The sequence below is a fragment of the Aythya ferina genome (genome assembly GCF_964211825.1).
Source record: "Aythya ferina genome assembly, chromosome: 5".
NCBI lineage: Eukaryota > Metazoa > Chordata > Aves > Anseriformes > Anatidae > Aythya > Aythya ferina.
In genome coordinates this window covers 53,810,418-53,882,506 of record NC_140301.1, presented here as the reverse complement: position 1 = coordinate 53,882,506, position 72,089 = coordinate 53,810,418, and the positions used below count along the sequence as shown (strand labels likewise).

The window sequence follows — 72,089 nt, the reverse complement described above, 5'->3', positions numbered from 1 at the left end:
CAATCCTGTTTTCAGACAGAAGTATCCCATCTGGGCAACTGATAGAGATGTTGCTTAAATAATGAGTACCACCATCATTTTGGCCACTTGATCTTTAATAAGAGGTGATTAAATTTGAACATGTGCTAGTAAGAGGCAGTGATGTAACCACTGACGTTTAATGAATCACTTTTGAAGGAGTTTGAACTTTCTCACATTTCTTTGTTATAATCAATCAGAGAAAGACTTTATAAAATATTTATTCTCTTTTCTGTCTGTAAAAATGATTTACTTTACTTGGTGCACAATGTATTATTATTATTATTATTATTATTATTATTATTATTATTATTATTATTTTCCATTAGGAAAACAAATCATAATCAGTTAAATATCTGCATGGAAGTGTCCAAAAATGACCTGATATGATGAATACCATTATAGACTATACTTAAATAGGTGCTGCTTTTCCCAGTTGTAAGAACTGTAGAAATTGAAAAAGTTCTTACTGAAAAGTTCTAGGATCAACTTTTTCTCTTGTAGAGAGCTTTCTAGTACAGAACTAAAGTTGCTTAAGTATATTTCCTTGCAATGAACATTCTAAAAATAATAAAGGATGATAAATAAGGTGACATTTATATTCAGTGCAGTGCTCATTGCCATCATATTCCATAACCACAGTCCTCTCATACACAGACATTCAATTTAACAATACACTGCCTTTGATTCACAGCTCTGAATAGCTGAAAAATCCACTTGTAATGCTTGCCCTTGGCCCCCAGTAACTTGCCATTCGTTTGAATTACATATGATGAGTAAGCGCTTGAAGCAGTGTACATCTGTACATGTCAGTAATGCTTGTGTAAGGTTTAATTTAGCACAGTATATTATATTGCAGCCTTCACTTTCTGGGAAAGGTGATGTGAGGAAATTGTTTTGTAAGCATGGACTGCAAAATTCATTACTTACTGTATATTATTTGAATATCCCATTTCTTAATTCTAGGTGGATTTTTGCCATTCAAGGGTTGAACAATATAATGTTGGAGTTCAGGTTGTGCATTTTTGTCCCAAAGTACATGAGGGGGACAGTGTTACAGGGTTTACCAGCAGCTTTCTGCCAGTTCAGATATGCTGTATGTTGGGGTGAAACCTTGCACATAAGTAAGACAGAGAAGGCATTTGAATGAATCATTTTTCTCTCTGTATGCATTTCAAGAGTTGGGTGCAAATTCTTACTTTACCTTCTGTTGTACTTAAGCTGTGTAAAACTGCCCTAGAATTTGTCATATTCATACATATAGTGCTAAAAATGTGTGTGCGGGTGCCCAAAATGCAACACTTTTTATTTAATTATTTATTTTTAAATATATATATATTTAACATGGAAAATTAAATACGCTAAATTTGTTCTGCTGGCCTATTTGATCTCATCCAACCTGCTATCACACATACCTTGAGTGTCAACACATGCAAAACTAAGAAGTCTGAACACTCTTGGTTTGACTGGTTTGAGAACTCAGGGTTTGACAAGGCTCCACTGAGATAACATACTTTTAAAAAGACTGTTGGGAGTCCAGATCCAAAGTGGTGTGGCTTAGTTGTGGTGGCATTACAAATGGTGCCTCAGAAACTGCAGAAAATGATGTGAAGCACATGCTCTTGTTTTCATCTGTGTTGCTGTGCTTCATTAAAGTTATCAACATCATTTATAACTTTAGCCACAGCATCTCAGTCTCCATCCTTGAATCTTGCACTTCCTGTTATACATTCTTTCTTTTGTTACTTTTCCAAAGTGGCTTTCTTCCAGGCTGCACCATAACAAGCATGAGTAGATGTACATCTACTTGTGGACCACTGGAGACCAGTCTTCACCCAGATGTAATTGCAGACCTCCTCAAGGACAGTTCCATTAACAGCCACAGATCCATAGTTGTTGAGTGTCTTACGTGCTTGTCCAAAAGGAATTCATTGAGGCTATCAATGAACTGCACTCAAGAACCACAAATTCATAACAAATTTTGACTATTACTAATACAGTACAATACAAATGAATGTGTTAACAGTGCAGTTGTTTAAAAACAGCAGTATCACTTATGAAATAGCAGCTTCTATTTTCCTAGCACAATTTTCACACATTACTATTCATTTGAAGTGAAATAGAAATGAATAGCCACCCAGGCTTTGTATCTGGATGCTTAATATGTCTGTTATACATCTATTTTTTTATTTTAACTTCTTCCCTGTGTGTGTTTCTCCTCTGACTCTGTCCCCATTTATATCCTTCAGAAATGCTTATTTATTTATTTATTTATTTATTTATTTTTTTAATAAAACTTCAAAAGGGAAATGAGATTTTCCCAGCATGCTAAAATCTTGGGTGGTATACAGTGTCTTTACTAGTTATATAATTTAAAATTAACACCGTTGACAAATGCTGCTTTAAAGCTTTTATTGAAAATCATAGTATGTAACTGCAGCATGATTTTTTTTTTTCTGATCTGGATTTACATTTATATAATGTACAGTTAATAAGTGGTATGATCTTGTTACAGATTGATTACTGTTCTTCTGTGTGCCCCTTGTTTTGTATCCCATTATTCACTCGAAGAGCTTAATTAAATGAATCAGAGTATAAGCACATATTCACTGCAACAATCACAATTCCCCATAGATAATTTTCTTTGGCTTGTCTTGCTGGGATTTCCAGGAAAGTTCCCAGAAACAGTTTCACAGAATAGAGGGATTTCTCTTTTTAAAACTTTTTTTTAGTGTTCTACAAATTTTGAGCCCAGAAGAGGTTTTTTTTTCCTTTTTTTTTTTGTTTAAAAAAAATAACCGTGATTACTACATGCATGTGTGCCTCTATAATAACAAAATCATCAGAATAAACTGAGTTTAAGTTGAATCTCATTTAATTTCTGTGGTTGGCTTTGGAAACATTTGGTAGTTATTTTCCATTGAAATTTTCACATGCTTGGGGCAGCAATATGTTTAAGCATTTCTCCTGTTATTTCTGCTCTGTAATCTTAATTTTAAAACTTGTTTTCCATTATTTTTTTCCTATTTGCTCTGTATTATGTGTACTTATCTTTCATATAACAATAAATAATTTGCATTTGCTATTGGTGGTCTTGGTCTTACTGTACATGCATGGATGCTGAAGGGGTACGATATAGAGTCCTCTGAAGAGCTTGCTCTTTGATTTTGAGAAAAAGAGAAGGAAGGATTCTAATTTATATTCATGTTGTTGAAATAAAAATGTAGCCTCTGCATTCAAGAATGTGGCTGTGATTTTTCAAAATGACTTGTAAGGCTTACATGACTCCATTTATAGTGGCTAAACTGGGACATTTATAAGAAACAAATTTTTGGAGAAGAAAGTTCAACATGATAGAAATTTTAATAGGGTGTTTTGGCCCCAAAGAACCTGCAAAACTCTCAAATGCTAACTATGAGTACAATGCAGTTCTCTCAGTCTCTCTCGCATTTGTTGGGACAAAGTGCTTGATTTTATATTAGACGTTACAATAAGTTGATTCATGCTTCAAATGTACAGTCTGATGACAGACACTAAAGAGATGAGGCACATGGGATGAGTCAAAAGGGAGTTGTTGTTATTATTATTATTGTATTATTTTGCATATTAACCTAGGGAATAACTAAAGACATGCCTATGAGAACAAGTGCAGAAAGATGCAAACTTCCTCTGAGCACAAATTTCCTCTGAGCCTGACAAGTCAGCTTGAATCCAAAGCCACGTCACTGGGTCAGCATGCCACTATTTTAGCAGGAAATACTAGCTCAGCAATGCAACCACTTCACAGATCTGCACAATCTTTTTTGTGTCAGTGCTGGGTTGTTAACTTCCATCTTGGGTAACTGAGAGGGGAGAGTGGCTCTGACTTCTCACACATTTGCAGGTATGCATTCATTTTTGTATCAAAAGGCTAGTCTGAGGGTTCCCAGGTCAGTGGAGATGTACCAGTCATCTCTAAGGAGGTTTGTGTCAGATCCGAAGACTTCTAATGGCATTTGTTGAGTTTGCTATACCTAGGAGCTCCATATATGGGCTTCATATGGCAAATACAAAGCAAGAAAGAGATCCTTCTCCCAGAACTTTACTCTGAATTGAGAGGAAGCTTCCATGGAAATGTTCATCCAGCCCAACCCCTTTCCAAGGCAAGATTATATCCTGCAGGCTGTTTTCTAGCATTTGCCAGTCTAGCTATAAAAGCACCAAGCAAATAGGATCCATTACTGGGGAGAGTCTGTGAGACTGTTCCATTGTTTAAAAGATGTCATGCCAGTACATTGTCTTCTGAAATTAAGTATTTTTTTTTTTTCTTTTCTTATCTTAATTATGCCTCATTCTTGGTTATGTTCTGAGATACCAAATTAAAATCTTACATTCTGAAAGTCTATGCAATTGTTAGCTATTGCAATTCACTTTTGTGTCCTTGAGCTGACCAGCCTGGGGTGCCACTGGTCTGATATAAAAGAAAGGGCTGCACAGCTGCATGATCATAACTGTTTAATGTCACAGGGACCAAGGAAAATGATGCTATACAAATCCTTTTGCCCTTTTAGTGTGTCTGGCCTGCTTTTTCCCAATAAACCAGGTCCTCCAGGCCATCACAGCTTTTGCTGTTCTTCAAGCATTTGCCAGCAGCTGTAGCTATGTTAGCAAGTAGTGTGGCCTAATAAGAGTCTGGAGTGAATGCAAAACAGGAGATGTAGAGCAAAAAGGTTGGTAGTGAGGGCTTAATATCCATGATTATGTGTAATGTAAGAACTTTATTTTGGAATAGTTCTAGGCTGATCCAACAAACTGGATATCTGCACTGGTTAGAATTCATTAGATGCACTCCTGGAACACATTCTGGTTTAGTTTTGTCTGAAACTCTGTGAGTCTGAGGCTGCTTTGTTGTGTGCGCTGAAACATAATAAGATGACCAGTAGAATTTTGCATTTTTGAAGACTATTACTGAAAAATTTGGGAGTAAGTTAGATGCAGTAGTTCTCATGTAGAGAAACAGGAAAGGATTTGGTTAGTTTTTGACATTCTTTCAAGCCAAATTTCCCCTGGTTCCAAACTACACCATCATATCTGTTTTGGAGTGATGACCTTTGTATAACAGCTTGAAAGAGCTTTATTTTCTTGATGTGTGACACTGTTATCCCTCATGCTATACTTGTGACTTCTTTCAGTACTGCATTGCCTCCAATGTCTTCCACCTGATGAATGCATGTCCCTTTTTCTTCTGCATATCAGTTTCAGTTCTTCCAGAATTAATTTTTTGTCCATTCTCTTACTATTCACTATGACTATTTTTTTTTTGTCTTCCCTGGCTGCTGTTTATAACTTCTCCAAGTTTATTTACAACTGCGAGTCTCAATTTACTCTCCCTGACACTGAAACTTTTCAATAGCATTGAATTAAAGTGGTGCCTGTAGATTTCACCAAATAATCTACATTAGCAACAATAATCTACTGTTTGCCAGATTTTAAGATGAATAACTACTTCTTTTCTGGTCAGTTTAAATTCAGCTTCGGACAAGATAAAATAGCAAATGATCTACTGAACTGGTGGCATATGATTTTTTCCTGCCATTCATTTATGGTCATTTGGAAAACTGCAAATTAACAAAATTGTAGCCATTCTTTCCCTCTATGTTGTATATTATTGTGCATTATTAAATGACTCAAAGAAAAACTGCTCTCCCCCAAATAGATATTTTATAGCCTAAACACAAACAAGCCCCAGTCCTAAGCCTCAGATCACTCAAAAAGAGCCTCAAGAAAGCAAGCCACTTCAATGACAAAAGATTGTTATCAAATTTAGATGGATGTTAAGCACCTTAACACACTGAGGTTTGTTTTAGACCCCTCTCTTTTCTGTAATGTTTTGTTAATTTATGCATTTTCTGTTGCAGTTTCTGAAGATCCTAGTATCTCAAAAGGATCATTGTGGGTCCCTTCCACTCAGATATTCCATGATTCTGATTTCTATGACTGACGTTTTCACTGGATGGTACAGGTACCCAGTTTCAAGAGAGAGGACCAGTCAAGCCTTCTGTCTTGGCTGGTGCTTAAAGCAACTTGTAGGAAAAGGAAGAAATAGACTCAAACTTACCCTTTGAGAGTGCTCTAAAATCCAGGTCGCTCCCATTGACTCCCACTCAAGGGATAACATTTAAAGATTCTGAGTTCACTTCATGTGTGTGCTTTTGTACTTTCTGATGACATTTTAATTAGAAAAAAAACATTTTTAATTCTCAGATATTTCTATTTCACTAGGATAACTAGTGTTCAGAAACATTTTTGGTGTCTAAAATTATCTGAATACTGAATACTCCTATCCATTTCTGACACTGAATTTAATAATGTTAAAAAAGAACAATAAAGGGGAAATGATTTGGTATGAACACCAGCTTTGGAATGAAAACATTTTCAGCTATGAGGCTCCAATAGTTCTGCAGTTAGCAAATACTTCAATTGACACTGTTGTCAAACCAAGGACATAAAACCGAGAGTGTGATATGTTATCTTTTGCCAATTACGTAAGTTCATGATGCATAAGTTATTGCAAAAAATAAGGTCATGACTCCTAAACCAGCTCCTTTTGAAGTTTCAGTTCTTTATAAAACCTCCCGCATATTTGTATATTTTAATTGGTTAACTCTTAATTGAATTTATGTAAGTGCTTATGAAAATGAAGTATTATATGACATTAAAGAAAAAGCAGAACCTTGCATGGTCTTCAGGAATACCAACTTGTTGATATCAAAACTACTTAGAGATAGTTTGCTATGTAAAACATGGATTTTAATTCCTAAACTTTATCAAAAAGCTGTTTGAAAATAAATGTATTTGACCACCAAACATAAACATTAAAGTAATTACAGAACATTATCTACCAGGCAGGTAAAACGATTAGGACTCAACCTCTCTTGTTCTTCTTTTACTTAGAATCGCAGAATCACACAGAATGGCTGAGGTTAGAAGGGACCTCTGAAGGTCATCTAGTCCAACCCTCCTGCTGAGCAGGATCACCTAGAACACGTTGCATAGGATGGAATGCAGACAGGTTTTGAATATCTTCAGAGAAGGAGACTCCACAACCTCTCTGGGCAACCTGTCCCAGTGCTCTGTCACCCTCAGAGTACACATCTATTACCTTCTATATGATCTTTTATGGTAATTTACACTAACCACTGAACTTTTCTGATTACTTTCATTTATATTTCTGTATGACTATATATGACTAAATGTCATATTTGCCATGTGAAGATAATATATAAGTAGACTAAATTATCATTTGAAGAATACCAGCAAAGCTGAGGAGAGTGTTGGAGGAAAAAATCACTCCACTCAGAACTGGAATGGTGAGATTCTTCATGTCTGGGTGAGAGATTTTAGAAACTTTCAGGAATCAAGCTATCATGATACTGAAGATGCTTCATGTCTTCATCCTAATGCAGATGATTTGTTAGAGGATTGGCTAGCTACAGGAACTTCTTTTCACTTGAAGAAAAAAAAAAGTGGGACTTTTAAATATCTCTTTTTAAAATGTGATGGAAGCATGACCTTTGGAAATTTGACAAAACCTTCCCTAGAACAGCTAATATTTCTCGTTCTGCCTCATTCAGGTCCAGGACTGTAAAACAGGTGTTCTGTAGCTTACTAAATGAATTTGCCACAAGTCTTTGGGCTTTTCTTTTTGAGGTTTTGGGACTCCCTCAACTCCTTCTGTTGCTCTGCAACTTACCAAGTTTGTACAAACAGTTATCTACTCACTGGCCTGGAGAAGGACCAATGCAACAGTCCAATGGGCAGTCTAAGTTCAAGTCCTTGTTCCAATTAATGTTTAATTATTTATACAAAGTGAAACAGGTCCAACAGGAGAGACTGAGGAAGCTGTTCAGAATAAGTGGTAGTTTGGTGGCCAGAAAGCTTTCCTGAGATGCAGGATTCTGACATTCAGACATCTTGCAGAACAGACGCTTGAAATCTGGATTCCCGTGTCACCAGTAAGTGCCTTGATCACAGGATGATTATTTAGGAAGGGTGACAGTTGTCGTGCTCTTTGATGTATTTCAAGTCTCATCCTGGGCATGAGAACCTTTCCTAGGTAAGAGCTTCATAAGAACTGGTAAGTACCTGCAAAAAGTTCTGACTCAACAGAATATAATTTGTCAGTGAAAAAAATGCATCACTGGAAACTCAGATGGGGGTATGACTAGTGTTTTCACAACCATGTAGGTCCACAGTGGTTTGGCCATTGTGATGATGCCTCAAAGTCCTGTGTTAGAAGAAGAGGTCAACAAGCAGTGCTGGAGGGCACAAGTCTTGGGAAGCCTGTAGAATGCCAAAGCATATGTCTGCATAAGTGTCAGACTTGTAAATCAGCTGTTGTTACAAAAGTTTAACAATGGGGAAATGGTCACATACAAATATTGGTTTGGGCATTAAGCTCATGAGTCTTGCTGTTTTTAGACACTGTGGCTGACATTGATATGAAACCAGGGGCATAAAACCAGGAGCCTGACATGTGATCTGTTGCCTCCAAACTACCACATCTGATGAGGAAAAAAAGAGAGGAAGTGGATGGAGAAATGGGACAGGTCATCTGGACTCTGATAATTAATGTTCCTTAGAAAATAAAAGTTTTGAAACTTTCCTGGAAATGAGATTTTATGATCTGCTACAATGGCCCACAGGGGGGATGCTGCAACCTACACATATTGACAATTGTGGTATGATCAGGCAATTCATTTTTATGAGTAATTTCCAGAGCAACTCTCAACCATGCAGTCACGCATGCAGTGAAACAGTGTGCCACAGAAGAAAGGCTCAGCTAGAGGCCAAAGATTATACAGATTTATTAATATTTGGAAAAAAAGATCCTAACATCAGCAGAAAGCAAATTGAGCAACATAGTGGGGAAGGAGTGCTTGACAACAAAGCAAGCTCTAAACCGATGTGATCCAGAGTGCATTGAACTCAATGGAAAGATTTCCATTGATTTCTTAAGATCTTGGATGGATCTCAAGGGAAAAGAAACACTCCATCTTATACCTTTCCCCCTCCTTTCTCCATCTGATTGGAAAATACAGTCTTCCACAACTAGCATTTTGTCATCATTTGAGATCACAAAAAATTGTTTATAGTTGGTGTGTTAAAGCCAAGAATCCCTACCTAAGCAGCCCTGGCTTGACTTTCTCAAGGGACGAGCAACTTGCAATTTCTCCCTAACAGTACCCTTATCTTTTTATTAGACTCAAAATATTCTTACCCTGTACTTGACTTTGCAAGCCCATTCTGCTTTCTCCTTTTAAACACAGAGAATAATGGAAAACTTGGATCTTTAATCTTGTTTCTCTTAAGTCCTTCTCCATAAACACTTTTCTTGTAAAGGTAATGACCCATTTAGTCATCTTCTATGTATGTCTACTGTAAATAGTTATAGCTATTACTTTTAAACAGCTATTAAATACTTCAGTAGTTCTTAAGCCATGCCAAGGAATACTGGGAATAAAAGAACAATGAACAGAGATGACTGAAAATGAAGTTGTAGAACTGAAATTGGTCATATATTATTCAGAAGAAAAAAGAATAATTCTGTCAATTTCTCAGTTAAGGGCTGTTAGAGAAAGTGATATTCTTTGCACTAAGTGAGGCTACATGGATCTTGAATCATGGCCCCAGGTGATATATCTCCAGGATCAACTTGGTTATCTCCTTTCAAAATCCTTCCTTCTATGGGAACAAAAGTTTGATGCCTAATGTACGTAGTATTTGACAAATTCATCCCACTGTTATAGCAACTCTTCCTATTTCATCCTATACACTGGAAAACATAATTTATCTTAACACTAGACATTGAGCAAGGCTAGCTGTGGTGAAGTAGAACTACTAGGGTTTTGTTTTACTACTGAACTCAATTGAAAACTGAACTCAAGCCAAACATAGTTTAAGTACTCTGTTGATTATTTTCTTTAACATGGTGTGAAAGACTAAGGGTGCTTTATTGCAATGGGTGGGTAAGTTACCAGCAAGACATGCTGAGATGAGGAGCTGGTGACAACACACAGAAACTGGACTCCCCATTACTCCCCATCACTCTGGAGATACAAGAATAAATTTTCTTATGGAGAAAACCAGAATATTTTCAGTAAAGAATGCTTGACAGAGAATCCTGCTGCTTGGTGGATTGCAGCTTTTTCAATGACCAGGAGGTCAGTAATGAACATTTCCAGGTCCTTGAGCACAAGCCCCTCACCTCCCATAGGCTGTACATGACTGGAGTGCCTGCTCCTCATCTTCCTCCCCACCACAAAGCATGCAGTATGCCTGCTGCACCAGAAAGCCCAAATTCCACTTTCTGAGGATTTACCCATTCCCTTCACTACCATCAAGAGTGCTGGCTTTGGCAGTTCACTCTGTGTTTCTTCTCTAGAACTTGCAGGGTAGCATCAGTGGGGAGAGTTTTCTTTCACCAGGCCTAAAGCTGTGCACATACACACTAACAGCCATTGGCATCTCCTTCTGTACCTGAAAAGGGACACAGCACAAGCACACTCTCAAGCTTTGCAATACAGCAAGAAAAGTGAAATAAAATTCATATAAAATAAAATAAATTAATAAAAATGTCATTTATCTGCTATTCACACAATCACAGAATGTTTGAAGTTGGAAGTAACTTCTGGAGATCATCTGGCCCAACACCCATGTTCAAGCAGGACCACCTAGAGCAGGTTGCACAGGACCATTACATTGCTGTGTGTTACAGAACACTGGAGATTGAACATCAGTTCTGTTCTAAAGCCTGTCAAATGATGAAGCACAGGAGGAGCATTTTGAGTTTTCAGTTTGACTTCTGACCCAGAGCTCACTAAGGACAATGGGAGTCCCTCTGCATTTGATAAGCAGCAGTAGAGGCTCAGCCCTCAAGGACAGGTAAACATATAGTCATTACCCGGTTGTAAAAGAGAATTGAGCTTACCTAAGAACTTGTTTTCTCAGATGCATTCTCTACTATCAGCTTAAACTGAAACTATCTGTAAAAGTCCTGTGGGGGTCCTGAAGTCTTCCATCTTTGGTCTGATCTCAGAATTTTTTTTATTGAGTCCCCTGTCCACAAAAAAGTGTGACAGGGTGATGCTTGAAAATACTATTATGTTTATTCTGTTTATATCATAACAGATTTAGTTTGTTTACCAGGAAGATGCAGTATTACAATCTGAGGAATGAAGGCGGGGACAAGACTTTATTTGTAGAAGGTATTTTACAACCTTGGTATTGTTGCCACAAACAAACTCAAGGTGGAAAATCCTGATTCAGAAACGGGGAATACAAAGGTATGAGTTTTCTGGGCGGAGACAACTACTTAATCTGTGCTGTGGAATGCAAAAGCATAGTGGCATCCTGAGCTTGGTTATATGCAGAACAATTTTTTCTGTTGACCTGATCCACAGTCTATGAAAAAAAAAAAAAAGCTGCTTTTCTGTGCCTGCACACTGAAGGAGAGGAATATCAGTTTTGCTTTCAAACAGAAGAGTCTCAGGATGTATGCAGGCACATCCAGCACATGGCTACATAACTGATGTGTACATTTCTCCTTTTTCCACTTTCAGCAAAAGGCTCATCAAAGCTGTGGAGATGTTTGATATTCCTGGTGAGAAGAGGTCAGTGCTCCTCTTGGAGCTGAATCACGTGAAGTGGAATCCAAAAGAGGACAGAGGGCATGAGAGAGAATAGGTATTATTTTTAGCACAAGGACATTCTTCGGTAGCCCTGGCATCATTGGCAACCTGTGAGAAGAGATCTATATCTGGAACATGATCCATGAATACATGTACAGAAGAGATGCAGAGATCTGCAAATATCAGGCTGCCCCACAGTCATGTTGTTGACCCGTGTTTACATTTGGATTTTATTATACTTATGCACCTATATTTTAGACTTATTATGTATTCCCTTGGTCCTTTAGGGGGTAACAGAGAGATGGTGACTTCTCCTCTGTGTTTTGCCCTGTGTGCTTGTTTCTACTGACCATCTGATTGCGCTCATTGTGGTTCTGTTTTTTTCAGAGCTCTTCTGATGATATACTGCACTTTGTGGGAATCCAGCCTGAAGGGACAGCTTTATAAGCCTTCACAGGCTTCAGGCATCTATTTTTATCAAACTGAACAATTGTTGCTTAGAAAAAAAGAGACCCTTACTTTCCAGGCTGCGTGTGGCTGACCTCGGTTAGTCCGAACTCCTATGACCTCAGTGCAGCTTAAGTGATGTGACAGCCCCTTTAATTCCCGTCTTTGAGAGGCTCATGTGATAATCATGCACTTGCTCTGTCAGAGGAGCCGGCAAAGATGATTCTGTCTGTACTCGCTGCCTGCAGCAGACCTTTTCTTGCCTTCTCTCTTCCACCAGATTCCTTTCATTTTGTTGGTTCTATTCAGGAACAAAGGGGACTTTGTTGAATTGCCTTTGTGGTTTATTTTCCTGGGCCTTGGAAGATAGCAGACTTTTGCCACTGTTTTATCCAACTCTTTATCACATGCACAATACCCTGAATATGCCCTGAATGCTTGAAGGAGGTTAGTGTGCATTTGCCTAATTTTCTGCCTTTTTTTTTTTTTTTTTTTTTTTTTTTAAGCTGGAAGCCAGGTCTGACTTCAGGATGCCAAGTTAGAAATAATTCTCTGAGTAAAAACTCAGGGAGGAGTCCCTCCACTCAGCTGCCATAAGGGCTTCAGTAAGAGGAGCTACACTCAATAGATTTCATCTTGTTTTTCATATTCTTTGGTCTTACCAAGCCCCAGCATCTACACAGTCATGTTTATTTACACATGTATAACACATCCTCATCAAACAATCTATGGTACTTCTTCAAAAAGGGATATAGCTGCATTGACTGTCCACTACAGCTGCTAATACTTAGCAGCTTTTATCTGAGGCTATAAAAGTGTTTCGACATGATAAACTGCTACAATCTCTTCTTCACAGATGCAGAAAAGCAGTGGTGGAGTAGTTAGATGAGGGACTCCAGTTTATAGACTTTACCATAAAAGCCTTCTCCAAATCTCAGGACAAGTAAGTAGTGTGGAGAAGACTAAAAAGAGCAGAGGACTCAAGAGTTTTGCTCAAACCATTGTCCCAAATGCCTTTCACATGACCTGCCACTTCGTGTATTCCCAACACAAAACTCCCAACATGTTTCCCTTACTTAATGCATCAGAATATCATTTTAAATGACAGAAAATGTAGCCATTACTCAACACTTCCCTCAACTGATAGCTTTACCTGTTTTGTCTCTTTTGCCAGAAGAATACAGCACGGTGCTGTAGAGTCTCCAGACAAGGTAATAACAGAGAGTTGCTTCCTTCATCAAAGCTATTCCCATGAGGGACGAGATCTAAAATCTTTGTTTTTAGTGGAACAGACTAACATCTCTGAAAGCAAAGTAGGCGTCATAATACAGTGCTTCTGAGCTCTGTACGCAAAAGGTCAGGCAGTGTTTAATCTTGGGGGTGACCTCATGGACCTCAAGGGAATTTCGTCAAGGATGTAGTTAGTTTGTATTTTGCAATAATCTGTATGAAATAAACTTGGCATTTCAGAGATAAAATTTGCAAGCAGCACCATTCCCGTCACCCAACATGCTTTGTAAATGGGATTTCTGTGACTATTATTTCTAAAACAGACTGATGTTCAAAATTGAAACTTTCAGCCCTTATTCGGGCAAAACTCACAGAGAAACCAGTAGGAATACTGCCTAGAGCAGAGGGAAATAAAAGCTGGAGGATCTGGTGCTATGCAATTTGGCTCATGCTACAAAACTTCAGTAAATTTGTCACTAGCAAGCAAAGTGAGCAGTTTTGACAGCTATTATTATGTAGAATTAAAATGACAAATAAGGGCATTGATTTGTAGAACGTTTCAAATTGTGATAAATACAGTCCTAATGAGAAAGATACTTCTTTTTATTGGACAGAACACCAGTGTTTTTCCTTGTACATACTCTAGGTGCACCAACAAAAATAAAAGACCTGGTTATCTGAGGCAAAATTCCTGAAATATTATTCTCTAAATCTCTAAGCTTTCTCTTATTACTTTTTATTCCCAGAAGTATTTGATGATTTTACTGCCCACAAAAACTGTAACAGTAATAAAAAAAATAAAATTGTTAGTGCAAACACAGAATACTTCAGTGTTTTTTTTACAAATTCAAGTACGAATTCAAAGTCAAACATGATTTTCAACATTAAAAATCTTATTGTCTGGTGGATAAATGGTGCTTACAGTAAGGGGATTGGGTTGCTTTTATATCCTTTATGCAGTTATAAACCTTGGGTTCTTTAACTCTGTTTTCACCCACCTTGGCTCCTTCTGAACTTTGAAGCCTACAGTAACTAGTACTACAGAAGAAAATAATTGTACACACACAACCACATAAGAGTTGTATCAAGCTCTTTGGAGAACAATATGTTTGGAAAGCAACTAGGATCTTATGGTTGCTGCCATAAATAGCAATGATAGCAAGATAATACTGCTTATCCACCAGTAACATTTGCAAATAAATGCATTTTGCCACAGCTGCTAGGGATTCAAACACTCTTAACGAGGTGTTTAGTCCAGGATGTTGCCATTTTACATGAGTGTTGATTTCACTGAATACTCTTGGGTGCTTCTGTCTGCTGTATTTACTAACTTGCACCTATCTCTATCTAATCTAATGCATTCTTTAAATGCAAATAATTGAATTGATTCTATTCAAGTTCATTCTGTTATGCTAGTTTCCACACACACATTTGTATATTTTATCACCTGCTTTACTTTTTATATGGCATTAAAATGGAACCAGAAGGTTATAACTACTCACACAAGTGTGCATGCGCATCTACCACACCACCAGCTGCACACACACATGCATGGGCTTTACACACATGACCCTGTAAGCCATACATGTCCCTTTCACATGGAGAAACTTTTTTTTTGTCTTTTTCTAATTTTCCAAGGAATTTTCAGGAGACGTAGCTCGCTCTGCCTCTGCTGTCTGAGCCTTTTCACTTCTTACTTTTCACTTGCCCATCTTCCTCTGTTCTCCGTTCATGCCTGCCTCAAACACTGCTGTAGCCTGCTGAGATCAAGCCCATGAGCTGCCTGGGGCAGGGACGAAACTCCTAGCGCATCCTGACAGAGTTGCCTGTTCTCTGTGAGTGCATCAGCCTGGGAACTCACTGTGTGTGCACAGATGTGGTTGGATGCAGGACCAAATGAGGGAGAGCTGCCAAGAAAGCCACAGGAGGATAATGCATATGGAAATGAAGCAAGATAGGACAAATATATATCCCTTTGTCTAGGTGGGTACACAAGAAGCTGCTGCTGCTGGGGCAGCCTCACCTCCTCCAAACTGCTGAGAAGAGGAGAAGCTAAAGGAATTTGTCGTGTGTTGTCACATCCTCAAGGCTGATTTTCAGAGCACAGAAATGTTTTTTTAATTCTCTTAGAAGCCACCTCCTGCACATTTACAACCTTTTAATCAGCCTTCCTTGGGTTCAGCAGAATTATGGATAGGAAAAATCTATTAGGCCCCTTTATCATTTGAGATGCCAGTGCAGTATTGTTATATATATTAATTTTCTAAGCACTTTGTTCATGTTTAAATAACTCAGTGTAATAGCCATGCAATTATTGTCTATTCTGCTTAATACGTATTCATATATTTGAAAAAAGATTTTTAATATTTCTTTTGGAGTTCAAGCATATTCCTGCCTCTTTTTAACCCTCTCAAACACTCCTCCTCTTCATGAAGATCAGTCACTACCTTAGTTTCATAGATGAGCCAAGTGTAAGCAGGGTGAATCTACACTGTCTGCTTACTTTTTGCTTTCTTTTATCATATTGCGAAAGAGATTCTAGAATCCCATTTGAATCAACAAGTTCCCTTAAAAACAAAATCCAGGAGCTCCTGGGACCTCCCCAGGGAGAAGTGAAATGCCAAATTTGACACCTTGCACCCAACATGGTCCTCCCTGGACTAACCTCAGAGGCCGCCAGCTCTCCAAGTGGTGTTTGAGAGAGTATCTCCCTCCCTTCCCTGAGATCCAGCCCTTGGAGCAAGAGGGGAGGTAGGAATCAGCTATTCTGATGGGAAGAGGTGGAGGTTATTTGGGTAAGGTGAGCCTGCAGGCTGGCACTGCCAGGTTCCTTGAGCAATGAGGCTGCTCCTTCCCTCACAGGCCACGCTCAGGCCTGACCCCATGACGAGCCTGAAACAGAAAAGCCCAGATCCAAAAGTCAGGATCTGTCAGGTGTGTGGATGGTGCAGGAGAGACACCTGAGGCCACTGAAGAGGCTGGTGGATGCCAGGAGACAACTGGTTGCAGCAGCTGAGGCGCTGAGGCACCAGCCATGCAGGCTGACCCTGCAGATCTCATCAGGACACAGCTGTGGAAAAGTTGGTCAGCGAGTCTTTTTTTTTTTTTTTTTTTTTTTTTTTTTTTTTTTAATGATTGGTGTGCAATAGCACTGCGCTGTTGGGATGTGCATGGCTTGTTGTAAGTCAGACAGACCTCTCTGCAGGGTGGTGGGTGGGCAGGTCTCTGTAGAGCAATGGTTAACAAGAGGGGGATAATGTAGGGATACAATTCAAAGAAGCAGACAGGTGTGTGGGAAGAAGAAAGCGGGGGGAGTAATAGCCATGGCGTGGCCCTTGGAGATTTGGTGATTTATGAATATACCAGTATCTGTATGTGGATATACTGATATCAGGTGTTACCTCCCTGATCTGGAGAGGGAGTGAAACTCCCGATGGCTGCAACAGAGATGGAAAGAAATTTGTGTATATTCTGTGTGACTGAAGGTGGTGCTGGAAAGGGAAACTGCATGTGTGGGGTATGTGGGGAGAGAGGAGAAGACAGGCAACTGCCAGCATGGATTTTTTGGTGACCTGGCTCATTGATGCTGCCTGACACGTGTTATGCAAGAGGCAGCAGGTAACGATGATCTGTTCAGTCTGTCTGCCAGGTTTGTCATCCCATGGTCAGCCAGCTGAACACATGCATGGCTGAGAGCAAGCAGGCAGTTGGACCCATGCTTGTCTTGAGGTGGAGCCTGACTCACTGCAGGAGGCAGTAAGCAGAGTCTGCCCAGGTGCCAAAAAGCATTTGGTTGCCAATATCTGAGGTAGGAAAAGAACCCCAGCTGTCATGGCACACAGCAGAGCTTCAGATAACTGCCCTTTTGCAGTTATCTGCCTTTTTGAAACCTGGAATATACTTGTTGCTTCTCTCTGAGTCTTTTGCTTAGGGCTTAGAAAAGTGAAGAGTGACAATCTCTTTGACTGTGGTATTTGTGGAGGATATGGTGGAGTTTCATTAGTTTGTCTGAATAGCTAGAGAATGCACATGGGATGCGTATCTGCATGAGCCTACTGATATTTTCAGTGCAGATATTTAATGAGGAGACAAGCTGGCCAATCTCACAGACCTCTATCACAGTCCTGCTTATGGCATTAATACCTAACCTTGAACTGGTTGCTGGCAACTAGTGAGAACTGGGGGTGGTGAAATTCTTCAAGGTGGTAACAACAGTCTCCTCTGTCATTATAGATTTCTTGAAAGGGAAATGCTGATGTGTAATGCAGGGAGTCTTGAAGCTGGCCTGATGCATCTGGAAGTGTTGTCTTTATTGAGGGTAATTTTAGGGGCACAGCACAAACTAGTCTCATGGGGGCACATGGTCTCTGGATCCAACATCTCCTCAGCAGCATGAAGAGACGGGCATGGAAAACAGATGACACTGCATCTCATGTCAGTGTCATCAACTTTAGGCAGCTATTCTTTGATATCAGTCTTGTCTGTGCTTTGGAGGTCCTTGAGAAACACATCTGCTCATTTGACACAATTCCTTGAGTAACTGGCCATTTTTTTTGAAGAATAAGGCAGATTTGTTGACATGTGTGAAATAGTATCAAAGGATGAGTACAAGGAACAGGTTCAGCAGTGGTGAAAGCAGTGGAAGCAATGGTGATCAGAATACTGCTGTCTGCCTTTTGGACAACAGCAGCTGGAAAGCTTTAAACACAGCCTGCTTTTAATATGCTTGCTTGTGCTGTGGGGCAAACAAAGGTTGCGCGCAACGTGTGGCTTGAACCAGAGCTGTGCAGAGACCCATCTCCATAGGGCTGGAGCTCACTCCAATTGCTGTTTGGTGCAAGCAGTCCTGGGCAGTGGGACATGGAGTCTTTGCATTTTATGTCCAGAACACTGTAACGTTTCAGAGGGAGACACTGAGAGCAGAATATCTCTCCTGATACATCAGTGGGGAATGGATTTGGACCTCATAAGTCCCAGTGTCTCTGTTAGACCCTACTGCAACTCCAGCACTTGGATCTGTTTCTCATAGAATATATTACTTTCCTTTGGGGAATCCCTCTTTCTCTGTATAAGAAACATGAAGTACAATCTGTAACAAGCTCTTTTAAATTATCCAAGAGATGTTGTGCTGGAGAGGATCCCTGGAAGTCATCCCCTCACTCTGAGGCAAGATCGCACTTAGCTAGATTGTCCCTGGGAGAAATTCCTGTAACTCTTCCTAGACACCTCCAGTGATGCAGCATCAACTACAAACAGAGACTGCAATGCTTCACTCCCCTTGCACTCAATTTCCGTTTTTTTTTTTTTTTTTTTTTTTTCCTACTCATTTTTTACCTCAATGTATCCTTGCAGCAAATCAAGCTTACAATTTCTTGTCCAGCTCTTGCTGCATATGGCAAAGCTTTCTTTTGGTAACAGCCTTTCCTTCATAGTGGACAACTGTTTGGAGGCCTCTTTCTCTCTTAAGGCTCTCTTTCCCAAAGCACTTAATCTTCTGTGCTGCTCTGGCCTCTCTTTGGCTTCCCTGCACTGACCTTACGGCATGAGCTTTTTGTCCCTGTTGACCTTGTTGGCAATTTAGATCTCATGTTCAATATGTAAGACAAACCTAGGAGTAAGGCGACTTGCTCCAAAGACCAGGATCCTGGCTGAATACTAGCATGTGCGTCTCCTAAAGGATAATATCTCTATGAGGATTTGGTGACCCCTCTGTTAGTCTTGGGGAGGAGAGTGCTGGCCAAGGCCTGGGGAGTTCTTCTGTGGCATGTTGGCCCTCCCTGCTCCATCTGCTTTCTATTGCGCTTGAAAAGGAAATGAACTGAGCTAAATGATTTCAAAGTGACATTCCCCTCACTGCACTCTAATTCCGTAATTGCCAGCTTCATGCAGTTCCCAGTATTAAAACGTTTAGAATAATAGCCTTTGAAAACAGCCAAAGCTTCGAAAGGGCCATGCACCACCTCTGCTGGAGCAGTAAAATGGTGGCAGAATAATTTCCATATGCAGTGGATGGGTGCTTGGTTATTTGGGGGTCGAGCATAGTTTCTGCCTTTGCCAGGAATTTCTTTAAGCCAGGAGTCAAAATTACTTTTTCCTTTGTGAACTCTTTTTAAATGCTGCGTTGACTGATATATCAGCTGTGGTTTGGTCTCCAGTTGACTGCTCAAGCTTGCTGGTGCAAATTTTGCAAATGAAAATTTTTGAACAGACAAAAGAGAGATCCTTTCTTTTTTATTTTTTATTTATTTTTTAACATGGACATCTCTGTATCTCACTATAGGTGGAGAGCTGAAACAAATTTTTACTCTTTGCCATTTATCTGATTTATTTTCCACGTGCAGTTCTGTAAATATCTCTGTAGCAATGATAGCAGTTGTTTTTTTTAATCTGACTTCCATTAAATACATCTTCAGTGTAATGTAACAGACTGGGATGAGAAAGGCAATAGCCAGCCAGCTGACAGCGGGCAGCCACCAAAGATTTGCTGCCTCGTGGTAGTTTGCACATCACAGCTCAGGAGCGCAGGCATAGAAACTTCAGCATGCAAACCTGCAAGACTTATTGTGCTTTTTACTAAATCATTTCATTCTCTAATGCTACCTCCGTTTGCTCAGTGCATACATTGTATTTTCCCTCCCTATGTTTTTTTTTTTTTTTTTTTTTTTTTTTTTGTCAGATTTTTTATTTCTTGAAACCTACCTCTGAAACAGTTCTGCAATTTTGGCATAATGCATTTACCAGGATGGTTGCTTTTTCTGTATTGTATCAAGTCCACTTCTGGAACTCATCAGGTTACTGTGAAGACTGTTGTATGTGTTCCATTAAGATCATATTTTATATGTATATCTTGCCATACCTTTAAACAACATTTCTTTTGGTTTCAACAGGTAAATTCAACTTTCTTCTTATATCACAAAATAGAATAAAAATAGCAAGAAATCTCTCCAGCAATGAACATTCAGAATTTAGGTTCTCATTGTGCACAGCTCTGAAGATGTGATGATTCCATTCAGTTAAGCATCACAAAGATCAAAAGATTTTAATGAAGTGTAAGTATCACTTTGATGTGAAAGTTATATTGGAAACGGAATGAGAATTAGTGTCTTCTTTGACAGTCATGGTTCTTCCCAGTTCCAGTTGTGGTGTTGATACTATTGGAAAATATTCTGACCCTGTTGAGTCCAGAGGCTGTGGTTAGGTTTTGGGTGAGAGATTAGTTCAGACTTTCCTTTTCTTCAATAAATATTGTTGCCTTAAATTTTAGCTCCATCCAGATGGTTTCTGAAGTCAGACTTTTTTCTTTTTGTCCTGATTGCAAGTTATTTCATTCATTCCAGATTTTCCAGCTTTCTCAATAATTCCTGAAATTGATGTTATTTCCTATTCTAGGCAGAAGTAATATTAAAGCTGAGGCACTAGCCTGAGATTTGGAAAGTTTTGGTAGAATTGTGTGGAAAAAGCTGGCCATATTTTGTGGGAGATTTCAAAGACATAGTTTGATCTTTGTTGAAATTTCAGTGTGCTCGACCTTACAGAAATTGCTCTTTGTGCTAGAGGAGACAGTAGGATGGGGACAGCTTAGGAGGGTGGCTACTGAAATGGGAGCAAGAAATAAGGCAGGAATGAATGATGCAGGCCATTCCACGGGAATATTTTTGACTGACCCTTCTTTTGAATTCTCCCACTCAGATGGTGGCATAATTTAGTTAGGGGAAAATCACTTCAAAGCCACTTTCTTCAGGAAGTTTGGTTGCTTTTCTCAGCTCAGTTCTCAAGTTATCTGGAAAATTCTTGCTTCACTGAATTCTGCATTCTTTCTTGGACATGTATGTTAGTTTCTCCAGAAAACGCAATTTTTATTCTTTTACTCTTGGCTTTTCATTTTTTTAATCCCTTTAAAAAATCTCAAATAAAGTAAGGGCATTAATTTCCCCAAGTTATTCTCGTACTTCATGATCTAATATTTGGAGCACTACTTAAACAATCAGATCAATTTTTTAAAAAATAAGATCCATGGGTTAGTCCCAGAGTTGGGCCCTTAATCAGTGCCTGCAGATGAGGCACTCTGAGGCTTTAGTCTCTCTCCCTAACCAGCTTCTAGGAACACCAGCTGCAGTCATGTTCAGAAGTTAGACTGACTAGATTTGGGACAAATTAACATAGACCTTGGATGCAAAAGCACAGCTCTGAGCATTGCAGGGCTCCAAGTGTTTATCGCATGCCAGATTTGAGGCCCAGTGGTGACTAGACCACAGCTTCCCACTGCCGTAATTCTGCTGCTCCAGACATGGGGATGATCTTCAGAACAGACAGTGGAAACCGGGCAGAAAGTCCGTGCATACCTGCTCCCCTCTTTAGAAGTGATAGCAGTAGTACCTTGTTTCAATTTCTGCGTTTTTGGCAGAAACCAGCTGGTGATTTTGGTAGCCTTGGCTCTCTGGTGATGTAGAGAGCTGGATGTAGAGAGCCTGCCTTGCCCAGAGCTCCAGCCACCCCCGAGTCCTCTGGGGAAACAACTCCGCAGGGGAATGTCCATGTTTCTTTCAACAAAGCAACAGCTTCCAGCAATGGTCAGTGCCAGATGGCCCAGAAAAATTAAGTGGGCAGTTAAAGATTAGCTTGTGGCCTGAAGGCTATGGCCTTTTGAAAGAATCTTGTTTAAAAAACAAACAGAAAAAGAAAACCTCAAAACAAAACAAACAGGAGGAGTTTTTTGAGTTGTCTTCAGCTCAAGGAGCAGATGATAGTGGAATGGCATGTTTCTTCGACGGCACTTCATGTCGCTCACAACGATTATATCTAAATTCTCATTTTCTGGACTCTGGAGAGGAGTCAAACATCCAGAGAGAGTTTCTCTGCTCACAGGTCCAAGCCCTCTGCATTCGGCGTGCTGCGCAGACAGTTTGTCTCCGCTTTCCTCGGGACTGCATTGCCAGAGCTTGCCTGGCTGCCTCTGACAGCCAGTATTTCCCACTGCGTCTCCTGCACTCGTAGAGAGCTGCAGAGCAGCCTGCTGCCTTCTGCTGGGTCTGACAACTGCTTGAGAGCCCAGCAGACAGCTTGGGCCCTGCCATTCCTGAGCTGTATCCACTATCCCACATGCGATATGGGACACGATTCTAGCTTTTGCTAAATAAAAGAGGCCATAGCTGCTCCTGCATTTAGCCTGAGTGGCTGTCAGCCATGCTCCCCGTCGCCCCGGTGAGGCTGTGCAACTGCCTGGCCTCCAGCATTGCAGCAGCAGGGATGAGACATGAAACTTTTCTCCTAATTCTTAGGTTGCTTTATGCCCTGAAGCTTGAAAGTGTAGCACTTTCCAAAGCTCTTGGCTTTATAAAATGCTTGTAATTCTGGGTATTTTTATTACCCGTGTGAAGGCTTACAGCAGTGTAACTTCATGGACTTCTAGCAGAATTATTCTTGATTTTTATCCATGTGAGACAAGTATCATATTCCAGGATTTTTCAACCTGGGACCATTATATTTTCAATTGGAAGCATCAGCATTTTGTCTATATACATTTCCAAACCTAAATTATTCTGAACTTTGAGTTCCACCAATTTATTTCATTGATATTTTGATTTCTTGGCCTGTTTCAGAACGGAAATGAAAGTTGAAATATCAAGATTCCCTCCAGATTGGAAATTCTGCTTTTTAAGCAGGTCTTATGCAGTATGGGATTCTTTTGTTGCCTAATTTAACATGTATATATGTATACGTACACCTCTCTGTAATGAGCACCTTGGGACCCTGAATAAAAGTTCATTACAGTTGAGCATTCCTTGTAACAGCATTTGGCAATGTCCCAATAAATGGAGAAATGTCCAATTTTAATCCAGCAGGAATAGTATAGTAACTTCATGGAGAAACTTCATATTGATCAACTATTAAAAATATTTCCTAAGGAATAAAATAAGTACTTCAGAAAACAAAATCTATTTACAAGTTAAATGCGGCTTGCAATGAAGAAAGCAAAAGTAAAATCATGATACCCAGGTCAATCTCATGTCCTTGAGATTTTTCTGTGTGGGAATTCGGCACAAGCAGATCCGCTATGGCAAAATTAGAGTGTTTTGAGCATGCTGAGCATCCCTTTTAAGCTCCCCCAGGCAGCTGTTTCACACTCCCCTCTTCTCCCTGCATGCCTCCTCTTCATCTCTGATGTTTGGAGCTGTTTCTCTGCTGACCTTCGTCTTTTGCAAAGCAACTTCTCCTTTGCCTTGCAGATTAAAGCAAGGTCTTTAAATATTTAGTTCAAAAACTTTGTTTCATATTTTAATTTCCCTTTCTCCTACTCTTTCCCCTCTATCTCCAGACTTCAGAACTGTGGCACCTGCAAGGGAGGAATCCTTGGACAGAGGCAGGGAGGGTGAGAGGGCATTTTTGCAGTTGAGAATACACAGGGTAAAGTGATTTAACTTTGTCTCTCCTCTTTCATCTAATACCAGAATCTGTCCCATTCCAGATGGAAAAAAAGTTGTATTTTCTCTTCTGGTGTCTTTGGCAGCACGATAGCTTAGAAGTTCCTCTTCCCTGGGGGCAGCGGGGACAATGAATGTTCAGTGCCTCTGAAAATCCTCCTGCCTTGGAAACCCTGGCTGGAAAGGCTGGGCTAGGTCAGGGTTGGCCCTGGATGGCTACAGATCGACTCTGAATTGGGCCTGGATGCACCTGACATATGCTGACCCCATGGCTCAGCTAGTCTTTTGCTATTTTTGTCTTTTCCTTAGAGAGACAGCTTGACTGCTTAACAGTGCTTAATTCTCAGGTCATGATCTGCATGTCTTCAGGTCATAGGGGAATTTTGGTTTGCCAAGTGTTAAACCTTCTGTGTTTATAAGCATTAAACCTTAATGTGGTTACTGCTCTCTGCTTTATGTTTTTTTTTTGTTTCAGTCTTGTGAAGACTACGACATATAGCTTAAGGGCACTGCAGACAGTAACTCCAGCTTTGTTTAAGGCATTGGAGCTAAAAATATTTCATGCTACTAACACATTATGGAAATGTGGGACACTTTACGCTTTGTAAATATAAAACTTGCATGTTAAGAGAATGAGGTATTTCATATTTTCTTGCCAAGGGAAATATTTACTTAATTTATTTTATAATGCTGATTTGTACATCACTAAAAAAACACCATATTTTGTTAGCTTTTGTGTGAATTAGGGGATGAAATCTTAAATTTAATTTAAAAATAGAAACCACATCATGCCACCATTTCTACATGATGTGGGAGTGTTGACCTCTTTAGTCACTTGTAAAATGCAGCGTGGCTCAGTAGGGATGTCTGCTTGGCTTTCCAAGCTGCTGCAGCACTGACAGCCTGCAGGTGAATGACATCTGGGGAGGACACACTCTTTTCAAGTCTTCCCACCTTCTTACTCATTTCTCTGATAGCTTTGGATCAGCTCAAATTTCTTGTCCCACCGAGCATCTGCTGACCTCGGTGATCTGCTGAAGTCAATAAACCTCTGCTGACCTCAGTGATTTCCCTAAGAACTATGGTGTGTATGGCAGCTTTCCTGTCCTTAAGACCCATATTTTAAGGGCCTGTCCCAAAACTCACTTTGTTAATGGCAAGCCTCTATCTGACCTAAATAGGCTTTAAATTGAGTCTTATTGCAGAATTTTCTAGCGTAATACAAAGGAGATTTAGTGTCCTGGCATATTTTAATCAGAACTGACTTCCTGCTCCTGGACAGAGAGGGTAAAGCTGTACTTGTGTGGGACAGGGAATCAGTTCCTGAAATGGCTCCAGGGAAGTACTCATATGTAAGAAGCCATGAACAACTCTTCTGAAAGCATTGAGATTTTTTTTTTTTTTAAAGCCAGTTGGCAGCTTTTTTATCTAGTTATGAAAATGTGTGCAAATCTTATTTCAAGGTAAGTGGAAAAAAACAAATACTGAGTTATGAAATTTAATCACTATCCAGAGCATTGTAATAAATAAAGAAAATACCTAACTGCCAAAGAGCCACATGAACCACTGGCTCTTGTAAATCTGCATTTGCCTGGACTCCAACCAATGGCTGGTTGTACACTATAGGTTTTCAGGTGGTATTTCTGTCTGATTTCATTCAGTCCTCTAGAGCCCCCTTTGCTCTGGGTGGAGGATGTGCAGATGTGTTGCTTTACTTAGCAATATGAGCAGATCTTACACACACACACTTGAACGAGACCTTGCTATAAAAAGCAGTGATTATTTTGCCTTGTATGGTATGTATTGGTGAAGGAACAAGACCTATACAGCAAGGTACAGCTCTTTCGTTGTTATGGAACAATTTCTGGCACGTTACAGTGTGTTATTATAAGAAGCCAAATTCTGATCTCATTTGTAAATATGCAACCTTTACAGAATATAAGAGCCTCAAATGCATGTAAATGAGAACAGGACTTTACATGATTCTTAAAAAATTTAGAACAAAGTAGAATCATAGAAGAACAGGGCTGAAAGAGTCCTCCACAGATCTTCAGTCATTGGTTTGGATCCAGGTAGGATCAATTATGGCTGTATCATTCCTGCAGCTGTGCATTTCAATTGTACTAGAAGATAATTCAGTACTGGAGGCTCCTTTCACAGTCAATATTTTTCAGTGCCTCACTGTCAGGTTTTCTCTATGTCAAGCCTGAATCTTCTCTATTGCAATCTTGATCCAATTCCTTTTTTGTCCTATCTACCTAACAGTATTGCACTACTAATTGATTTTTGTTTTGCAAGGAATATTTTCCACTGTTTTCTACTTAGAGGTGCTCACAGATGTGTTTTCCAACAGAACAACTGTAATTTAATTAAGGTGCTATGGAGCAACAAGAATAGAAACTCTTACTTCTACTAACAACAGCCATAGCTTTGATTGCTTATCAGTATAACAGAAAGACAATTTAATTAAATGTCTCTGCTTAGTCAAGTGGGTTTGCAATCTGAGTTTGCCATTCCTGTTGATGGAGCCAAATTTGCTTGTTTTTGGGGATTCCAGAAATCCATGTATTTCTAAGAATGGTTGTTGTTAGCATAATGATAGTGAAGTTGCATGGTTTCTGCTCGGGTGTAACGAGGATTTCCATTCCTGAAGAGAAGACAACTGAAAGGCAGGAGTACATGCAGTTACAAAGCGTTATGGGCATATACGGTGTCAGTGAATGTAAAGAGTGTGCAGCTCACTGCAGGACAGAGGAGCTTTTAAGAGACCAGCCAGTGAACAGAGAGAAGGGGACTGTTCAAGGTAGGGCACCACGGACTTGACAAAGGAGATGAAAACTGTGTCTGTGTAAAGGAAACTTTCTAAAAATGCCTCACCTTTGGCTCTGCTCCACTGACATTAGTGAGACTGGAAGACGTAGTAATAGCCTAAAGGATTAAAAGCATGAGTGGGAGTTCTGTGCTGTGCCATACTGGTGGAGCTGGAGAAGGGCTCACAACAGTGGGAAGTCCTTAGCACACATCCCCAGCGTAGACAGGGCCCCATTGAGCCATTAGGAGTTAAAACTGCAGGAAATAAAGAGAGGGGGAGGGAGTGTGAGAGACGCAGTACAGACCGTTCCTAATAGGAGTAAAGCTGCACATAGCCCAGAATACAATATACAGAATATAATTGAAAAAGATGTTTTGAATGAACAATAACCTTTAAATTCTTTAGTGTGTGTTCTCTGAGCTGTAGAATGTTCTGATTGTTAAGGCAATTAGCTTTTAAAAATAGTTAGTTTTTTAGATTTTAATTACATGCTGCATTTTGCCTTTGTTATTAGATGGGGTCAGTAAGGTTACTGAAGTAATTATTGCGCTCTGCTTGGCACTGGTTAAAGCATAACTGGAGTAACTGCATTCAATTCTGTATGAAAAAACGTGGACAAACTGAAGAATTTAGAGGAGTGTATGAAAGATGGTAAGAAGTTTGGCATTCAGATCTAGGAGGAAAGGTTAAGATAACTTGGCACCTTTAGCCTAAAGGCAAGAAGAGTGTGGGGAACATAATAACGGGAGACATAAAGGAATGTTATAAAGAGGACAAAGATCAATTATTCTCATTAGTCAACAAGGATGCAACAAATAATAATTGGCTGAAGCAGAAGGGAAGTTTTAGGTTAAATATTAGGCAAAACTGTAGAAGAACTGTTCGGCAGTTGGACAGGCTGCCAAGAACCATTGGACAATCACTGTTGTTGGAGTTATTCAAGGCCAGACACCCATCTACAGGAACAGTTATAGAATAATTAAATCAATCCTGCCACAGGCAGAGGGGTGGGCAAAGGGTCCTTCTGGCCTCAGTGACCAAGATTTTGTTTTGGATCTACTTTTTCAGGATTACCCACCTTCTTATTGTGTAACCTATGGAGTCTGCTTCACGGAAGAGAACAACATTTTAAAGCTGCTCTTCGTAGGGTCAGAAAACATGTGAGACATAAAATTATTCCCTGATCTGTGGCCATGCATTTCTTTTTACAGCTTCTTAGAATCAGACTTCCTTTCCTCTGGGTGTCTCTGCTTTGTCCCTTTGAAAATACGAGCTCTGGGAAAATAAAGTAGAAACCAAAACCAAGTAGAATGGCTTTGGACTTATTCATTGCTATTCACTGCTTTATGGCAGCTTTTAGAAGTTGAATTGTAAATAACCTCTGCGTTTTATTGACAATATGCTCCTCATCATCCCTACTACTTATATGGAAGAAAGTGATTATGCTGAGCGCAAGCTCTGCCTTCCTGGTGTCAGCAGACATCTTCTGACTGACTCGTTGAGATACTTAAAGCAAACTAGGAGTAACTCTGCAAAAAAGTAACTTTGGTACACAATTCTTACCAGCAGGATTTGGCCCAAAGATTGACCTGGACATGTTCTGCTTCCAGCTGAATGGTCAATGCCAAGGGATGGCTCCAAATATTGGTCACTGTGTTTGCAAACAGAGCAGACCATTTTTAGAGGTACATTGGCCTGTCTTCTGCACATCTGAGATTAGAATCTGGCTGCCTGATGAGACAGCTTACATGTGCTCTCTGAGGCACTGCAGAGATGATAAAAAGGGCAGTGAGCTAATTTGTATTGCTAATAGTGGTCTTAAAGTGGTAATTACATATGCAATTATAAACCATGAGCCCAGCCTGTTTATTTTTCCCCTCTAGTGCTAATGAAAAACAAAGTAGCCTTAGTGTTTTGTGAGATCCTGAATGCAATGGAAGCAATCAATCGTCTAACTAACTGGAAGGCAGAGGCACAGTATGATACTACTTTAGTTAAAAGTTTAAAATAAAATAAAATAAATAAAGTGGAATAAAATAAAATGCAAGATGCAAAGATTGTATTTCCCCAGAATAATGACAAAGTCAGATGAGATCCTTGTATTTGCTAAGTCTGAGAACACTGAGCAGCCCCTAGTGTCTGGAAAACCTTGTCTGTCCATGCTCTGTCTACTTCCACCCAGTAATATTATCTAAGAAATATGGGGATATGTTTGCTGTGGAGATTACCTCTGTTTGCTGAATCAAGAAAATAGGAAACAGTCACAGAGTGGGAGATGCCATTGCAATGTGGTGTACAACCTAAAACACTGAACAACCCCATGAGCATAACTGTAAGAAGCCTTCAGTAAGGCCCTTCATCCTTTTTTTCTCCCTTCTTCTCTTTGTTTCTACACAAAGCAAAACGTGCCGGGTTATTCTGGGGGCGTTGGTGTGGCAGGGTGCCCCTGCATCTTGGGAGTCCTGAGAAGGCTGAGCTGGGAAAATCCACCCTTGGAGATTTGCTGCAGGTCTGCGTGCTGGCTGTACTCCAGCCATGGGGCAGAGGGACCCATGGGAGCCTGTACTGGTTCCCATCATGGCCCATGTATGCCCAGGGGCTCCATGAGAAACCACAGCCATCCCATCTCCAGACTTTGCTCTCCCTCACCCTGGGGATGCTGTGATCATCTTCTGCAACGCAGGGAAAGAAAAGCAGAATGCTTTAAAGAGGCCTGTTTTTCCGCTCTTGTGGAGTCAAAGGAGACCATTTCATAGCATTAACTCTGTATTTCTTCTCTAAAGATTGTACAATTGATGAATATCTGATATTTAACATACATTAAAAACAGGCAAACAATGGTCTTTGAATTTAGTTATCCTCAGCAAATATCACTGAGATATATACGTATGTCTAATAGGTCATGTTTCTGAGAGGGGGGGGGAAATGAACCTTTTCTTCTGCAATGTCTATTAATGAGTCTACGTGCAAAACTTCATCCAATGGTTTTTGGAACTATAAACCCTTCCTTTCTTGGCTTAGTTCTTCAGCCTCTGTTAATGCATTTTTTTTTTTTTTTTTTGCCGACTTCTCATCCTGGACTAATTCACAAGTGAATGTGGAGGGGAAGAGTGCCTTCACCACCCCTTCAGTGCTGAATCTAGGCAGCCGGAAGGGTCAAGGGGCTAGGAGTACCTACAAAAGGGGATGCTGTATTAGCAGAGAGAATGAGGCATTCTTAATAACACTGGTACTTAATAACTCAAAGCTGCTCGGTGTGGCTTTTTCTGCTTGTGCATCTCTTCGCCTGCTAGCACCACTTTGTAACCTCATGCACCCTCGAGACCCATCCCCCTCACTGGTAATTCACTGGAGAACTTGTGACATAACAGCATTAAGGCGCTGCCTACTCTGACTTTCTCTGTGATGTGTTTTAAACAAGATTCCTGCTACAAAGTTGAAAGAGTAGAGGAAGAAAACCCGACATGACTTTGGGGTAGTGCAAACGAGTCATAGGAAACTCACTCTAGAGATATCTCCAGAGACTAGTCAAGACAAAAGTTACAGCACAAGCATTTGGAAGGGGGCCACTGCAAACAATTTGTCCTCATTCCAGTTGAGCAACTGTAAGCAGGGACATTTTCAACACAGGCCATTTAGGGACAGAAGGAAAGATTGGATGGCACTAAAAGAAACTACACAAATACATGGTGATAGGATGACTCGGCCACCCGCCACACATACTCTGCTGCTTCATTGTTCTTTCTCCTATCATCCCGACATCTGAAAAGGTCCCACCCCAGCACAGTGGCACAGCACAGCAGAGACTGGCTTAAATTAACTCCAGGTGACAAAATCACCTTTCTCGGTTGGCCTCCATTTGGCATGGAGAGAGGACAGGGGCCATATGTGTGGCAGAAGCTGAGCACAACTGTGTTAAAAAAAGGATTTTGCTTGTGAAAGTGAGCAATGCAAGAAATAGGGAAAAAGGATGCTTTGCTCTGCTGAGACATTCTTTTAGCTCTGTGAATCTTGGGTTTAAAGGGCTGCAGTCAACCTTTTTGAGGAAATGCTTGGACATAGTTACACTTTAGTCCTTCTTCCCCCTTACTTATGAGTTGTTCTTGCTCTGCTATTTCCCTCAGCATGCCAAAGGCCCCATACCTTTCCATGGAAAGTTTCTGCCAACATCTGATTTTGTATTCATGCTGCATAAATAAGAACAGGACCTCCCTCCAGCACCTTGGCATGGGGTGAGGAGTTGGATGGAAGGATGGTGCATGATAGAAATATTATGTAAGCAAGGTCTGGATGTCTGCAGCCCCAGTTCTAGACAGCCATTGTCCGTAGATATTTTAAAATGGCCTTTTTCTTTTCCCCTTCTGAGCGCCACATCACAATACAGTTTCATTCAGTGAAGAGCTGGCATTTGGGGACTGGATGGCTCAGCTGGCCTGTTTTGGGATGGGGCGCCTTTCATCTGTAGGTCACTGCTTTGAATTCTGCCCACATTGTTGGCAGCCGGGAGCCGTTCTCTTCTGATGGCAGCGCAGCAGCATATGCAGAATTGCTAGGAAGTCTCCAATCCTAGACACCATGTCTAGATCATAAAAGCTACCATAACAATTGAGTCTAAATGGCACCCTTCTTGGCAGTTGAAGCAGAGGCCAAGCAATAAAAGGGCTATGGAGAATGGACTACTGTCTAGCATCTATAAGCTAATAGTGAGGAACACGGGTGAGGGAGTGTGAGAAAGTATGCACAGCCCATGAAGGCTTTTTTTGGTGAAGAAAGAGCATTTCAGTCTCCTAGACTGAAAGGCCAACACCTTTCAATAGCAGAAGAATCATTTACAATTGTGAGAACAAAACCATTGTTAGTCCTCGTGCCTTTAACAATGCTGCTTCCTGTTGGCATCTTCTGCCTACTAATAACACAGTCCCACGATTTGTATCTTCACAGTGCTGCACGAGCACTAACTAATTAATCCTTTCTCACCCCTCTGAGGCAAGTAGTTTTTTATTTTTAATGATCTGTAGTGGAGACGTCTTCCTTAAAACTGTTGCAGATAAGTATAGAAATGCTACATAATACAGGCTATACAGCGTATGCTAAGCTTAGGATTTTTGTGTTTGATACAACTATTCCAGTTCAGGTAGGCTACACCCAGTTAAATGTTTTGCTTAACTGAAGCCTTAATTAAAATAAATGGGAGCTACTTGAAAAAAAAATCAGAGCAGGGCAGAGTTTCACTGTAATGATATGAAACAAACAAACAGCCCCTCCTTTCTGCCCCCCAAACAAATCAACTCCCCTTCACAGGAATAATCTCTGGCTGTCTGACCTTATTTATTCAGATGCTGACATGAATCATCATCTGAGCAAGCATTCCCTCCTACACCTGCAGTACTTGGGGTTATAGTTCTCCTTGGTTTTCTGCGGCGAAAAGCTCAGTGTTACTTGGAGCTGTCTCCATCTGGCAGGCCACGAAGTCCACAAGAGCACAGAGGTCTTTCTGTAAAGATGGAGACAGCCCAGATTGCTTTCTCTTTACACAACATCTCAAGAGGGCTCTAGACTTTTCTCTTTTGCAGTTAGAGTCAAGTGTGCAGTCTCTTTCCCTCCTATCTACATCTTGTGTGATGACCTCTTCTTGGGGTAAAGAATTGCGTGGGTGAGTTTGGGGGAGGGGTTGTACTTCTCGGTAAAGCCAAATTGCAGGATGCAGCACATCTTGAGCTTGGCAGCCTTTCCCGCTTCCCCAAGAGGCAGCTGAAGGGCCCAAGCAGGGGTAAGACGTTATCAGCTCACTTCTAGCGTGCCAGAGCATATCCTTACACACAGATAGCGACACACTGTATGCAACACAGATGACCTCTGTGGACCAAAGGTGGCAAAGGGAGTATCTCGTGTCATCTGTACGCTATTACAAGGCCGAGTACTTAACAAATGAGTAACTCTGCAGCGTTAGCCATAAAACATGTACAAAAGTGAAGGCAGAAGTTAAACATTATGTTATCTGCCAGTCATTCATTGTTTGGGGGGGAATATCCCAAGAGCATGGCTGAGCGTCGGTGTCTTAAATATCTATACATTGCTTTTGGAACGGGGTCATTTGTCACCATCTGGGATTATACCACTAGCAGTGTATGAGCGTATTCACGGTATTATGCAGCTCCAGATTTCAGCCATATGGAAAAAGTGTAATATAGTGAGAAATTTAATCCTTTAATAGAATCCAGAGCACCCTCCAGAATGTTTTCCCTAGTTTTATTTCTTTGCAATGCAGGCTTAATAACTACTGATGTAGCATTTAAATTGGAAGAGATGCAAAGTCTAGATAAGCTGGGAGATCTGCTGATATCAATTGCCTTCTGATAGGAAAATCCCTTGCTCTTTCAGTGGAAAAACCCACCAGGCTTACTAAAGCCAGAGGAAGGGTATGGCATAGCTGTGGCATGCATTAACCTTCTTTGACTTTTTTGTCTCAATAGACACCCAAAAGGGCTCCCATAAGAGGTATTTGCATCTCATGTTTACTGTGGAAGTTGTCTTTGCACTCACCTTTCATCCAGCACTGTTACAGAATGCTAAAAGCATTGTGACTTGCGACAGGGTGCTGATGGAGCACATCAGATAATTCATCTCCTTCCCTATCATCTACCCCTCTTTATAGACTACATTTGTGGTAGAATAGTCATGCTGATATTACCTCCCTGCTTATATGAGACTTGTTTGATCAGTGCAAGTCCGTCAGTGGCAGTAAGGCACTGAAATGGTTATACTGATGAGCTCAGAAGTCAAAACTGCATTTATCTAGTCTTCCCTGGTGGTGCTAGGCCAGCTTCCCCAATGCTGTATAGAGTATATGAACCTGGACACAATGCTGTTAAGGATTTGGAGCAATGGTGAAACTAGGAGATCACGTAAGAAATTAGCTCCATTGATTTAGAAGCAATGATCTCTGGAACCAGACTCTGACACTGGCTGAGCTTCGACAAGAGTGTCTGAAGGAATTTGATGCAATTCTGAGCCTTACGTCTCCAAAAAAGGCTGTTCCTGCAATGTACCTGGCATGGCATTGTAGACTAATGCCAGAGAAATGCAAATGTTCTCTGAAAGAAATGGTGGGGTTTTCTGAGGCCAGCAGCAAATATTATATGTTGCTGTCTGCAAAAGGTACAAATAGCTACAGTTCAGTGCAGAAAAATATATTATGGCTATATCTGGCTTAAGTGTTACATAGTTCTGTGGGCTGCTAACAGATATTGCCAGAGCAACTTGTTATGACAAGTTGTGTTGTATTTGTGAACCCTGCAATGTTACTGGCACCACCTCCTCATACTCCCAGTGAATGGGAGTTAACTTTGGTTGAGATAGGTTGTCAGCCCATCCCAAATACCCTTGAAGCTCAGTATGAGGAACTAATGTGACTCCAAGCTTCAATGCCTGTGACAAATAATCCTCTGATAGCCAGATTTTCCTCATCACTGCACAGGTCCATAGAGCTGGTCAGGATAGTTTGAATACATTTTTAGAACTAGACCAGGGGAGCAGATGAGAGAGGGGAGAGAGTACAGATTGGCAGAAAATGGGAAAAGAGGTCTGGAGAGAGGCAGAGAAACTGCAAAACAGACGGCAACTGAAGTAGTCATATGGCAGCCCCATGCCTACATCTATATACTTAGTCAGAGAAAGGAGGGATTTGCACACAGGTGGGGAACCTAGTTGGGAAGGAATTGGATTGGGTTGGGTAGATCCCTCTGTTTCACTTTTTCAGGGAAATTTAAACTCATGTCAACAAGACTCAGGAAAATTTTGTAGAAAACTCAAAAGTTTTTGGAAAATCAATCTAGCTGCATCTGTCAGATTATTTTCTCACCTCATAACAACCTAGCAGATGAACTCTTTGGAAGAACACACAAACGGGATGGTACAAATCTCAGTGAATCAGGTTAGTAGAGGATGATCGGATGAGCTTTCCACTCATGGAAATAAATAAATCAATGGCATGATGTAGGGCAGTAGGAAAGTTTGTGGGGGGAAAAAATATTTTGTAAATCAGAGGGAAACAACCCTATATTGTGCTGTTTGGTTACTTTTCTTTCCTACTGATGCAAAAGAGAAAATAACTCAGATCACCTTTCAGAAAATTTCACTTCATTGGCCCTTCCTAGTGTGTAGCCAGAAATGAAAAGAAATGAACAAATATCCTTCTTAAGGACAGCAGTGGGAATGGGTGCAGTACATGGCAGCCACCCATCTTTCTCATCTTTCTTAGGCTGTCTGAATCAAACCAAAGTGTAATTGGGATGTAGCCCTTCATCTCTCGATTACTTGACAGAACAATAAGACTGAAAAGATAAACGAAGTGATAAAATAAACAATTTCTCTACAGTTTTTATCATCTGGCTGGCTCTTTTCTATGGAGCACAGACTGCCCAGTGACAAGTGGGTGTTGTAGTTTGTCAACAACAACAGGCTACTGAGCCTGAAAAGAGAAATGCATTAAACAAGAGGAAAGAGGTATTTCAGTCACTGGAAAAAACGTGTCTTTAGTCTCTAGGTGTATTTGATACACTAAAAATAACTGCATGACCGCCTGTGATTGGGAGCCGTGCTAATTATGGCTGGTCAAAGCCAGCAAGGATTGGCTTGGGCCATTACTGCCAAGAGGAAAGGCTGGTGTAGACCACAACTGGCTTATTCCAAAAAGCAAATAACCCTGAGGGTCTGATCTGCAAAAGTGCTGAAGTAAATGGGAGTTGTGGTTGCTCAACACTTCCACAGATCAGGCTGCTCTATCCTCATTAGCCACACTGCTGCTAATTCCTATAAAGCCTGCAATTTCTTTTCATGCAAATAAGTTATTGTGCAGGAGTAGCCCAACACCTGGCCTCTGCTGATATCCTGCCACCTCTCAGCTGAGCTTTGGCCTGGATCCTGCCTCAGCTGCTCTGAGGAAAGAGCAGGGTCTTACAAGGCACTGGAGGTGCAGCAGAAGGCTATCCACCTGGCTAAATGCTGCATTTCCCCCCCTTTCCCCCAAAATGAAAGCTCCTGAAATACTTCCACATCATTGGTATTCATTTTTGGTAGCCTAACATCTGTGGATGCCTAATTTTACTAATCCTGCCTGTGACTAGCTCAGGCAGGCTGGCTGATGCATTTAGAGAAAGATGGAAATAACATATGCAAGATCAGGAAAAAAGCCAAACCCCCAACAGACCAATGAAGTCAAATGAACAGGTTTCTGGGCTTTGGACATGTCATGTCTGCCATCTAGTTACTAGTCAAGGCTTGTTTTGTGTAGAAAATGAAGAGTAAATAATTCAGTACCGCATAAAAGGGAAATAAGCTTACTGGGACTTTTGACAAATGAGAGAAAGATATCCAGTGGTATTTTAATTGAGGTGCTTGGAAAACAACATGATTAATAAAAATACGTGAATTCATGAATTTATTTTATTTGGCTGTAAAAATATTTGTATATGCTAAACTAATGGGCAGGAATACAAGTAATGAAGTGTTACTGCAATAATGGAGTCGAAAGCTCCGGGTTCTACTCTCAAATACAATGAGGTTGTTAGCATGAGGTCCTCTTGGCATGAGAATGATCTGGTAAAAGTTTGACCAGTGAAGTGGAAGCCAGGGCATCATAAGTGCTGTTTTGTTCTTTGATTGATTGGGTAAGGCACAAATTGGCACAAATAACCACTTTCAATCTCAGTTTACCCATCTGTAAGTGGAGACATATATCACAGTGATGACTTAATTATTGCAATTTATTTAAAGCTTCTCAGGTGTAAGGTATTTCAGAAAAATGTGAAATTTATTGTTCTTAATCTAAATTAATACAAGAGAACTTCAGTGTTCATAATCTAGTATTTCATCTGCAACATTTACTGTGAATAATATTTTGCCTTTATATGCATACACATGTTCTAGCTGAAAAAATAGCACTCTCTTTACTTTCTGATAAAGCTTTTTTGTAGTGTGGTTCAGCATTTAAAATAAGGCTGCAGCTCTGTTGAGCATTGATTTAGTTTAAATCTCCAATTTAGTTAATTGTCCTGAACCATGTAAGATGCTGATTTGCAGATAGTTATAAAACAGCTGAAATACCACTTAAAGATATAACACTGTTTATTCACAATGTAAAAGACCCCATAGAATGACAAACTGGAATTATTCATTACAATGAATGCTATTTTATTTTTTTTTGCACACAAACAGTTCATCTTTCATTTCAGCATTTAGTTCATAAAAAATGATGCCCACAGCTATAGAAGTACCAGCATTTGCAATGTATAAAAGCAAGAATGAGTTAAGGGTCTTCTGCTGAACATGCTACTTGTTTTGAAGTACTGTGGTGTGGCTCTCTCAACAGAACAAGATACTGGGTTCTTGTAAAAAAATATAAAAGGGCTGGATGATGATGCTTTGAGTCTCTCTGGGCTCAGAAGGTAGAAGCATTCATTGACAAGGATATGGCCCTGTTGGTGTCAGTTGCTCGGTGATCAGTGATCAGTTCCTGGTATTAGACCAGCTCTCCCTGACTCGGTCAGATGTTGTTCCAGTGGAAACCCTGCAGCCTTGCTGGCTGTCCCGCTGCTGCCGCACTGTGATGCTGCTGTGAGGGACACTGCAAGGGAGGCAGGAGCTCGGTGGGAATTGGGGAGGGTATGGCAAAGCAGTGTGTGTGCTGCACACTGAGGGTCATAGTGGGGAATGTGACATGCCTAAGAAGGAGTAGAGCTAGTACTGGACTGAGAAAATTGTGTTTTAATCAAAGATTAAATAACGTATATCAGTAGTGTGTTAACATGCTGAAGGAAAACCAGTCTCAATACCCTACACTAAATACAGGCAATTAGGATCTGATGCTAGAAGCAGCCAATGCCCCTCTGCTGAGGGCAGCTGTGTTTGTCAGTGAGATAGGACAAGTGTCAAAAAGAGACAGTATCTCTAGGATATCCACAGCAACCTGTGTGTCAGCAACCTGTCGAGGCAAACTGGCTCAAAGCAGCCCTGTACCTTGGCCTGGGACTGACCGACATGAGTTGGCATTGCAGTAAAATTCAAGGACCTGATATTCATTGTGGCTTCCCGTGGGACTGCCCCATCTTCTTAGGTTGTCTCTGAAACCATTTCCAGTTTTTTGGCATGAGCAAAGCTGCCACGTGTTGTGTGACAGGACAGAGGCCGGGGCCAAACTCTCTGCAAGCACAGGTGGTTGGGGCTGCCCTCCTCTTGGATGGACGGGGCCGGCAGGAGGTGACACCTTCTTCCCTTTCACTACTTGGATAGATCCTTTAGGCCTAATTCTCCCCTCACTAATTTTAGTCTTATGTAATTCAATTACTCTGGTGAAGTTGCTGCCTGATTTATATCGGTGTGAGTGAATGGGGTATGAACCCTTGAGGCTTTTACAGAAGTATGATGTTACACTATTTCTGGACATCATCATGTGCTGGTTGTGCAACAGATAAGAATAATGCTTGGTAAGTCATTAGTACTTCAGTTCAATTTGTGCTAAAATCATCAGCTACATCCCATTTAGTTTCTAAAGCCTCCTCATTATTGCTGCAAACATCAGACCCATGACCTGCTTTCCACTCTGTGAGGGAAGGATAAGTGAATTTAATGTGATCTCTGTGTTACAAGAAGTCTGCTGCTGCTCTCCTGAAATCAGGTGGTGTCTTATTATTGACTTCAGTGAAGGTAGGATCAAGTCCAAGTTTCAAGCACTTAATTTTCCAGCAGAGGAGAGTAAGGGAAACAAGACTTAAACTGCTGCACTTTGGCAAATAATGAATGGGACCTCATTATCTCTGTTAGGACGTGACTTTACAGATGATTACATGTTGAAAGTATGCCACTGATAGACTGGCTCTATCCTGAACTGTGAAACTTGCTCAGGGATTCAGAGACTTTCAAGACAATTCATTCATTCTCATATCATGAATGATTTTGTCAGTGAATGGGACAACTGACCTTGGTGACCTGGCACCAGCATTTCCTGCTAGGTACAAGCACACGGTGACGTTATGGCTACTGAGCAGTACTTGTGCATTCTTTTCAGATGAAAAATCATCCACAGTAACATTTAGCAGAATATCTTCTAAGATATTATTGTGACCCTGTTCATTTACAAATAATTTGTTGTCTCTTATGAAAACAATATGTAGATAAAGAATCAAAGGAATTGCTCTACAATTTCTACAATTTCTATGTAGAAAAACTTGGTCTAACTTTCTGAATATATATTTGTTAAACTGTTACAGTGCAAGAAATTACAAAATGCCCTTGATTGACTTTATCCTTATTGCTTATCAGAGGTGAAATACAAATGGCACAGGAATAGAAATGATTTAACCATGATAGTTCTTTTTATTCTGCCAACACATTCTCAGAACTCTCCTTTTCAGAAGTATTATGCGGCTAAAATCAGTAGTCCATGTGTGCTTCTTAAGAGTATCTATGACGAGTGCTACATAGAAAGCTTGTTATGAGTACGTAAGAGACAATGATTTATGGATTTATTCTTACAAAACTTTTCTGACTCAGATAAATACTGTTATTGCTGTTCTGCAGATGGGTAAATTGATGGACTGAAGGCTTAAGTAGCACGCACAAGATCACCCAGCAAGTCTAGAGAAAATAGGCTGGAACCAGAACTTTGCATTTCTATTTTCATGTTCTGTAAGTGTTAGATCATCTCTCTCCCATGATTAGCTGCTATTCTGGCATGAACTCAGGACCATTATGATAGAGCTATTTTTCATACAATGGGATGAGACTGCCATGGCTTTAATTACAAGCATGTGTTCACTCTTTTATGGCATTGTGATTGTTATGTAAGGTGATGTGTAAAATTAACGAATTTTAAATTAAGAGTTTACATTACAAATTAAGAGTTTACATTATAAACACTTAGGTTAGAGAATATTTTCTTCCCAGAGTCTATACAGCTCTTACTAAGTTGGAGTCCTAGTTAATGACTGGACCTCAGAACTGGTACACCAGTGCAATACTAAAAGTAATTATCAATTTGTATTTATTTAAGGTTGAAGTTGTTTTAAATTAATGAAGAGGAAACTCCACCTTCAGGAACTTGCAGAAAAGACTCACATGCTTACTTCTAGGTGAATGTGATCTACATATACTTTAGAGCTGATGGGACACATGCTCTTAAACTTGTATGTCTAAACACATGCCCCACAACATATGCTGTTAAATTTTGGAAATTTAACATAACTATTTTGGAGGAGGATGTGATGATTCCAGAAATGAATAAATGATGGTATATTTATAGCAGCTTTTCAAAGAAAAGAAAGGTAGCCAATCCTTATGACTAATAACCATTATTTAAAGTACAATCAGAGACGCTCCTTGTAAAATTTCAGCCAGGGTCTTGGCATGACATAGTGCCCAAGAAAAGGATATCTATATTGGGAATCAGCTGCTCTTACACAATCTTTGTGATGATTTGGAACCACTTAAAAACAAGGAGTTGATGATATAATACATTCTTTGGATTTGGAGATGTTCCTCTTATTCCTGCTTTGAATTAAGAGAATATATTGGTGGTTCAGTTAAATGTCTCTTGGTTAAAATTATACCTCTTTATTATCTTATGACTGAAGCCTGATCTGTCTCCTTCTGTAAAAAAGAATACAGGTGTGGAGACCCTTGAGATACTTCAAGTGTTACAACATTTCTGTAGTCCAGTGGATTTCAAACTGTGGTCTGTAGACCACCAAAGACCTGGGGAGTGTCTGCTGGAGGTCTGTGGAGGAACTGGCTGGGCAGATAGGATCAACTATTTTTTTCTTTCCTTTCCTTTCCTTTTCCTTTTCCTTTTCCTTTTCCTTTTCCTTTTCCTTTTCCTTTTCCTTTTCCTTTTCCTTTTCCTTTTCCTTTTCCTTTTCCTTTTCCTTTTCCTTTTCCTTTTCCTTTTCCTTTTCCTTTTCCTTTTCCTTTTCCTTTTCCTTTTCCTTTTCCTTTTCCTTTTCCTTTTCCTTTTCCTTTTCCTTTTCCTTTTCCTTTTCCTTTTCCTTTCCTTTCCTTTCCTTTCCTTTCCTTTCCTTTCCTTTCCTTTCCTTTCCTTTCCTTTCCTTTTCTTTTCTTTTCTTTTCTTTTCTTTTCTTTTCTTTTCTTTTCTTTTCTTTTCTTCTCCAACAGCTTAACGGTGTTACAAGTAGCTAAAAATGCATTAAATATTTTCCAGGTAGCACTTTTAAATGTTAACAGTTGTACTTGCCTCAGGGCTGTTATTCAGCCACCAAAACCAAGAGGTGGACTGTGTAATCAGAAAGCAGGGCTGAGTCTCAATGACAAAAGTTATTAAGATGCTGTCTGTCTCTAGTCAGAAGCTCTTTAGGACTTCCTAGCCTATGTCATGCTTTAAAACCTATTGGTAAATGCAAACATCAGACTTTACTAAGTGACAGGGGTATATTTATAGCAATGTGAGAATGCAGGTAGAGCTTTAATGAATTTAATGAATTGTAATGATTTTTTTTTTTCTATAATAGTTATTCAGAAGACTTACTGCTTGTAACTGGCCCTACTAATAGCTAATGATTATCATACTGAGGAAGACAAGTAAAATTATTTATTTAAACTCAAATAATCAAATAATAAATTAAAGATATGCTCTCTTATGTTCACTTAATAGAACACCCAATGTATTTTTTTCAATCTGAAAAGCTTATAAAGGATGGATGATAACAAGTGTATACAGTCATACTATAATAGTAGCCATTACTCTCCTTCTACGATGCAAATACATACTCAGCATGCTTTTTTTGTTTTGTTTTGTTTTGTTTTTGATTAATAATTGTAAGCACACAGTGAATCCAAAGGTTAGGATGCATTCTGCTCCTTTGAAACCCCATTCAGTGTGGTGCCTTAGTGACCCAGAAATAACCCAAAGCAAAATTTAGACATCCATACTTGTGCCATTTCTAGAGCTAGTGTTCAGAAAGAGCTTAGCTGTTGAAGCCGATATCTTCACACTGAATCTAGAAGGCAGAAAACTGTTTCACTCATCCTTTATTTCTTAGGCTTAGAGCTGACCACAGCAGGGAGAGTCATGGGTTATCAAAATAGTTTTTGCAATACAGTGTGTTTATAAATCATAGATTTCGCAATGGTACTTATACAGAGTTTATGATGACAATTTTTTGTCTGTTACTACTGGGAGTACTAAAAGGATTTGTCACTGAACTTCTGGAGGTGAGAATAATCTTTGCTATTTTTAAACTGATGGAATACAAAATTACAAAGGAAAATAAAATGCAATAAAACCCAGGCAAAGAAACAGACACAACTCAGGGAGTCCATTCTAGGTGACTGGTCTAAAAGAAGAAATTGATTTCAACAGGCATAGGAGATAATTATGAATCACCAAAACAATTAGCTAAAGTCATTACTTGGGAATCATTAGAAAAGGAACTGTATCCATTTGCTCAATCTAACAATTTAAATTTCTGAGGGTGGGAAGGATTTACTGCTATGAATATACTGTTGAATGTATCTTTAAAATTAAGTTTTTAATTAGAACTGGCAGTTCTGAACCTGCTGTTGGCAGGAGCCAAACTACTGAAAAAGAGCCCGGTGCAATAGACTGTAAAGTGTCTCTGCTTGCTGCTTTAGCATTTAACAATGATAATAAAAAAAAAAAAAAAAAAAAAGGACAATCAACCTTTAAAACTGAAAGTTGTATTTCAGTAGCAACATCAGAAGATTTTTTTCTTTGTGGTTAAAGCAGTTTGGAAATTTCAATTGTCATCTCTTACAATAGGTGCCAAATACTGCTGGTTTCCTGAAGTAAAAAGCTTGTTTTACAGGAACACACATAAAAAAAAAAAAAAAAAAAAAAAAAAAAAAAAAAAAAGCACCTGTTGCAATAGACTCAGCAATCCAAGTACACTATAATACACTGTTTGATTGCTGGTGTGGGTAATCCTTTGTTGGTTGTGACCTGATTCAAGCAATCAACACACTAAATTATAGTTTGCTTAAATTATATTGTCTTTCTTGGGACTTAAGTGTGTGCTTAAAGTTGAATATCTGCATTTTAAGTAGGGATTATGCATGACACCTACTTGGCAGGAATTGCCCTTTTATTTTCAAATATGCCTCAGTGCATATTCCTGAGAATGAGTAGTGCTAGTGTGTTCAAAAATCCCTTCTTAGGCTAAATGAAGTAGGTGAATTTGTTGTTTTTGTGAACATTATGGTTGGGGGGGTGTGAATGAGGGAGGGATGGGGGTAACGGACACACAGCTGATGCTAGGGGCCAGAGGGTTATGTGAATAAAAGAACAAAGTGTCCCATGCCACCTGTCTGCTTATTCTTCCAAGAAGCATGAATCTCTCTCCACTTCCCTTCCGCCTGTGGTTTAGGGACCTCAGTGGCTTCTGCATTCCTCCCCTTTATTCATGTTGCTTTAACTGCTCTGTCATTTAGCAGAATCCATTTTTTCTATAGCCCAAGCCCAGTAACCCTTGTCACTGACCTCACCAGCCATGTGCTCGGTATGAGCATGACTCACGGTAGCAATGAGAAATCCTTGCTCTCTCTAATTTGGCCTTCTCAGGAAAGGGGGGAGGAGAGGGGTTGGGGGAGATTCTGATATTTCCAAACTGGCTTGCTGGAAGTGGTGTGTAAGTTACGATAATTTGGTGTAACATAAATCTTTAGGCCGACTTGCAATTCCCAGCACACCTCTTGTAAGTCTAATTGAGGCATTGCATTTCTGTCAGTCACATACTGTGGTGGAAATGCAAGAATGTGAGAAACAATAGGAGCAGGCTAGTACTGAGTCAAAACAGATAAAGCAAAATTGCTTGTTGGACTGAAAGATGGGTGCAGACAGTTGAGAAGCAAGTTGGTCGGAAACACTTTGCTGCCACTGGTGGCTATGTGGCTATGTGAATGGTCTCTCACTCCTGCCATTATGTGGGAAAAGCGGGCAGACGGGCAAACCAGGCAAGGATACCATTAATGTTTTCTTCTTGGGTAAAATAAGCCCACAAGTAAGTTAGGAGTGGTGTGAAGGGAGTGGTGAAAGAGGAGGGAGCTGGTGTGGCTGGGGGCTGCCTGTGGGCTGCGGCTGCAGGCAGTGCTCAATCGGATCAAGATGGCTGCTCAGGGGGAGCACGTGGTGGGCCTCCTTCTCCTCTGGAGGCTTTTGTTTGTTCTCCCTTTCTTGGTGATTTTCTCTAATCTGAAGAACAAGATGTCCTTAATGAAAACAGATGTTTTGCTCCCTTGCATATGGAAAAAAAAATACCAACAAAACCCACCCCAAAATAGAATAAACCCAAAGAATTCTGAGATGAGGGTTAGGTTTCCACAAAGAAAGGAGAACAAACCCCTTTGTTAATGTCCTGACCTGGCCGCTCATTTCCCACGGACATGCTGTGGAAGCTATTGATGAAGAGGTCTGGGCAAGACCTGGGCCTAAGAGAAGGAGAGCTGTGTGCCTCTGTAAAGCATAAACACCACACTGAGCTGGCTCGCAGCTCTCCCCATCCATGGTCTCCCACTGTGAGATCCTGGTCAATGGCAGTGTTTGTCATTGGCTTCAGAGTAACTAGGAATTGGTCCCAGCATTTAATTTAAAGCACAGCACACAAAAACCCAAAAATCATAACATCCCTGCTACATTTATAGCGCTGCATAAGCCACTGATTAACAAATGGATGAGATACTGAACTTTGCTTTACCATCTGTCTTTAATTACATAAAATAACTTGAAGCAATTAACAAGAAAGAAACACTGTGACACAAATAAATAAATCCTATTGATAGAAACAGACAAGGAAATACTTAGGGTATCTGAATATATGTATTTCATAAGAATATATGAAAGTGACTAAAGCTACATAATCTGCACCTAATGATATTACAAGTATTATTTAGCAGATTTACACTGCCATCACCAAGTATTTTTGAAAAATAATGGTTACCTGCGGAGATGCAAGAAACAAAAGGAAAGCTGTGTGTGACTAGAAAAAAAAAGAAGTGTGGTCCCTCCAACTGCCATGATGTCAAAGTTTTGTCTTTCAAAGATAAGAGAAACTAATATTAACATAAAAATATACAAAGCATGTGGTTTCATAACAGTGGACCTAAACCCAGTCACATTAATCCACATGCTTATAAGCGTTTAGGCACCAGAGGGGATTAGGCTCTTTAACACTTTTCAGGATTTAGGTTCCAAGTCTGTTTTTTTAGCATTCAAATACACTTGTTTGCTTTTCTGTTTAGGCACTTAGAAAAACAAGTGCTGTATAATAGCTATTGAATGACTGCTGAGCAGATTAAGAACTGACTAACTGATAGATGTCAAGAAGTTACTGTCAGCTCCAAATGAAAGCTCCAAAGTGGGCCTGAAGAAATGGATGTTATGCCTGGCAGCCTGCAAAATTTTCCTTAATGGTGGAGACACAGATTCATCCCTAGTAAAACAACGCTAGTAAATTAGGGAGGAAATTAAAATTGGTGGAAAATTAAATAAATTATGAGAATTGAGAAGCCCAAATTTGGTGAGCTGGACCAGTGCATGCAAGGTGAACTTTAAGTCATGGTGCCTGTATTAATGCACTAGAAGCTGTATCCCAAGGGTAGTGGTTGAAAAGGTTTTGGTATCATTGTGAGTTAGCAACTGGACACAGGATTCAGTCTGTTGGTGCTAAAGAGGATTAATGTCGACTTCAAAGGAGTTAGCAGGGATGTACAAGTCAAATGTAATACTAACTATACGGCAGGAGTGTTTTACAGAGGTGTGGGTGCTAGAAATCTTGAAAAGGGTCAGAAAAAACACACATATAAGCTCTACTTGTAGACTGGAGAATATGCTTTGTTTCCTTTATCAAAATGAGATGGCTGGATTACAGTGTATAATTGCCTTCACAACAAGAAAAATAGTGTCTTGACTCAGATGAATATATTACAAGAGTCAGTGGGTGGAAATGTAAGTCAAGCAAAATTAAGAAAGCAATGAGGCTTGGAATTGTAGCACTAAGTGTGATGAACTGCTGAAAGAAACTACCCAAGAAAGTGATAGTGTACATATCAAAACTGGATGCCTTTCTGGAAAATACATGTTAGGCAAACAGAAATTACTGGGCTTAGTGTATGGGGAGTGATGCAATGCTATAGCCTGTGACAGAGAAGAGGTTAGGCATGATGAGTTAATGGTCTTCTCTGGCCTCAAAAGCCATAAATCAAGGAAAATTTCTTAAAATTTCTTTAGGCCAAAATCTTCTTATTTGATACAGCTAAATCATACTCAAATCCCAAGGAAACACTGGGGCAAATAGTATCAGAACAGCAAGCAGTATGGACTCAGGAAGAATAAAGCTTATTAAACATACCTTTCATGCTAATATGCAACATTGTGCATTCTGTATATTATAGATTTGAAGACCAAGGCTGCAGGCTGCAGTCAGTGTGCTCTCAGCACAAGCACTCAGCAAACCAAGCAGTATACATGGCAAGTGAATTGAGATAAACAGACTGGGTGCTAATGTAGGATAGTGGATACAGGGATCACTGAATATGCAATTTGCTACTGTTTCAGGTACTCATGTTGAGAAAAAGAACTTTAATTGTTTTGGCGGGGAACTCTGCTGTGTAGACTGAAATGGGAGAAAGAATGTAAACAAAGGGTAATGATCACTTGCTGTGTTATCGTAGCTTGTAGAAATGTCTTGTGGGTCATGGCAGGGACTTTTGACAGACATCTATTTAATATCCCCATTGGTAATCTCAAAGTAGAGGTAAACAGCACAATAGTGAAATGTGCTGATGATACTAAACCAGGAAGGAATGTAAACAGGAGACAGCAGATAAATGATATCAAAGGGCCGCCAGATATTAGAAAGCTGGGTACAAAAACAGCCAAACAACTAATGAGAATAAAAAGAAGAATAAAAAGAAGAGAAAGGGAAGGGAAGGGAAGGGAAGGGAAGGGAAGGGAAGGGAAGGGAAGGGAAGGGAAGGGAAGGGAAGGGAAGGGAAGGGAAGGGAAGGGAAGGGAAGGGAAGGGAAGGGAAGGGAAGGGAAGGGAAGGGAAAAGAGAAAAAAAAAGTTATACTGGGATGTACATGTACTGGTCATCACTATTGCTAATAGAATTTCAAGGTACAGTGGACAGCAGATCATACGGTGATGATAAATGTATTTGTAGTGTGGTAAAAGCTATACACATTCAGACATATGTCATGAAGCAGGGAGGTAACAGTTCACTTGTAAAGCTTTGTGTTATTACATTCAAGTCTGTGTTCAATATTGCCAGCCACTGACTGACTGGAAGGAGTTGGAAGAAATCCCACAGCAATTCAAATGGTGGAAAAATCACTTTGGGGGAAAGACAGGCTGAAACCCAGCATCTCATTAAGTATATACTTAACTTAAAGTACACGAGCTGTACTTCTGGCTTACAACTCCCTTTATAGCCCTGCTAGGTGACTTTAACAAAGGAGCTACATATCAGCCTAAACAGTGCACATGCTTAAGCACTTCCATAGACTGGAGCAGAAAAGTTTGGTCAGACCTGTAGGAAAGATGACAAAAGTCTACAAGCCCCTGAACACTGAAAGGTGCATTTTGGCTGCATGGAAATCAGCAGACAAGCATGTATTCCCATAAGCCTGGGCTGTATTCTTACATGTGGAACAAAGGTCTGAAAAGGAGGCTTAAACCAGCCACCATTATTTAGCTGGAATGGAAGAAAGCAGCAAAATCAAGCCTTTTGGGTGTATATTTTTTAAAGGTGAAAACTGGAAGGCTGTCAGGTAGTCTTTCAGGGGGAATTCATATTGCTGGGAGTTTTAGTATAGATTTGAATAAAGCACTGGAGAATGCCTATAAAGAACAGCTTTATGTCTTTACATTGGAAGGCTGGGAGTTGTTCTTAATTCCAAGAATTTCTGATCATATGGAGTTGCCACAAATGCTCCACAATTCAAGGTGGGAAGAACGGCTGCTTTATGAGCTCTGAAATCATCTCTGCAACTGTTTATAAAAGAATTCCTGTGAGACTGAAATCCTGATGCTGATTTTCAAACCAAGGAAAATTAATCTTTAAAGAATAGGGCTGTGAAATGCTGAACTCCGATTGCAGATATGCTGGGAATATTTCTTCTGTGTAACCATTTATTGTGCTTGTAACAGAGAATTATCTGAAGTAGACAGCAGTCTGTTCTCAGAGAATGGCATTTTGGGGGAGTTAGTACTTGACTGTTATTGAAAGTCAAAAGAAGGTGAATACCCAGCTACTTAGACTCTTAATCATTGTGACAGACTGAGTTTTTCTTTTTTCTTTTCTTTTCTTTTCTTTTTTTTTTTTTTTAAATTTCCTCAGAATTGGCAGAAAATAACTCTATTCTTTAAAAAAATATAACACTTCACGGTCTCACTCAAATAATGATTTTAAAATTACTATGCAATTAATAATATCTGATGGTTTTGTAATTAGTATTAACAATTCACTTTATATAAAAGAACATCTAATATTTAACTTAATCTCACAGAAATTTAATAGCGAAAAGAAGAGTGTTGACTTTGGCAGGGATTTAGTCTTGGAAAGTTAACAGACACTCTTCTGGGCTTGACTAGTCAATATCCACAAGAATTTAATAAAACCCCTGCATAGGTTAGGAAAAAAAAGCAAGCTGGAAAGAGCAAGTGAATGATGCTTAGGACAGAACTTCCCTTTACAAATATTGATCACCCACATGCTTGAAAGTCATGTTTGTCCTCACAGGATGGAAGTCAGGATATGGGGTTAAATTATTCACGAGTGAGCACCAGCTCCTTCTCCTTTTGTTTCTTTCTCATTACCCTTTATCACCCAATTTTATATTACACTGTTTTATTCATCCCTTCTTGATTTTTCTCTCTGGATACAATGTCTCTATAAGCTAGTTCAAGTAACTAACTTGCAACCTATTGCTCTTCTCACAGTTGTTTAGCTCTAACATTCAGCACTCAGTCCCTTTAGGATGCAGAGTTGCTACAGCAGATGTTAAAATTTTTATGTGTAGTACAGTACAAAAGCTACCAAAAGAGGGCAACATATGAGCCAACAATGAGAAATGTATCCTGACAAGTTTACAGTTGTGTATTTGTGACACCCTTCCCCCTTTCTTTTTGATAGAGCAAGAAATTTTAGCAGAGCTGGTCGGGAAACAGAATTTCCATTCTGTGGGAAATTCCAACACTTGGGAAAAAAAGTAGAGGTGCTGAAGTTTTCACAGAATGAAAACACAGAGAAAATATATTTGGCATAATGGAAGTGTTCCATAAATGTGTTCCTTTTCACACCAGGAAGCCCAAAAGTTATAATGACATTAAAATATTCAATTTAATAGGAAAAAAGTTAAATATATGCTGTAAAGATCAAAACAAAATGAAATAAAGCAAAGAACATAAATATGTTTTTATTTTATGACAAGCAATACTATTAATAATATCAAATGTAAATATTATTTTAATTTGTCTCCATTAAAAATGTTGTCAAAATAAGTATGCTCACAAATAAGCACGCTGATTGAGAACAAGTTTTATTTTCTGAAATATTATGTTTCCTCTGAAAGTTGCTTAATTATATTTCCTCTCAGTGAAATGCCTGAGAGAATTTCAAAATACTCTTAATAATCCTACAAAGGACTAAGGTAAACTGGCCGCATCCCAGGACCGTCCCTGAGGCATGGTTTGCAGCACTAGACCAAGAGCTATCCCCAGTGCCAGGCATGTGAGCTTGAGAGCAAGTATACCCTGGACTGCATAGAATGTGCAGGCATTGGCAAACAGTTTGTTATAAACAAAGTTTTTTTTTTCCTTTTTCTTTTTTTTTTTTTTTTTTTTTTCAAAGTATTCAATAGTACTCCAAGGAGTTAGACAGTCTTGAATACATGCCAAGCATGGCAATGGATACAGTAAGCAAATATAATCTACCTCGCTTAGGGTAAATATTTGGCTACAAATGTATTGAGAGCTCTTGAGTTCTTTGTACACTTCTATGATGAGAACCAGAGGAAAGGCAATGGAGATGTAAAGACTGGAGGGTGATTTTTTTCTTCTCTTATCAGCTGCCCAGATAGGCCAGCTGCCAGTCAAATTAAAAACCTCACTGGAGGAAATGAATGAAGGCCCGTAGGTGTAGAAATCTGCTGTTTATACAGCTGCACCAAGTTCTTGCTAATGATCAACCCATATGGGCCAAGTCTTCATGCAGATATGCAAAATTCTGTGGCAGTGTCTGGGAGGCTGATTATGGAACTTAGGGCATCCTCTTTTTTTTTTTTTTTATTTTTATTTTTTTTTTTACCCTCCTCTTTGTCTCAGTTCTTTTTTTCAAGACTGACTTCTCCTTGCTTCTGTTACATCTCAAAATGCTGGAAAGTTTCTGGGAAGGAGAGGGGTTAGATCTATGATCTATCTGCAGGGCAATGAAACATTTTGAAAGTTTGGGAGTACTCACCTGTTTCGGAGACAGGATGCTCTGCTTGCAGGAACAACAATTCTCTCATTTACCCGTGTCTTGCTTTTGCATCTGTATTTCTGTTGATTCCAAAAGAAGGAGAGCTTTAATCTTCCTAGCTAGAAACAAATAGAGAGGTCTATCTGGAGGGTTTCTCTTGTCTGATCTATCATGTGAACTACTTTGCACCATTCACCTGATGAAGGGCTGCAGAACCATGGGGTATAAAATAAGATATTAGTAAAGGACAGGCAGCTGTGTACACTTATGTGATGCTGTACCAAGTGTATTGACTCTAATCATGATGTTATCAGAGTTCCTGCATTCTGGAAATGCATGAAACTATATATGCTCATCTGCTTGGCACTCATTTCTTATACGGCTCATCTATTTTTTATTAGTGTCTTGATACTCCCTCCCAAACAATGATGCTTTTAGGAGACAAATAAGGAAGAGTTACAGAATATAATACATGCATTTTAATGGCACTATGAGGCGTGGTTCATGATGCAGTTGTGTTTATTTGTAGGAAAAACGGTAGTTTGTATTCTAAAATTGCCTTGCCTCATAGGTGTGAGCCCACACAGTCAGCTTTGACTGTCATCTTGTACCACCATGTAACCCAGCAGCCCAGTGACAGGTGTTTGTTCACAAAGGGACTGGCCCATGAACACAGAGACACTTGATTCCCACAAGCAGTTCTCTGTGTGCCTTCACTTCTCAACTTCTGCCAAATCCAAGCTGAAATTCCAGAAAGAAACAATAACGCTGACAGGAGTCACTTCAGACTAGGAAGCAATTGCTTTAGCTCCGTTAACATAGACTATCTATCTTGTTTTGAAATGATTTTTAAACATCCCTTGGCTTCTCTGAGCTAGCACACTTTTAAGCTGCAAGTCAGGTTATAAAAAGGGATATGTTACCCCCTTCGCAGATGTGGTACGTGAGCCCAGTTACATCACATCTGAAGACAGATGGATCTCTGAGGGGAACTGCAGCATCCAATCATGTGTTTTCTGTCCCTCGCTATTGATTCATGTGGTTAGTCTGTTTCTGATTTTTCTTCTCTGTGTAGTTTAAGGGCAAGTCTGTGGTTTGCCCCATGTGCCCAAGCAAGGGAGCAAGGGTGCAGAAGACAGCCTGAAAATAAATAAATCAGAAACAGATAGACTAATTGCAAGGATGAATGCCAAGAGAGGAGAAAACACAGTATTTCTGTGACAGGTATGCCTTTCCTGTTGGAGGGGAGACTGACATTTTGGTATGTGACATAGCTCTCTACCACATTGGAGAAGAGAGCTGGAGCATTCTCTTCCTCACCTGGCTGAGCAAAACCCTCTTGTGGGGTTTGCCCACACGGCATATCCCAGCGTGGGGAGGAACAGCTTCCCTGAGGTTGGGGTGGGGAGGAGCAAGGCTGGGAAACAAGAGGCTGCGCTCGCCTCTCTGGTGCCTCCCCCAGCAGCTGGCAGGGCTAAACTGACACGAGGAAGGATGTAATCTACTCCTGGTTGTTTTATGCTCCAAGCACATTACTTCCTTCCATGGAATAAGGGGATAGTCATGGATGTCGTTGTGACTCACAGGCTCCTGGGGCAGTGCAGCACTGTGCCATGCCTATAATCAAATGACCCGGGGGGTGAATTAGGAAGGCTTTTGATGTCATTCTCTGAGCACTGCACTGCAGGAGGCGAAGACTTCTTAATGTAACGTCAGTCTTTCTCTTAAACATAACCACCATGAAACTAACTTTGACTTGCCAGCAGCTGATACAGGCTGTGGCCTCCCTGCACCACTCTGGCACTTAGCATAAGAAATGTCATTGTGTGGGTGGATTAGGCAGAACCTGTCAAAGCTGTATGCAAGTTCTTTGGCTGTGTTTCCTTCCCTGGGCTAATAATGCTGAGGAGATGGGGAGTAGGTTGACACATTTTCTGGCATGTGTCATGTAACCCAGTGAAGTGGAGGACATATCAGCCACAAGACTTTTCTGCTTTAGTAAGCTGCAGGCAGAAGTGACATGCTGCAGTGGCTAACAGTCTTAATCCTATGTGTATTCACTCTGCTGGCACTTGCAGCATGGTCTCAGCTTCCCCAGGGCAGAGTGACAGAGCCAGAGGTATGTCTGGAGGAAAGGGTAAGGGAACATATCCAGGCAGATATTGTTTAACCTCAGGGAAGCAGCAGTAGACAGCAGCATTTGCATAACACATTACCTACAGACAGACCCCAAAGAGCTTTACAAGTTGACTGTCATGATCTCCACAAGAACCACTGAATTTGGCACTGATATACAGGGTGAAGTATTCACTAGCTGTTTTGCAGAGTACAAATGCTCCATAACAGTTTGGCAGAGGATACACCAGATCCCTGTATCTGATAAGAAGAGACTTTTAGGACAGAAGATTCTAAAACAAGACAACCAGAGACTGATGAAATTTAGGACAGTCACTGGTGCTAGGTGCCTAAATTGGTGTGAGAGTAGTTGATAGGAATAGTGGGAGAGAGACAATTTCCCAAAGAGCAGCAGTAGCAAGATAAATCATCCTCAGGGGAGCAGGGAAGAGTGGTGGATTCACTCTCACAGAGAAGCCTGGTTTTGCACAGCTCTCTGCTTGAAGCTTGTGCTGAGGAGATGCAGCTTGAGGCAATATACTGGGTGGTTTCCTCAAAAATCACCATCAGAATAGCAGAAGATGCTACGAGCATGTCTACCCAGTATGACTGAGATGCTGCCTCCTGTCACTGCTGCTATGTTGCAGGCTCTCAGGAAAAGACGGGGCAGCTGGGTGTCAGCTGTGTGCCACACAACACAGCGGTCATAGGTCTGATGTGAGCAATATATAGCAGGAATTATATTGCAGGAGCAATACCCAATTCATTGGAAAGACATGCTGTACTGTGTTTTTTTCCTGTAACTCATAGTTTAAAAAAAAAAAAAAAGGAAAGAAAGAAAAAGAAAAAAGGGACCAACAACCTCTGCAAGTAACTAAGGGTGAATGACAATTGCTACTCTGTTGTAGTATCTCAGGTCAGGAATTGTTGTCCCCTGGTTCCCTGTAAAACTGAAAAGAAGAGCAGTAAACACATATATTAAGTGGTAATAATACAGCTTGATAGGCATGGAGGCAGCCCATTTGGAAGGGAACTGCACAATTGCCCCACGGGGTAGGGATGCCTCCTCCCTTCACTTGCTGTTGTTGAGCCACAACATGGGATTGCAGTATGGGGGCGACAGACCCTGCCCAGTGGTTGTATCTCCTGCAAGCACACACCATCCCACCCACACAGGTGCTGCTCCTGTGTCAGATGCAGCTGATTAGCAAGCCAGTCAGATGGTGCCTAGCATGTGGGGTCAAGGAGCTGGACAGGAGCTTGAGGGAGTGCACTGGGATGCTCTGAGTTTCCAGTCCTGCAATAGGGGTGCAAGAGACAGAAGATAAGGCCGAGGTGAGGGAGATGACTCTGGCACTTAATTTATGCCTGCCTGCACTGCTTGACATTCATGTGAAGTTTGAGACAACCTGTATCAACATGATGCCTGACACATAATTTGTATTGTCCCATGTTCAGCATGACCCTGCTTAGATTGCCAGATAACGTCACATCTCCAGTTGTGTAACACCATCATGTTCTCTAGATCCTGGGTCTGCAATAATTATTGAGCTGGCTGTTTGTGCAGTGGAGCGGGGGTGGGGGGGGGAGTTCAAATATTTTTAATCACTAGAAATGGTAGCTGTGTGTCCTTTGTTGAGAGTAAAGCAACCTGATTCCTCATATGTCTACATATTGAAAGGAGGAGCCCATTGGAGAGAAAAAGTATGTGCCAGCAGGGATAAAGGAAGAGCTTTCATCTGTGTATGAGTACATGACGTGCAGGGTACACAACAGCATTTAGGTAGATACCAATGTTTTGTAATTCAAGGATCACGTAACTTAAAAAAAAAAAAAAAGAAAAAAAAAAAAGAAAAGAATGCACTGCTGCCACGATGTTTTTCATTTACAGACAAACAAAAACTAGGCTAAACTCTGCATGTTCATTTATTACTTTATTTCCCCCCACCTTGTTTGTTTGCTTGCTTGCTTGCTTGCATGGTAATTAATGTGTTTGCTGTTTGGTTGCTTGTTTGTTTTTATTTGAAATCACATTGCATGTAATTTTCTGAACTCTTGCTGAGCAGAGAGCCTAGTAAATGTGTGTGTTTATGTACTACCTTTGTCTATGTACAAAGACTGATGGATAGCTAATAAAATGCACATCTCTGCAATCCTTTCATGCTTAAGATCCCCAAGCAGAAGTTGTGAGTGTTCAAATAAAATAGAACTGATCCAAAATGTACATATTTAGCTTAGATAATAGCAGCCCCCAGAAATGTGCCTCTTTCTGCTGTTGGAAATCTGTCAGCTGAACAAAGAGCAGGATATAGTGTGAATCAGGCTGTCCTAAAAGCTTTATGTGAGAGACACACTTTATGGAGTTATTTCCATTTTTCTCACATTTCAAAAGCAGACTCAGACCTTAATTATCATGAGGACAAATTCCACAAAATCATTATTTGCAGTCAAGGATTGCAATGCATTTTTAAAGTCAGATTATATGTTAAAAGAACAGTTTTTCCTAGGGCTTGTACAAAGCTGTACAAAGCTTCTCCTTGTTCCCTCCATCTGAAAAATTATTCTTGAAAAGTCATTCTGCATATCTTTTTGCTATTTTTTTTCAGAGAGAGAAAAATATAAATGAGCTGTGAAGCTCGTGTTGTTCTGAACTCTTTCTCTCCTCTTTCACCGATGAGTTCATCAAACAAAATTCCACAAGAAACAAATGTTATTATGAGATTAGCAGAATGAATGCCAGAGTTCAGATACTAAATATTTTTTTAAAAAAACAGTGGGCTTAATGACGTGAAGGAAGTTGTAGTTTAAACATCAAGGTCAATTATTTCGTTAAATATTATTTAAAAGTTACTTGCCTTGAAACAAAACCAGAGCTATCCATTTCCCAAAAATGCAAACAGATTATTCTGCCCCTGTTTGTCAGCTTCACTAGATAACTTCTATTTGATCTTCAAATGAAAACAATTTCTGTTTCAAATTTATACAACAGGCTGCCTCTAAAAAAAAGAAAGATCTTAAGGTTGGAACTGCTGTTTGCTTTCCCTTCTAATCTTGTGAGCAGATTTGCATAAGAAAAGCAAGTAGATTCGAGTCTGGGTTTTTCTGTCTACATCGAAGGCATGAGTATCAGCCAGTACCCTCCATTTATTCAGAAAGAAAATGTTTGCTTTTGTAAGTCAGGTGAGGAGGAAATCCTTCAGTAAATTCAACTAGATTTCCCTAAAAGGAACAGGGGCTACTTATCAAGACTAAATGGAGTTTAGTTATGTAATTATAATAGTCAAACAGAGAGAGTCCAAAAACTAAACCCTTCAGTTCCAGGTATGTTTCCTGATACTGTATACTTAGCTTTAAAACAACATCCAGAATTGGTATTTCCTGGATCTTGCAAAGCAGCCTCTTGTACTGCCAGGTACCCTTCTCACAGTTTCTAACAGCGTCAGCTTCACTCAGGACCTCAGTGAGCAGAGCAGTGCTGGGTGGTGATGTGAGCTCTGGCTGTCTGACCAAGTGCGTGCCCTCAGCTCCAAGAGTGACACCTGGACCAAGCCAGGTAATTCTACCATAGAATGGGGATGTGGAGCCGTCCCTAAAAGAGTGCATGAAACATGCACTCAGTGTGTGCAATGTACTTTGAGATTCTTTTGGTGTGTAGAAGTGTAAGTTATTTTGTAGGAAGCGGGTTGAGAAGGGACGTTTTGGATCACGGGGTCAAGTCCCTTGCTGTGGGTGGTAACCACATCTCAGAAGCTGGTTCACAAACCAGTCAAACTCCATCTTCCAGCTGCTTTGGTTGCTTCCTGCCTGTGGAAGGCCTTTCTGGGTCCCCACCACTCTGATGGGGTGAAGCTGATTTCTATTTCCAGCCTGAATCCCTTCTTCATTAGTTTTTACCAAACGTTTCTCTTAACATTATTTTATCTGGGAGGAGGGGGGGGAAATTGTCTCATAATTTTAAGATTCATCTACATTTTCCTCTGAGCCCCAGGTACCTGGTGGAAAGACGCCAGCAATGCTGTAGGCTGGCTCGATGTACCAATAAAAATAAAATAAAATTAAAAAAAAAAAAAAAAAAACGACTAAGAAAAGCGCCATTCTTAGAAAGCCTCCAGCTTTCCAGCTCGAGCACAAACAGCTTCTTATTTGGGACTCTCCTCGGGTAAATCAACAGCCCCGGGGCGAAGGGGCCGCAGCTCTTGTGGTTTTGCGCAAACCCAGACCCCCCCCCCGGGAGCCGGGGGGGAACACGAGAGGGAGGGAGGGAAGGGGAGGGGAAGAGGGAACCATCCTCAAACCACTGCCGAGACCTCGGCCGAGGGGGGCCGAAGCCCCGCCGGGGAGAACCGGGGCGGAGGAATTCCCCGGGCCGCCGGTGCCCGCCCGCCCCGCCGGGGCTCTGCCCGCTCCCCCGGGAGGCAACGGCGGGGCAGCGGGGCCGCAGCACGGCTCGGCGGGGTGGCAGATCCCCGTTCTGCCGCTTGGCTCGGCTTTCCCTCTTCCCAGGGAACAGGAGTCTTTGCTGGAGCTGCGCTCCCGGGGGCCGGGGTCGATTTTTTCGTTTGTTTGCTTTTCACCTCCTGCCGCCTCCCTCCCTCCTTTTGCCCCGCACCGGCGGCCCCGAGGGCGGGCGGCGGTGGCGAAGCAGAGCGCTGCCGCCCGCCTCCTGCCCCCGGCGAGCCCCGGGCACGAAAAGGAGCAGTCAGTGGGGCCGAAACGGGGGCGAGCGAGAGGGATGCCAGGGCTCTTTCCCCTCCCCGAGGTGAGGGACAGAGGCAGTGGGTCCGTGTCCCCCGGCGGCCCGTGCCCTTGGTTCCCACGGGTGCAGGCGGTGCGCATCCCCCGGGGAGACGCGGGGCGGTGGCAGCTCCGTGCCCCCCCGCGGGGCGCCGCTTGCACCGCAGAGGTGCGGGCTGGAGCCCGGGGCCCGGTGGGCTATCGGGAAACGCCGTCTCCAGCCCCGCACCGACGAGCTGCCAGTCCAGGGCGACCCCTAAACATCTAAATCACCCCCAGACCCCCGGCCCAGTGGCGCTGAAGCAAAACTAACCAAAAGCCCTCGAAGCTCGGCACCCCCAAATGGAAGCAGAAAACCCCAAACCGAGCGAGCCAGCGGCACCACCACTGAGCAGTCCCGAAACGGCAGGGAGAGCCGTACCGGCATTTCCAGCCCGCGGCCGGCCGCAGGGGGCCAGGCTGCTGGTCCCCAATTTCTTCGAATTTAAGCCCATTCCCCGGCTGACAAGGGGGCCGGGCGGGGGTTGAACCCTCGAGCCCCATTACATTGAAACCGCGAGCAAACGGCTGCAGGTTAAGGTTCAGGTGAGCGGGAGCGCTCCCAGCAATTGCCGAGCGCTGCCGCAAAACTTGCGGGGGGCCAGGGAGCCTCACAAGGAGGGGAAGCAACGGGAGAGCATCTCTCGAGGGCTGCCGGAGCAGCGGGGGGAGCAGGGGGAGCGGGGCACAGCTCCGGGGGGCAGCTCTGCCGGGACCCGCCGGGCTTTGCTCCGGGCGATCGGGCATGGAGCTGCAGCAGCCTTTCCGGGAACAGGCTTCTAGCGGCTCACCGACGGCAGGGGGGTGGGGAAAATGGAATAAAAGGCTAAAGAAACAGCGCGATTTTGGGACCGGGACCAAATCCTAACGTGTTACATAAAAGCCACGGGCGGTTCTTATCAGCGAGCCCGGCCTGAAGAGGAACAATCCCCAGGAGCGGCTCCAAAACAACCGTGTTAAAGGAACAATTGTGAAATGCCAACTTCCCACCAGAGTATGAACAGCAGGAGCCGGGCATGTCCTGTCTGTAACCGGGCTTCTGACAACCAACAGAGAGAGGGAGGGGACAGGGGGGGATCCTCTCTTGACAAGATTTATCAAGAAACATTTAACTGGGCTTTAATCATATTAGCAAGAGCCCAATTAGGGCTGAGAGCGAAGCGAGGCGGCCGGCGGGCTGGGGAGAGGAGGAGGAGGAGGGAGGAGGAGGAGCGAGCGATGGAGTCACTCGAGGATAAAGTCCTTTCATCAGGCTGCGCTCTCGGCAAGCAGAGGAGTGCGAATAATCACTGCCCTTCACTGGGGGGACGGGGGAGGGAGCGGGCGGGGAATGTGTGTAAAGGATCATTAAGGCCAGGCAGAAGGGGGTTTTTGTTGTTGTTGTTGTTGTTTTTAATTATTACGGCTGTTAAGGCTGTTCAGGGCTTTCTCGGGCGCTGTTCTCAGGAACGGAGCGGGGAAGAAGCGAAGGGGCCCGGAGGCACCTGCTACACCGCCAAGACCTGCTCTGCCCGAGCGGGGAGGACTCCCCTTCCCGGGGCAAAGAGGGGCTCTGTCTTCCCCCCTCTTCCCCCTCCAACCTCCCTGAGGGAGAAACCCCTTGGCTGTCCTTCCCCACATTGCCTCTCCGCGATGCCGAGCGCTTCCCCGGCTCCATCCCTCCCCGTGGGGGGGTCCCAGCGCCCTTTCCCCACCGGCCCCCCTCGGCAGCGCGGCCCCCGGCGGACGCCAGCCCGGTGGCCGGGACCGGGGGGCTCCGCCGAAAGCCCCTGGGAGAAGCGAGGCGCTGGGGCCACCCGGGACAGGGCCACGGGGCGGAAGGTGACTTCCCGGGGGGGCTCAGATTTTCCGCTCGCCTCCGCCCCTTGCTTCAGCACGGGCAACCTGCCCCGTCCTTAGGGACTCGCCCTCTCCAGCTGTCGGGGATGGGGAGGGCGCACGGCAAAGAAATAAAGCAAGCCCAAAGCTGACAGGTGGGGCAGGAGGGAGAGGCTGGGGGAGGCGATGTCGTGTCGTGTCCCCCCCACCCCTTCGCCCTCTCTCCCCCCCACAGATTGCGGCACCTCAGGACGCCCCGGTGGGAGCACGGCAGCGGCGCTGGGCGCCGAGGGGAGCCGAGGCGGCCGTGACCCTGCCCGCGGCTTTCGAGACATGGCCAGAAGCTGCCAGCAGCCGCTCCCCGCAGGATGGGGGAGATAAGGCTGTTGGGCAACGCCACACCTTTCGCCCAAGAGGAGCAGGGTCTTTGGACGGCGGGGCAGAAGCTGCTGGCTTTTTTTTTTTTTTTTTTTTTTTTAATACACAACAGGGCTTGGGGGTGGGGGTGATGTTTGCCATTAGCACCGATGAGCATCCCCGCTGTCAGAAGAGACCCCCCAAACCCCCCAGCACCGAGGGGCTCTCCCCGCTCTCCCTCCTCCCTGCCGCAGCAGCCCCTTCCCCGCCACCCCGTGCCCCTGTTTGTCACCTTCCCTACCACTCTTACCTTGCCGGCCCGGCCGTCGAGGGTCTCTCCCCCCACCCCAGCCCCGTCTCCCGCCCCCCGCCCCGCCGCCGCCAGCCCCGCAGCGGGGCTGTCGCACGCCGCCGCGCCGGCAGGGACCCGGCTCTCGCTTCTCTCGCTTCTCTCGGCTGGCGCTGGCAGCCCCGCCGGGTTCATGCGAGGACAGCGGCGGCTCCGAGCCGCGGCTCGTCTGGCTGCCAACGCCGCGGCGAGGCTGATGCTGCCGCCGCGGCCGGGGGGTGACTCAGGGCGGCCCGCGGCAGCCGCTGATTAGCGGATCAGAGAGCCGGGCACGTCGCGGCCGCTCCCCGCCGCCTTCCCCCGGTCACATCATGCTGCCCCCACACCTCCCTGTCCCCCACCGCGGCCCTTCCGAGCCGGGGGAGAGCCCCGCCGGCACCCCGGGGGTCCGGCCCGCGGCCGGCAGCGCTCCCGGAGGCGCCCGCCTCAACGTAAGTGACCGCGGCGGGTGGCCATGTTGTGAGGGGCCCGGGGCGGGGGGGGGACCGTGCCCCCGGGGCAGTCTGCGAGGGGCTGCGCCGGGTGACAGCGGCTGGTTCGCTCGGGTGGGCCCGAGGATGGATGAAAACCGCCTCCCGGTCCTCGGCTGCGTCCTTCGGGGCGCTATCCCCCCATTCCAGAGGGATAACAAAACAGGGGTGGCATCTAAAGCTCCTCCTGGCCGCTGCTTGGTGGGGATGGTCTCCAGACAGGGTCCCCATCTCGGCCTCCGTGCCCCAGGCAGCGTCCTCGGCATACATTTGGGCACAGAGAAGCTCAAAACGGGTGGGGGAGGAAGCGGGGGGACCTAGAAAGAGCTGTGGGGTCGTCGTCAGGGAAGATGGTGAGCCTCGACGCGAGGCGCATTCGATGATCTGCCGTGTTTAGCAAACAGGCTGCCGAGTTGTAGCTGCATGTGGTTTCCATGGAGTCCCCATGGCACGTCCCAGCTAGAACATGCTGCAGATGTCCTCACGGGGAACATGTTTTCCCGCTTCTCTTCAGAGATCTGTGTGGTCACGTTTCACATCCTCTGCACCACCTTTGAGAAGCATGCTTTGTGCATGGCATCTTTGTTCTGAAACATATTTTTGAAGAGAAGCCGTGGCAAAGTACATCTTCCTGTCCACGCTTGTACCAGTTGTACATACAGCTCTCAAAGCTCCAAAAGCCGTGCCTTCCTGAAATTAAGAGAATATTGAAAGCACGTTTATTAAGAAACTCAAGCCATGAAGGTTACTGGAAATGAGTGCTATGTTCTCTGGATACACAAACGAGTTTTGGATGTAGAAAGAATGCATGACTGGGCCTGTACTTAAAAATACTCTGAAGCTACTTGTCAGAAAAGTGCTAAAATGATAAGCCGTGGACTTGTGGACAGGGATCATCTTGTCAGTGCTTCGACTTGAAGTTCATTTTAAGTCCAAATTTCAGTCCTTTGAGAAAAAAAGAGTAGGAGTAGGAAGAGGCTATTGTAATAGAAATGCTGACACTGCTAACTGTGGCGGTGTGAATTCACTACTATAATAAGACCTCAGCTAGCAGCCTAATTCCAAAGAGGTGATGTTATCCAGTAATAATGTAATCAGTTTGTTGGCTGTAACATAGGAAGCTGGGAATTGGTCTAATTTATTGCTATTTTTGGCCAAAATTTAAAAAAAATAAAAATCTATATGATGCCAGGATCAAGGCAGGAGAGCTACCTTTGCTGTTTAAAATAATAAAGCAGAGTTCTACTTGAACATTTTGCACTTTGACACAGTTTTACAAAAGGATATTTAAAAAGGGACAGTTAGTGAGAATGCAAGCTTTCAAGCTAGGGAGGGATTGGAGGATGGAAAGGCCCAAGGGTGGAACATTGTTAGAAGTTTTCAGAGAGGTCCCAAAAGCACAATGTTCACTTAACAAAATAGAAGTTTTCTCTTGGGTAATTGCTGAATGAGTTTGCATTGATTTGCAGCTGCGAATTTCAAGGAAAAAAGAAGGAAAGAAAAGAAATGAAAAAGACAAATGCCCTGTTAGTAGTTTAGCTTTATGCAGCAAGCATTAAAAAAAATGCATCTGATATAATAAAAGTTGAAAGCGACCGTATAAACTTTTGAGTTTATATATTCAGTATTTTCCAGCCATTGCATCTTTCTTTGGGTAATTATTTCTAAGAAATAAAAGTTCTGAAAGCTTTATAGTCACTTTTCTTTCAAATTAGGAATAACAACACAAGTGAGATTAATGTGTAAGGCATATGAATCAGTGAAACCTTATGTGAAATCTTCTGCAGCAGGTCAGTCAGTGATGTTAGTGAGGACAGAATTTCACCCAGAGTGAATGTAGTGTTATTGCAGGAAATTGCAAGGATATAGACAGACCATGTTATCCAAGTAGTCCAGGCTTGGACTTTCCTTTTGCTCCTGATGGAGTTCCTTTCATTTAGTCTGAAATGCACTGAGGTCAATGGGAATCTTTGGGTTGGGGTCATGAATTCTTTGAAGGATCAAATCTTAAGTTTCTTTATATTGCTAGGAAGCTCAACAGTATTAATTCCGAGATAATAACTAAAGCATGTGAAGATAGTTAAAACAAAGTAAGTAACAAGTGAAGCCAAATCATAACTGTCATTTTAGCAGAACATTATGTAAATAACAGAACCCTACAAGAATACTCGGGTGTGTCTGAGTCAACCAGTTCTGGAAATCCTGTGATATGCAGCTGCAGAAACTACACAAATTCTTGAAAAATTGTCAACGAAACCTGAAAGGACCCTAAGGGGTTTTGATACAAATTTGCTGAAATTTCTTGAAAATCATGTTTCCTGAGTTATATTCAAGCTCTGTTCTGCTTATAAACAAATCACATGTTGTTCAATAACTCTTGAAAATAAGGCTAAAACTGCTACAGTGACTACCTTGTTCAGCTGATCTTAAGGCAACATTAACCCTCTTTTTAGACTTGACATTTAACAAAGTGTTATAAATATTATAACCGTTTGTGGATGTGTATACTCTGGGCTGTGAAAAATCAGGCTGGCATTTGCTGTTAGCCTTACATCTAAAAACTTATGAGTTAATTTGCATTATATGGCCATTGGCACTGCAGAGTGACAAGTTGGAAGAGGTATTTTGAGAAATGTGAACAGTTCCAGAGTTGCCCTTAAGCACTTGTTTGAAGTGAGAAAACAGATGTGATATAATGGTAGCTGTTTTGTTTTTATTGTGGAGGATAATACCAGCCTGTGATTACTGACTGGATGTGAAATAAAATTTTATGGTTGTATGAGTGGACATAGCATGTTAGAAATCAAACAGGGTGCTAGGGGAAGCACAGCATATTAGCTCTGTAAAAAGAATCAAAGTACAGTTAATCACTGTTTCTGAAAACACAAAAATAAGAGGGTACTGATTAAAATGCTCAAATTCAGAATTAAGTCTACCAGAATGAGTAAACTGCAGAGCTCCATTTCCATAGGATCAGAAAAAATCATTGAGGATATTCATATATGGTTATAGGGCATGGTAGTCTGGATACTGACTGCCATATATGAAGTTCCAAACCCTCTAATTGATGAAAATTATAAGATCATACAAGTTAGGGATTGCTCCAGACCATGTATTTTTACATTTTTTTTTTTTCCATAAGTATCAAGTTCTGGTCACCACAGAGAGATTATGTTAGCCCATTATAGACATTTTGTCTTCCTTCATGCATTGGGTAGGGTGCGTTTATCCTGGACAAAACTAAGCTGGAGCTAGGACAAAGCTGGAAAGAAATCCCTGTAAGTTTAAAAATGGTAAAGAAAACAAAATAACTGACCCCCCCAGAGAAGGTACTTATTATCTAGCAAAATCACCTACCCCCAATCCTGACAAGAGCATGTATGCGTTCCTACTCTGGAAATCATGAAATCACAGTTCAGGGTGTATGTATGTAACTTGAACTTGTATGTTATCTTTCAGACAATACGTTGACCTAGAGCTTCTATACTGACATCTTTTTCTGCTTTCTTTTTCACTCATTTATTCTTCGCTTTTCAGACAGAAAATCCTTCCTGCAGCGTGGGCCAGGTTATACTGGATGCCTCATACAGGGCAGTATCTTATTCCATGCATGACTTACTCATGTTGCAAAAGCAGGGTGAGTAATGGATGCTGGAATTTAGCTCAATGTTACATTTTGCATCTTGGGTTTCTGTAAAAGGTTCATGAAGCTCAGAGACCACTGCTAGTATTTTTTCTATGCTTCTGCTCCTTTATTTATTTATTTATTTATTTTCCAGAGACCTTCTCTGGTCCTGGAGAACTTTAAAACTTTGCAAAATGTTGCAGAATTATATCAAAATGCTCCGTGCACTGTACAAACACATAGGGTGTGTTTGTGATGCAAAGAGGGAAAGACCAGAGTTTGACTTGGCATGATCCCTTATGGTTCTAGGCCTATGGGTTAGTAAAGGTTCGCAGCAGCTTCAGGTCTTAGGTGTGTATCAGGTTTGCAGAGGAGGAGCAGTGCTGGACTATTCACATTGCAAGTGGGACGTTTTAAATGATGCTCTGCAGCATCAGACAAGGAGAACAATTGCTTCCATGTACCAGACATTCTTGAGTCAAGTCCTGTGATGCTGCAGGACTACAAGTATAAGAGCAAATTTGCAGTAAAAAAGAAGATCTCCAATGCACTAAGCTGCTGATGTAGCATGCACAATAAGAAATAGTCCTGGTCCAGATTTATCATTTGGGAGTATAAGCAAGTCAGATAAAAAGAGTATCAGAAAGAGGTTAAAAAAAAAAAAGCGTACAAAATTGCAAGCAACTTGTTATCTGATCTGGAAACAGAATGGAGGGGGCGTCTATAGCTAAATTTTAATTGTCCTGTCACTTAATATGAGTCCACACAATTCTTGTCAGACTTTGGGCTGTGGGTTTCCTTACTGATAATTCTACAGCCTTAGAGTGTTCCTGGGGCCTGGGGAGAGCTAGTGTACAAGGGTGTATTTGCCTAGGGATCTTTATTCAGGGCAAAGAAGTGATAACAGAAGTTGTTGTTAATCGTTGCTTTACAGGTAAAGGTTAGGGCTTGCTGTGCAAGCAAGTCTCTTCTGCTCTGTTCCAGTTCAAAGTCAATCCATCTAGCTGAAACCAAGAAAAGATGTTAACATAGCTAGAGTTTGGTCTCAGAGGATGAGAAGAAGAGGAGGAGGAAGGCAGGCATCTGGATAGGTACACAGGAATGGCAAGTCTGTTGGGTCAAGTCTCAGCTTCAGACCCAGAGGGCGCATGCAGTGCTGAGTACTAATCAGATCACAGTCAATTGTGATAAAGGGTCTGATGCTTTCCAGGATAAGTTGGACATTTAGTTTGTGTTTCTAACCAGTCAATAAAGCTCAAACAACGCTCTTCTAGAAATTTGCTTTGTATTAAAATTGCCCGATTCTTATGTGTCTAAGTCTATATTTGGATGTGAGTTGTAGGACCTTGGGGATATATGTAGAGTTCAGTTAATTTTTGACACAGGAGCAACTGCATTTTTTTTCCTTTTCATTTTCCTAATCTGTAAACAAGCTTTTGAGTAAGACTCTTGGCACTAAAAGTCTGTTTGAAATTGAGTTGTGGAAGTGCAAGAGTTCATAACCCTTCTTTTGCAGAAGCTCAGTCAATGCAGGCTGAATACTAAGTGCCTGACTTAGGGATAGGTGGCAAGGTCTTCCTTAGCTAATTGGGTAGAGTCTGAGGAGACAGAAGCATTGCTGCCAGCTAAATGACAAAGGACATGGGTTTTGCAAACAACATCCTCCTTGTATCTCTGCCAGGAAGAATTGATGAGACACTTCCAATATAAAGAATCAAATAGAATTGAATCAAATAGAATAGAAGCAAGGTCAGGCAATGTAGGAAGACTACAGAGATGCTATACTTTATTGTAGGGAAAAAATTCACACAGTCAAAGCTCAATTAAAGTTGCAGCTGACACCAAAAAGGGCTTTTTAAAGAATGTTAATAGCAAAAGGACCAGAAATAACATTACTGGTCCATTACTTGATGAAGATGGTCACCTCATAAATAGGGATGTAGATAAAGCAGAGATGTTTAATGCTTTCTTTGCTTCTTTCTTTAACACTGATGATAGGCCTTGGGACCCCTGGAGCCCTGAGTTGGAGAGCCATCACTAGGGGAATGATAAATTCCCATCTGACTCTGAACTTCTTTGGGATTTGCTGCTCCACCTGGATGCATATGAGCGTATAGGGCCTGGTGGTATTCATTCTGTGGCAGGCTGACGTTACTGCAAGACCTCTCTTAATTATTTTTCAATGGTCTTGGGAATCTGGAGATGTCTCAGTTGACTGGAAGCTGGCAAATGTTGTTCCAATTTTCAAGAGGGGTAAGAAAGAAGATCCTGGCAATTACAGGCTAGTCAGACCCACGTCAGTGCCTGGTAAAATATGCAGAAGGTTATCCTGGGAGTTACTGAAAAACACTTGAAAGACAATGCAGTCATTGGTCACAGACAACATGGGTTCACACGGGGAAAGTCTTACCTAATTAACGCAATTTCATTTTATGACAAGGTTACCAAGGCTTTATGACTAGCTGGCCCAGGGAAGCCAGTAGGTGTGCATTTTTTTTTAGCAAATTTTTTGATACCGTCTCTAACAGTATCCTTCTGGACTAGATGTTCAGCATATATCTAGACAAAAACATAATGTGATGGGTGAACAATTGGCTGAACGGTTGCACTCAAAAGGTTATAGTAAATGGGGTTACATTAGGCTGGTGGCCAGTTATTAGTGGGGTTCTGCAGGGCTCCATTTTAGGGCCTGTTATCTTCAATGTTTTTATAATTTACTTGAACACGGGACTCAAATGCAGACAAAGTAAGACTGCAGATGACACTAAATTAGGAGGGGCTATTGGCTTCCTCAAGGTAAAGAGGCATTGCAGGCATTGCAGGCATTGACAAATTAGAGGGCTGGTCAATTACCAAGAATATTAATTTTAACAAGAGCTAGTGCTGGATTCTGAACCTGGGACAGGACAAACCTGGCTGTAGCTATAGACTAGGGGATGAGAGGCTGGAGAGCAGCCCCATGAAAAGAGGTCTAGGGGTTCTAGTTGACAGCAAGTAGAACATGAGCCAGCAGCGTGCCCTGGCAGCCAGAATGGCCAACTGTACCCTGGGGTGCATCACGCATGGTGCTGCTGCCCGGGCGAGGGGAGGGACTGGCCTGCTCTGAGCTGGTGCGACCTTAAGTCCAGCACTGGGGTAATCTAGGGCACCACAATATGAGAAGGACATAAAACTATTAGCAAGTGCCTAAAGAAGGGCTACAGAGATAGTGAAGGGGAGGATGTATGAGGAGTATTTGAGGTCCCTTGGTTTGTTCAGCCCAGAGCAGAACAGGCTGAGGGGAGGCCTCATGGCGGCCTGCAGCTCCCTCATGAGGGGAGCGGAGGGGCAAGCGCTGAGCTCTGCTCTCTGGGGACAGCGACAGGACCCGAGGGAACGGCATGGAGCTGGGACAGGGGAGGGTCAGGCTGGTTGTTGGGAAAACGTTCTGCACCCAGAGGGTGGTCAGGCACTGGGACAGGCTCCCCAGGGAGGTGGTCACAGCACTAAGCCTGCTGAAGTTCAAGAAGCATTTGGATACCACTCTCAGGCATGAGGTCTGATTTTTGGGTGGTCCTGTGCAGAGCCAGGAGTTGGACTTGATAATTCTTGTGGGTCCCTTCCAACTCAGGATATACTATATTGTTATGAATAGAATAGAACAGAGTAGAGTAGAGTAGAGTAGAGTAGAGTAGAGTAGAGTAGAGTAGAGTAGAATAGAATAGAATAGAATAGAATAGAATAGAATAGAATAGAATAGAATAGAATAGAATAAAATAGTTCAATTGGAAGGGTCCTGCAAAGATCATCAAGCCCAACTGCAATATGCTTTGTTATCCAAACACTTTCTCAGGCTTAGCTTCAAACTCTTCAGCCTGAGAATGGATTCAGCAGCAGGTATTAGTGCTTAGCAGTTCACTAGGTTCAACTTTTGAGACTAATGGAAGAGCTTTCTATTGCAAGCCTTTACTTTTTTATTTAGTATGCATGGATGGCTGCCACTGGCTTAATATGTTAACAGTTATTTAGAGAATGGTCTGGTAAAAACTTTAGTTCATGTATGGATTATAAAATGCATCACTCACTTTATGTTAAGATTTCATTTATGTGGTTTTCCTAAGTAACAAATGGCTCTTGCAGAGTTTGTTACACATGTGAGGAGCATGTGGTATAAGTGGTTATAAATACACCAGTAAAAAACATTCCAGAGAATTATAAATCACTGTAATATGCAACTCCAGTGGTTTGATGAATAATATCTTTATTAACATATTAACCACTTATCAGAATGATTTGTGTAGTACTTAGACTTAATTTTATGTTCAGTGTATATTTTCTATAAAGCCTGAGTTTGTTTTCTTTTGCCAGAAGTATTTATTTCTGAGTCAAAACTCAGCCTCTTTTGCAAAAAGGAGGAAAATCAAAGAGGCATGATAATCAGCCTAAACCCATCTAAAGTGCTTTAAAAATAGCCAGCCCACCTACTGCATCGGGAGATTATACAGTGCAGCATACAGAAGCACAGTGCAGAGTAGCTAAGGAGCTAAGGAACTGCGCAGTATGCAAGCTTTCAAAACATACCTGAGGCAGAAACTCTCTAACCGGTAACAGATTTGCTCCTGCCAGGCCTTTTGCCTCTCACATCCCCAGTCCCTTACTGCTTGGTGCCCAGAATATTTAATTCTGCTGTCCATGAGAAATGGTGTTACCCAGATTTTTGTTTCCTAATCAATGGCTTATAGTGGAGAGAGCTGTAGCAGGAGGAGGTTGAAAAGAGAGAGACGGTATTGCTGTTAAGTCACTGGTGTGGTGGGCGGTGGTGCACCAGAGTTGTCACTTGGGCTGTTACACAGATGGCCTGTGTAAACTTGAGTAAAATTCTAGCAGCTAGGTCTGCAAAGGGATATAGGCATGCCACTGCCCTGTGTGGGCCTTGCTAGGCTCCACAAAGCCATGCCTAGCTGTCATATAATTTTGTAAGTGTCTAGCCTCTGTCAGGAAGCATGTTTCAATCTACGTGGTGGCTCTGGAAGGGGTCTCAGGTAAAACTTTTCCTTGCCAGTCTTCTCAGCAGAGTCCTGTACAAAATGTTTGTAATGTTTGGGCCTCTATTCATATGTGGATACTATTTCTTGATGGATGCTGTGATTTTCATGGTGACACGTAAATACATGATCTATATATACACTATATCAAATCTATCTACTTTACAGGAGGCACTTTTTTCCTGTTCTTCCCTCCATCAAGCTTGCTCTCTCTTTTTTAAAACCCCAGCTTGTCTGTTTTAGTCATTTTTTATCAGTGTTTTACCATCAATTGACATGCATGGCTGGCCAGTTTACCTAATTTCTCAATAAACAGTCTGCTTGCTGGTGAAAGAGCTTTTGGCATGTGAATAGCATATATTGCAAAAGACACTCTAGGAGGAAGAGTGGTATGTATGTGCATTACCACATTGCAGCTTAGTTTATGTGGTCACATAGTTGTATCTGAGGGAAATTCTGCACCAAAATAAGCTTTGAAGTTGCGTAAAGCAAAGGGGATTTTCCCATGATAGACCAAACATAATGTACTGTGCAGCAAGACAAGGAAATCCACTGTCATGGTTTTCACCATCACTGCTTTTGAAGGGGTTAACTACCTGACAGTAACTGCATGTTATTAATTGAATGCTTGTTGGCATTTCCTTTGCATAATCTTATTACGGAATTTGATGAAGCAGCTTTTGTTTGTTCACACTTGTCTCTTTTAAAATTTGTATATCATCAGTAAATGTTATTTTTTCTGCAACATCTCGCACTTTCTTCTCCATGCAGACAGAAGTCAAGTCATCCTATTGCTATAGATTATCATTTTAAGCTTGATTAAAAAAGTGAATGTGTAGACTTTTCATGCTCCTGACAACTAAGATTGTACCAGTTTACATGCTGAGATCTATTAATTTATCTGTCTGTAGAAGTTTGTCACAACAGGAATAGAGGGGGATGCTTGGACCTACAACATGATATTAGGCTCTTAATACCATTTTGAATGCATTTTGTGGAGGTAGGAAAAATGAATCGATATTGTGAGTCCAAGTTAACATGTGGAGTGACCTTCATTATATCTATAAGGAAGGAAATGCATTTTACAATGCATATTTTATGCATTTTACAATGCATATTTTACAATGTTAGGATGGGGGGGGGGTTTAGGCTGCACACTTCAGATTATTTTAAGTATTTGATTTAGGTGAGAGCTGAAGTTCCCTAGATGTTTGATGGGATTTGAAGACTCCTCCTTCCTTCCTTCCTTCCTTCCTTCCTTCCTTCCTTCCTTCCTTCCTTCCTTCCTTCCTTCCTTCCTTCCTTCCTTCCTTCCTTCCTTCCTTCCTTCCTTCCGAATTGGGATTTTAAGCCCTTTCTATGTTAGGCTACAGTGTAGAAAGGAGTGTGTGCTCATACTGTGACATTCCTCAAGTGTACGCATTGAGCCAGGTATATTTGGTTAATATTATACTTGAAGTATACACAAGATTTTTGTAGTAATAGAATACAAGAAAAGTTCTAAAAGTTCTACATTTAGAGACAAGGCAGTAAATAAAACTGTGGTGGTACAGGGAAATAGCCACTTTTTTATTTTATTTTATTTTATTTTATTTTATTTTATTTTATTTTATTTTATTTTATTTTATTTTATTTTATTTTATTTTATTTTATTTTATTTTATTTTATTTTATTATTTTATTTTTCCTATTAGCATTTGTTTCCTGTTACCCAAAACATATTTAGGAGTGACTTGTTAGATGATGATGATGATGATTATTATTGTTATTATTATTGTTGTTGTTGTTTGTAAGTTATGTTTTAAAGGTGGCAGAGAGAAATCCTTGCAGGGAGGTTGTTAGATAATTATTGCTGTATATCTTGCCTGTAAGGTATCTTTTATTCCTGCTTTTTTTTTTTTTTTCTTTTTTTCTTTTTTGTCTTTGTTTAAATCCTTTAAAAGATATCATTCTCTCTCTGTATGTATTTTTTCCTCCTAAACACAAGCTGTAAACACATACACAGATAATGTTGATCCTTTGAGTCAGCTGCTTCCACTTCTCATGTGTTCTATCTTAGGTAACTTTAGAAAATGAAGCCTTATAAGCTCAGACATAAAATCTCCTTGACTAGTCTTTTGCCATGGAAATTGCAAGTTTTAACATGTATGTTAAGTATTTGTGTAAAAAAAAAAATCCCAGAGGTAACAGACAAGTAGAATTTTTCAAGGTTGTTATAGACACAGTGACATCTGTTTTTTATTGCAGTTAATGATTCCTAATATTATGTGCCATTTTGTGTTATGTAACCATTTATTATTAATCTGCATCTCCTATTACAAATTAGTTCTTAGTGTTTTTTTTTTTTTTTCTCCCTCATCATATCTTGAGATACTATGTAATATATATATTTATGCCTGTCATAATCAAAGTAAAGGTATACTGCTGTTTTAAGAATTTTTGAAGTACTTGGAGATGGATTCTGTGTTCTTCATGAAGTAATGGTTGTCCTAATCATTACCAGGAATTGAACCTGGAACTACCAGAGGAGGAGGATTGCTTGACAATTTGAGCTCAAAAAGGCTAAATCTTCTGGCTAGCAGTTGCAGGAGAGTCATGCCTTTTGTGGCTCTGGCAGAAGTTGCTAGTTGGAGAGGGAATTATACTTGTGCAACTCCAAACTACCAGTGAAATCCAAGGGAATTTGGGGGTTTGTGGGGAATGCAAAATCGGGCTCTTCCAGGAGCTTCCCAGTAAGCATGAAAGGGCTTTGTGTGTGTGTGTGCATGTGTGTGATGGATAGTGAGAAATCCTAATGTCTGACATCGCTAAGTGCATTCTTCAGTTTTCAATTAGTGGTGGTGGAGTACATCAGTGAATCCCTTCAGGAGTAACCAGCTGGCATTTCCTAAACCCTTGTCTGTGTATCATGTAAAGCTCAGTGTTACCACTCTAAAGAAAGACCTTGAAAAGTTAAATGCCATTGGAATTTAGTAATGTAGGCCACAGTGTAAACTGTGGTTAAGTTGAGCTGAGGCCTGCTTCAGAGAAGGAACCTGTAATTGATTAAACCCTGCCTCTAGCTAGATAAAAATGAGTTTGAAGTAGATTAATATAAAAACAGTTAAAAGCTTCCTCATTGTTGTCAGTTTTCAAAATGAGACTTGTCAAGAGTTTGGCAGAAAGAGTTCAAAGGCAGATCTGATTCTAAGCTGAGACAAACAAACCCAGAGGAGCAAACAGCAGTATGGACCTTCTCATGTTTGGTTGACTTAAATGACTTTTCTCAGTGAAGGCTGTGGCTTTATGGCCTTCATTTCTACTTTCCAAGCCATTTTTTTCTCCAGACTACAGCCCTTCATGAGTTGTGTCTCGTAGCTTTGTCTAGCACAGAAATTTCTTCTGTACTCCTTGGCCTATCTTCTCATGGCCTTCATGAATCTTCTTTGACATTTACTGTGTGTAATTATTATGAGAACATAAACCAAGGGCAAAACT

The 72,089-nt window shown here is 41.5% G+C and overlaps 2 long non-coding RNA genes across 2 annotated transcripts; one reads left to right on the top strand and one right to left on the bottom strand.

The window, feature by feature from the left end:
* Positions 1 to 20,219: 20,219 nt before the first annotated feature.
* LOC311437608 lies at positions 20,220 to 27,789 on the top strand. The gene is made up of 3 exons (XR_014693584.1): positions 20,220 to 20,413; positions 27,112 to 27,248; positions 27,666 to 27,789. It is a non-coding gene; the product is annotated as an uncharacterized lncRNA (long non-coding RNA).
* Positions 25,546 to 59,484, bottom strand: LOC311437607. The gene is made up of 5 exons (XR_014693583.1): positions 59,456 to 59,484; positions 50,083 to 50,162; positions 28,161 to 28,248; positions 26,663 to 26,851; positions 25,546 to 26,447 (listed from the first exon to the last, which is right to left on the bottom strand). It is a non-coding gene; the product is annotated as an uncharacterized lncRNA (long non-coding RNA).
* Between the last annotated feature and the right edge of the window lie 12,605 nt (positions 59,485 to 72,089).